This window comes from Oncorhynchus tshawytscha, linkage group LG20, assembly GCF_018296145.1.
Source record: "Oncorhynchus tshawytscha isolate Ot180627B linkage group LG20, Otsh_v2.0, whole genome shotgun sequence".
Lineage (NCBI taxonomy): Eukaryota > Metazoa > Chordata > Actinopteri > Salmoniformes > Salmonidae > Oncorhynchus > Oncorhynchus tshawytscha.
Window position 1 is genome coordinate 22,641,292 of NC_056448.1, and position 52,213 is coordinate 22,693,504.

Sequence of the window (52,213 nt, forward strand, 5' to 3'; positions counted from 1 at the left end):
GACTGATGAACGTTTTATGGATGCTACCATGGTTTCTGAATGAGGTATTCCCACTCAACCTCTCTTTGTCCCCATGGACACAAGGGCACTGCCAGGTGCTCAAATGGAAGAGTCACCCATAGAACAGTGCACATTCAGATTTCAGCAAACCATATTGAGACCATACAGTTCCTCCTCATCGATTCACCCCATGTTCCTGTTGTTCAGGGATTTTATTAGCTCCAAAAACACAACCCAGTTATTGACTGAACCACAAGCTCCATCTTGGGTTGGAGCCCGTTTTGTCATTCCCACTGCCTTCAGGTCCTCCTCAGGGAGTAAACAAAGCCTCGGATGTCTCTGCCATTCCCACTGAGTACCATGACATCCTGGAGGTATTCAGTAAGGCACATGCTACTTCTCTTTCCCCGCAATGTCCGTATGACTGTGCCATTGATCTTCGGCTATATTCTCTATCCGGCCCGGAGACCAAGGCCATGGAGGAGTACATTGAGGATTTTCTGGCAACTTGTAACGGGATTCCTCCTGGGAAGGAGAGGCGGACCAAAATGCAGCCTGGTCATAATTCATGGTTCTTTAATAATGAAACTATACATGAATAAGCTACAAAACAAGAAACGTGAAAACCCGAAACAGTCCCTTGTGGTACAAACACTGACACAGGAGACAACCACCCACAAAACCCAACACAAAACAGGCTACCTAAATATGGTTCCCAATCAGAGACAATGACTAACACCCTCCTAACACCCTGATTGAGAACCATATCAGGCCAAACATAGAAATAGACAAACTAGACACACAACATAGAATGCCCACTCAGATCACACCCTGACCAAACAAAACATAGAAACATACAAAGCAAACTATGGTCAGGGTGTGACACTACTGGAGGCATCCGTCCATCTGCATCTCCTGCCGGCGCAGGGTTTTTCTTTGTGGAGAAGACGGACAAGACCCTGTGTCCGTGCTTTGACTACCGGGGTCTTAATGATACAACGATCAAGAATCGTTACCCCCCCTACCACTCCTCTCCTCAGCTTTCAAACCTCTCCAGGGGGCCACCATTTTTTCCAAGCTGGACCTTCGGAATGCCTACCACCTGGTTCGGATATGCGAAGGAGATGAGTGGAAGACAGCATTTAACACAGCCAGCGGACATTATGAGTACCAGGTCATGCCGTTTGGACTCACTCGCTGTCTTCCAGGCCCTGGTAAACGATGTGCTCCGGGACATGCTAAATTGTTTTGTGTTCGTTTACCTTGACGACATCCTGTTTTTTTTCCCGGTCTGTCCAAGAACATGTTCTCCATGTCAGATAAGTCCTTCAGTGCCACCTGGAGAACCAGTTGGTTGTGAAAGCCGAGATGTGTGAGTTACACCGCTTGACAATCTCCTTTCTGGGATATGTCATCGCTGATGGAAATGTCCAAATGGATTCTGAAAAGGTGAAAGCAGTGGTAGATTGGCCTCAACCTACGTCCAGATTGGCCTCAACCTACGCCCCCCCCTCTCCGCACACTCACCTCTCCCAAAGTACCGTTCACATGGTCTCCAGCTGTTGACAGAGCCTTTGTGGACCTGAAGTATCGGTTCACCACAGCACCCATTCTCATCCATCCGGACCTGTCTCACCAATTTGTGGTAGAGGTTGATGCTTCAGATGTTGGAGTGGGGGCCATCCTGTCCCAGCGATCTGCCCAAAAGCTCCATCCCTGTGCCTTCCTGTCTCATTGTCTCAATCCTGCTGAAAGGAACTACGATGTTGGTAACTGAGAACTTCCGGCTGTCAAGATGGCACTGGAAGAGTGGAAGCACTGGCTGGAAGGAGCAAAACAGCCATTTTTTGTTTGGACCGACCATAAAAATGTGTAATAACTCCGTACAGCCAAGTGCCTTATCTCCAGGCAGGCCCGGTGGGCTTTGTTATTTTACAAGATTCAACTTCACCATTTCCTACCACCCAGGGTCCAAAAACATGAAGCCTAACGCCCTCTCCCATCTATACAGTTGCTCTGCCACCCCCCCAGTCTCTGAAACCATTCTCCCTACCTCCATGCGGCCTCATTGGGTTTGGGTATTGAAACCCTGGTTCGCAAGGCACAACATTCCCAGCCTGAACCTGAAGGGGGCCCAGCTGACTGGTTGTTTGCCCCAAACTCGGCCCGGTCCCGGGTCCTGGAATGGGCTCATTCCTCCATTCCTCCAGGTTCACATAGAACCCTAGCCTTTCTCCGACAACGTTTCTGGTAGCACACAATGGTTCCTGACGTCTCTGCCTTTGTCTCCACATGCACTGTGTGTGCTCAGAACAAGACTCCACGGCAATCTCCTTCTGGCCTCCTTCAGCCACAACCTGTCCCTCATCGTCCCTGGTCCCATATCTGTCTGGACTTTGTCACTGGGCTCCCTCCGTCTGATGGCAACAACATCATTCTGACGGTAGTGGATCGGTTCTCCAAAGGCCACCCATTTCATCCCTGCCCCAAACTACCCTCTGTCAAGGAGATGGCCCAGCACATGGTGCAGCACGTCTTCCGGATCCATGGACTCCCAGTGGACATTGTCTCCAACCGGGGTCCATCCTCAGTTTTCGTCTCAGTTCTGGAAGGCATACTGCACTCTTATTGGGTCGTCGAGCCAGTCTATCCTCCGGATTCCATACCCAATCCAACGGCCAGTCAGAACGAGCTAACCAGGACCTGGAAACCACCCTACGATGCCTGCTCTCAACTAACTCCACTCCCTGGAGCCGGCAACTGGTCTGGGTGGAGTATTTCCGGAACACCCTTCCCTGTTCAGCTATGGGACTCTCCCCCTTTGAGTGCTCCATGGGGTATCAGCCTACACTCTTCCCAGAACAAGAGCAGGAAGTCAACGTACCCACGACCTAGATGTTCATCCGCCGCTGTCGACGTACCTGGAGAAGAACTCGGGCAGCACTTGTCAAGACCAAGTCCAGGTATCGTCCACAAGCGGATCGCCACCGGATTCCAGCTCCCCGCTACCGCATTGGGCAGAGGGTATGGCTTTCCACATGGGACCTGCCCCTTCGGGTGGAGTCCCGCAGACTGTCCCCCCCATTTCATTGGTCCTTTTCCCATCTCTAGAGTCCTTAGTTCTTGGAAGGTTATGGTCCAGAGGAGAGGTGCTGGGTTCCCGCTAGAGACATCCTGAATCCAGCCCTCATCGCCAGGTATGCGCCCAGGTAGGACGACATAGTCTTGTATCGTTTGGACTCTGACCTGGTTTATGAACTCTCGCCTGTATCCAACCTGCCTTTTGCCTACCCCTTTTGTCATAATAAATATCGGAGCTCAACCATCTACCTCCTACGTCTGCATTTGGTCTCGCATTGTGCCCTTATATAAGCTTTAGAATAAGCTGCAATATTTGCAGCCATGTAGGTGATAATAGGTGCTGATCCGTATTCAGTATAATTCTAATGTTAAGGTAAGATTTGACTGGAGAAAGCTGATCTGAATTCAGCACTGCATTTCTTTCGATCCTATCAGTATCGACACATGCTCCAATAACAAAGTTCTCCCTATGTGGTATTTTGGGAAATGCATGTGAGTTCTTCGGCCATTATAGGAACGATGCATCGTTAAAACACTTGTAAGCTTAAGTTCCATCGCTATCAGGAAACCGGGCCCAGGACATTTAAACAGTTAGAGACACTTTCACTCATCTGTTCAAACAGAGACACTCTCACTCATCTGGACACCAGACACCATGACCACACACGGACCAAGACAAACAGCCTTAAAGATTTAATGAAAGACCCATTAGGTAAAACAAACACATTATGCACATTTTACATATTCAATGTGCAATTGATACACTACATGCAGAATATTGGAGGACTATATTGTCCATAAATAGTTTAATGAATGAGTAAGAATATAGAATATATGTAGTAACACATACAGTACACACACAAAGATATAGAACACACACCTCTGAACCTGTTCAGAAAGATATAGAACACACACACCTGTTGGTCTCCATTAAATAATGGAGGGGAGCTCATCTTCCACAGCATAAACTACGGTCATCAGCCCTGTCAAGTAGAAAACACACATGTATAAGACATTGCATCTATCACCAGTATATATATTTTTTGTTAAACTGTGCAATCATGTTATTACAATCACATTATTCCAACCAATAATATTCCTGAAATTATTCCACCTTCAATGATAAAAGTAAACCCCAGATCATGATCAACAGCTTTCATGCAAATATAGTCATCATACAATTCTGAACACATTCCTGTTTAAACATTTCTCAGATGATTGTAAATCTATTTAATGCTTCTTCTCCATGAATTATGCATGTGTAATTAAATGTGAAGTAATACCACTTCATGTACAATCTCGGCAAAAAAAAACACTACAATCATGTAGGCTATAATAACTTAGTCTAACATGTCTTTCAATGTGGGTACAAGTACATTTTGTGCACAAATCCACATTGAACCTTGATCTGATAAGGGGGCGACAAAAACAAAGGATCCAGTCAAAGCAGTCTCCAGCTTGTCACCTACTGGACAATAGGGATATTAGCATTGGTATTGTGAATACGGGTGTTTTGCTTGAGCATAATCCATACAGTAAGGACCAATGAGTGGTGAACATTTAACATCAGATGGTTTCACAATCAAAGAAAATAATGTCCCATAAAATGAAGGTGTGAGGAAATTCAATTGAACGATGTGCCAAAGAAAAGTACCTTGCTGTGTCTCATGCCTCCCTCTATAGCATGTTATTCCTAGCCTTGACATGACTGTCACATAACAAGCCCTAACAGTGTTTCTCACCAATGTTATATTAAGCATATTACTTAGGAACTACGCCTACAAGCCAGTAGACAAATAAACCTGTTATTGGACTAATATAAGTACATGTAGGTATGTGTTGACATCTGTCAGAGAGCTGGCAATAACATGAGGTTCAACTTGTTGCCCAGAGATCTCTTTCTCCCACACGTGGTATTTGGGGGCCTTTTATAGTAATCCACTGGGTGCCAGATGTGACTGTGAACCGTGGGTTGTTCTGTAGCTGAACACGTGCTGCTTGTTTTAGGCTGAGTATGCCTGCCCGACTGACAGTGTGCATCTAAACATAGCATACTGGGCCTGCTTCCCCAATAGTGATGGAATTTAGGCTTACAAGTGTTTTAAAGAAGAATATTTCCTACAGCGGCCTAAGACTTAAAAAGTGTTTCCTGAAAACTCCATGTAGGGAGAACGTCATCGTTAGAGCATGTGTCGACTAATAGGATCGAAAGAAAGGCAGCGCTGATCTTGGATCAGCTTTCTATATTCAAATCCGACCTTAATTATTCCACAACACTGACAACAGATCAGCTTCTAGAAAGATAATAGCCTATCACCTATGGCTGCAAATATTGATGAGGCTTATTCTAATGCTTACCCTACAATAATGCACTAAATCAAAGGTATTCACATTGCGCACAATACATATCATGAAATATATTGAGACAAAATACAGTTGCCTACAATTAAGCAAAATAGGAAATTGATTTCAATATTATTGAATTATATAGACTGATACAATTTTAATTTCAATAATATTTTGTATCATTCCCTTGACTGTAACATTTGCAAAGACATGAAAATGATTTGTAGTCAACTTCGTTGTGAAGTTATCTGTGGTCTGTGACAGATAAACATCTTGATTATGTTCAGCAGAGACCTGTGTAGCCAGTACAGTGAAAGGAAAAAAATAACGGCACACTTCATTGTTATACGAGTGGTCTGAACGAGCGTTTTCAAGTGCAACTTTAGTAACAAAGGTTTTGGGAAATAGCGAAGAGATTTAATGATGCTCCTACCAAGATTCCCACGATGAACTTAGCCTTAAAATGACATTGGGAAACGGGGTCCTGTACTGGTGGAAGTTGGGGTGAGTATTTCACGTGAGAGAAGGCCATGCAGCTGAAGGTTGCCAGTCTCTATATTTACCCATAGGCAGAGACACAGACTATAAAAAAGCAGAACTGCCACAGTTGTCATAGCACTGAGGAAGAACATCACAGTCATTTAGGTTTTGTCCCTCTGGTCATATTAAAATAGCATGGCAGTGTAGCAAGCCACTGCAATTATATAGTGATACTAGCAAATATAAGACATTGAAGTCTGAGACGTAGGGAAATAAATCACCTTCAATTATATTTTCTGCATCCCCAGTAGCCGACGCTAATGGCGAAAGCTAGTGTTACTGGGGTCGGTCCGATACATAACAAAAAAGACATGACAGATAAAAGACTTTACAATTTAAAACATTAACATGTAGTGTCAGCATGTGTGCACGCATCTATCAGTTACACATACATGTCAGTACGTACACACAACAAGCAGGTCACATGGGGCAGAGCCTTTGTGCCTTGCGGTGTTGCTTTAATTGTTTTTTAAAAACCAGGTTTGCTGTTCAGTGGCACTATATGCGATGGGAGTCCCATGCACTCATGGCTCTATATAATACTGTATGTTTCTTTAAATTTGTTCTGGACTTGGGAACTGTGAAAAGACCCCTGGTGGCATGTCTGGTGGGGGGGTGGCATGCATAGTATTAATATTAGCCCTCTGATTACAGTGAAGAGCAAGAACAATTTGGGGCGGCCTAGTGGTTAGAGCGTTGGGCCTGTAACCCGAAAGGTTGCTAGATTGAATCCCTGAGCTGACAAGGTAAAGATCTGTCGTTTTGCCTCTGAACAAGGCAGTTAACCCACTGTTCCTAGGCCGTCATTGTAAATAAGAATTCTTAACTGACTTGCCTAGGTAATTAAAAAATAAATCCTGTTCTGGGCCAGCTGCATTTTAACTAGGTCTTTCTTTGCAGCACTTGACTATATACATATATAGAATAACTAACTATAGAATATATACATATAACTAGAGCCTACAGGACTTGCTTTGTGGAGTGTGGTGTCAGACCTCTCCCCATGTTTACAGCTATTGAATCTATACGTTCTGACCATGACAGTTTACAATCTAAGGTAATACCAATGAATTTTGTCTCGTCAACTTGTTCAACCATTCATTACCAGATTCAGCTGAGGTCGAGAACTGTTTGTACCAAATACAATGCTTTTAATTGTAGATATGTGCACGATGAGTTTATTACTGGCCACCCATTCCAAAACAGAATGTAACTCCTTGTTACGGGTTTCAGTGACTTCGTTAGCTGTGGTTGCTGACGTGTATATGGTTGAATCCTCAGGACACACATGCTTTGTTTAATTCTAGTGGCAGGTCATTGGTAAAAATAGAAAAGAGTAGAGGACCTAGAGCGCTGCTCTTCGGTATACCACACTTTACATGTTTGACATTAGAGAAGCTTCCATTAAAGAAAACCCTCAGTTCTATTAGATAGCTCTGAATCCAGGTTGAAAAGCCATAACACATACATTTTCTCAACAACAGGTTGTGGTCAATAATATCAAAGGCTGCACTGAAATCCTCTCAGCAATTTCTTTCAATCAATCATGTCATGTGTGTCAGTGCAGTACATGTTGAATGCCCTTTTCTATAAGCATGCTGAAAGTCTATTGTTAAGTTGTTTACAGAGAAATAGCATTGTATTTGGTTAAACACCATTTTTCCCCCAACAGTTTGCTAAGAGTTGGCAGCAAGCTGATAGGTCTGCTTTTAGAACCAACAAAGGCAGCTTTACCACTCTTGGGTAGCGGAATGAATTTGACTTCCTTCTCAGATTAAAGAATGACAGATAGGAGTGGCTATAGAGTCAGCTTCCCTCCTCGGTAGCTTTCCACCTATGTTGTCAATGCCAGGAGGTTTGTCATGATTGATCGATAACAATTTTTCCACCTTTACCACACTAACTTAAAAAATTCTAACTTACAGTGGCTTTATTTCATTATTTGTTTATTTATGCACGAGTACGATGGCACACTATTCGTTGGTGGCATTTCCTACCTAAGTTGGCCCACTTTGCCAATTAAGTAATCATTCAAATAATTGGCAACATCAAGTTGGTTTGTGATAAATAAGCCACCTGATTTGATGAAAGTCAGAGCTGAATTTCTCTTTCTGCCCATAATGTAATTTAACATATTCCAAAGTGTTTTTCCATCATTCTTTATATCATATATCTTGGCTTCTTAGTACATTTTCTTATTTTTGTTGACTTTAGTCACATGATTTGTTAATTTGCAGTAAGTCAGCCAGTCAGATGTGCAGCCAGACGTATTAGCCACTCCGTTGGCCACGTCTTTCAGCCTTAACAATTTTAACAGTCAGTTTCTTAACAGGTGCATGTTTATCAATAATTGGAAGAAGTAATTTCATAAATTATTCAAGTGCAGTGTCTGGATGCTCCTTATTAATCACATCAGACCTACAAATATTTTATCATCACATAAGAGTCACAGCAAAATCTTTTGTATGATCTCTTACACACTATTTTATACATGGCTTTTGGAACTTTGGCTTTCCTGGACATAGCCACTATATCGTGATCACTGCATCCAATGGGTACGGATACAGTTTTAGAACAAAGTTCTACAGTATTAGTAAAAATGTGATCAATACATGTGGATGATCTTGTTCCTGTAGTATTTGTAAACACCCTGGTAGGTTGATTAATAACCGGAACCAGATTACAGTCACTGGTTACAGTGAAAAGCTTCCACTTGAGCAGACATCATGATGAAAACCTGTCAATATTCAGCTCCCCAAGAAAGTAGACCTCTCTGTTTACATCACATACACTATCAAGCATTTCACACACATGATTTATATACTGACTTTTAGCACTTTTTGGTCTATAGCAAGACCCCAAAAGAATAGGCTTTAGATGAGGCAAGTGAACCTGCAGCCACAACACTTCAAAAACACTTGACATGAGATATACTGTAAGCATTACAGGGATATGGCTCTGAATATATACACCAATGCCTTCCCCATAAGCATTGCTGTATCTTCTATATATGTTATATCCTTGTATTGATTGCTACAAAGGAATTATCTAAATTAATCTCAGAAATGGCTAATATATGAATGTTATCTGATGTTAGCAAGTTATTGATTTTATGAACCTTGTTTCTAAAGCTACATATATTGTCAATATGGGCTATTTTCAGCCCTTTCCTGGGTAGCTTACCAGTGATAGACATAACATGGAAAAGAGCAAAGCAATGAAACATTCAGCAGTCGATTAATCAGTTGGTGTTGGTAAGTTTGTTCGTGTGCTGCTGGGTTGAAGCTACTAACCCATAGGCTTGGCTCCCTCATCCATTCCAGGCTTTTGGGAGGGAGGACAATGAGCCTGTCATAGCGGATGTAAGCAATGTCACCAAGTGCTCTAGTAGCTTTCATGTCTGGGATAAGTTCTTTCCTCTTCTGGCGCACAGCTGCAGGATAGTCCTCGTTGAGGAAGATATAAGTTCCTCTCAAAGACTGATTTCTCAGTCATTGTAATCATGGATTCACATACAGAAATGATGTCCTCTCTCAATGACTTAAGATTGCTGTCACCTTGCAGTTTTGTTTAAACTCATCGAGCTGACCCTGGGAGAACTGCAAACTGCTCTTCGGGTCCTGTACCCCTCAGGTAGTTCATTATTTTATTAGTTGAATCCACCAGTATTTAGACGACACTTGAAGCCATTTTCTTGTTGTAACAACTGGTTGTAGAAGTATTTTTGTTAGTTTAAAAGATCATTCACCAGTGATAGACATCACGGTCCTCAACTGTACTCCCACTGGCTTTGGTCTTTGTCATAGTAGCAACGTAGGCTACGCTGTTACTCTTCGCAGTTCCAGAAAGGGCAGGTCACAAGGAAGATTGAAACAGCAGGGATCTAGACAGACACAAACCCGGGACAATCCGTTATCCCAGCTACAAAGGATAATCCCGTCGCAGGCGGCATTCAAGTCAAGAAAACCCCTCTAGCTTGATAGGCAGCTAGGCCAGCTGCTATGCCAAGCAGTTCCCCAGATCCTTGGTTGGCAGGATCCATGGACAGTTAGTTGCTGAGACCACTGCTGACACAAACCGCATCGCGGGACCCCAAAAAAGGTAGCTAGCTAGTAACTTTTTCAATAGAACAGTTGAGACTCAAAACAAACCGAGCTTTCCCTCAATTCAACAGGAAGTTAAAAGAACACCCTGCGTTCTGTTAGACAGGTAACGTTCAAGCCACGATGAGTGAAATAAATTGCCAGAGTACATGATTCTATATCTCTGTACATAATTTTATTTACATGGTACAATTTTGCTGTAATGTTGGGTAACAAGATTATATGTGCGGTACATAAATATAAAGATGGTTTGTACAAACTTGCATAACTAAAAAGGGTTAAAAATGAAAAAGGTGAAATCTCACAGCCCTACCGAGAGACTAGAGCTGAGCAGCCAGACACACAAAAAAAAAGTCCACTGGATCAGTTCTGACTACTGAGGAACACAGGTACTTGCACACAATACTCAGCCACCATCCATCCACCCATCAAATGGCATACATTAGACATGTGTTTAATACATAGCATGTGATTCGTACTACACAATATAAATCAGAAATATATCACACATTTTCTGGGAAATATTGATCAAAAGATTAGTGGACCTAACCCTTCCAACCTCAGCAATCTGGTTAATTTAGGCTATTTGTCATTGATACAACAACCCAAGCAAAACATCCCATATCCTCAAAAAAGATCACAGAATGTGCATCAGCACTGTCACATGACAAGAGTTTGGGGTCACATGACCCGATCTCAATTGCAGGAAGTGAACGGTCTGCTGCCAGTCTCCCATCCAGCCAGACAAAGGCAGCGCCAAGTTTCCCCTTCAAATACACATTACATCACAGCATCAGACCTAAATACTTTTTAGAAACCCCATCTTTAACGGATACAAGTAAACCTAAGCAATGGTTTTTAGTGCAGCACACATTGCAGGAAGAATGAACCAGTGGAGCAGGCTTGTATGAGTACACTGATATTCTGTTTGATTCAGATGAATCTGATGAGAACCTATAGGGCTGGAACAGAAAACATCCATCCTCCAAGTGTCAGTGCCACTTTCACCATTCATACTGGATGATCATTTCATAAGCATCTTGAACAGGTTGTTCTTTAGGTGATAAAAAAAATAAAAGACTTCATTTGTTAAAGTCACTTCTTCACATCTCATCTCACAATAGAGAATGTGCTTGGGGGTCTCCCCTGAATTGAGGCCCCATACAGCACAGACACAAACATGTCTGGTAGTACATATAAATGGACTGATCCGGTCGGGGCTGTAACAGTCTCATAGGCTACAACGTCCCCCCTCTCCTCAGAAAAATCTCATAAATACAGAGTCAAAGTAGTAAACTCATGACAACCACAACACATCAGACCGCCTACTTGACAACAATCAGATTCCCAAAAAACACTAAGAATTAAGCCAGGTCCAGGCGTCCCTGGAAAAGAGTGTCCTAGTCTGCTGAATTTTTTTTAGTTCTTCTTTTGTCTTACATTTTTTTGTAAAATCGTAAGCTCAGACAGAAAACAGAAGAAAAATGTGATCGTTCATGCATTGCAGACAACTGGATTCCCCCATACTGTTAAAAAAAAAAAAAAAAAAAAAAAACTAGTCCTTTAGAACGCAGGTCAAGTGCGAGTCCTTTTTTTTGCCAATCACTCCAAGTGTTCAAGGTCAAAGTGAGAGAAGGTTTTATATTCTCTGGATCTTGTCAGCCACCACCACAGGGTTCTCCTTGCGGATCTTGGCGGCGGCGTCGGCTTTGTAGTCATACGGGCAGTTGTGCTTGTCTGAATAACGGTGGAGTCCACAGAACAGGTTCCCACAGCGGCAGTCAAAACCTGACAGAGCAAAAAGGCACAGTGAGTCAGTCACACTAATAGACCCAGCTCATATCACCTCTGCGCAGTGTATCCTATACTCAATCATAGAGAGGCACATAAGCCATAGTCTTGACTGAGGTCTGACTGAATAAGCAACAATGTTAGGCAGTACTGGATTGTTTGTCCTCACCTGTAAGGCCAACCTTCTTGCGGCACATGAAGCACCTGTTCTTTTTCGGTTTGGCGGAGTCGGGTGATTTGGATTCATCACTGCCGGCAGCACTAGGAGGGGAAGCTGAGGCGGTGGGCTGAGTGACCACTGGAAAGACCAGAAAAATAAGACATCAAAACAACAGAGCCCAGAGACTATTCACAACCACCTCCCATCACAGGCCTGTAACCACTCATGTGACCCCCACCCAATGAGGCCCTGAACACCCATATGAATCAGACACGCACCAGGTTCTGCAAGCTCTGCTTTAGGCGACGCTCCTTCCTCTTCACAGGAAATGCTCATCTCGGTCATCTGTTGGGTTACAGGAAGAGCTGCTGCCCCACTACAGTGAGAGAAAGAGAACAGGTGCTATAGGCTTAAAAAATCCTCCACTTCATACTAGCAATCTCATTCAGATGTAACAATATAACAAACGTGGTGCAAGAGAAGTGAGTAATTTGGTGATACTTGGTCTTAAAGAATGGTTTCCATGGTCATTTCAGAGTAGCAACAGACCCTCACCTGGCAGCTTCGGCCTCCGCTTCAGCAGCAGCAGCATTATTCAAAGATGCCTCAATTCTCTGGATGGTCGAGGTCTCCATTGTGGGGCTACTGGACACACTGCCACCTAAATGAAACAATACATGATTAGATTAAGTAAGAGAAAATGCACTGACTGCAAAAACATGGGAGTTGTAAGGCATCTGCTTCTCAAACAGATAAAGATTAACAAAACCAATTGTGGAGGAAAGGTAGATCTTACCCATTGCACTCAGGGGGCTCACTCCATTGTTCTGTCTGGTCAGGTGGTCCTTATAGCAGACAGAGCACATGCCACTGGTCCTGGGGTTTCCAAAGAAACCACAGCCGGTGGCACAAAGCATGGGCGCTTGGCTCTGATTGGTCTCCTGTGCCATCTCTGCAGATTGAAGTGTCCTGGACATAATTAAAATACATTTTTTAATAACCCTTTCAATATAAAACGCTGGTCAAAAGTTTTTTTAAATGGTTTTGAGTTTTGAAAATGCAGATCCTTGAACGCTAATGTGACCTCTGCCAATAGAAGATACTGAACCCACAACCTAAGAAGCAACATGCCTAGCATTCTCAAGGCAGTCCTGTAATCACTGCAGCATTGAGCTGCTTAAACCATTAAAAAAAAATCCCTGCCACTTAATTCAGGTAACCATAGATACCCAACCATTGTCCCATTACAGCGTCAGAGCACAGCATCGCCAGTGAGGCCATCTTCCTTTTGACTTTGAACTAAGACCACTACTAAGACTACGTTGGCAAACAACCTGAAAGGGTGCATACACACTGCCACCTAGAGTTTTGTTTGAACAGATAAAGTAGGGTTGGGCGATGTCTGGAATCCTGCATCACAACTGATAATGGCGCTAACGTTGTTGGAATGGCCATGGCTGAACTGTTTCGGCCACAATCTCAATGTTACAAACAATTCTCTTAAGCAGGAAAAGGCCAACACTAACAGAGCATTTGGTGTCCGTCGAACTATCAATGGTGTGTTCTCCAAAAAGCTAGCCGAGAAGAGAACTGCGTGATGAGCTCAGACTCACTCAACACTCCCCAATCAAACTAATTATTGTTTTAAGATGGTCATATTATGGATAGTTTGGCAATTAGATTTTTAGGACACCTTTGGGTATAAATAAAATATTGAATTTGGCCTACTACTATAGCCCAGAGAAATGCATTGAATGACACATTCATAAATGGCAAAACAGTCAAAAACAAATCATAAGAAACCAGGTTTAAGTGTTTAGCTTACATCTAGGAGATACAAGAAAGTTCTAGACAGAGACACACTGAACAAAAATATAAAATGCAACATGTAAAGTGTTGGTCCCTTGATTCAAGATAATCCATCCACTTGACAGGTGTGGCATATCAAGAAGCTGATTAAACAGCATGCTCATTACACAGGTGCACCTTTTGCTGGGGACAATTAAAGGCCACACTAAAATGTGCAGTTGTGTCACAACACAATGCCACCAATGTCTCAAGTTGAGGGAACGTGCAATTGGGATGCTGACTGCAGGAATGTCAACCAGAGCTGTTGCCAGAGAATTGAATGTCCATTTCTCTACCATAAGCAGCCTCCAATGTAATTTCAGAGAATTTGGTAGTCCGCACCGGTGCGTCAATCGACTCTAGGTGGTTAAAGCCAGAAACCTTTTCGTAAGACATGGCTAAAATAATAGGCAGAAGGGTTTTATTACCACTTATCGAAAGTACTGCTGTAGGAGCTTATGCAATGCCCTTTGCTCAATTAAAGGCTATGAATAAACCCTTCGACAATATTATCAACATTTGTTTATATGTTTAACTTGTACAAGTAACGTGCACTGGAAGTGCTATTGACAGCCTGGTGTAGGCCTATATAATTGACTGTTTGGTTTGCAAGGAGGGATTTTCCAGCAGCACACAATTCGTTTTTCCTAAAGCTTTGGTTAGGTGAAGGCCATAAATGCATATGTTTTCTTAAACTTCTCATTTGATTAATCCATTTTGTAATAGATGGTTCTCGCTGTCAATATTACGGTACCATGTTTTTATTTAGGCTATTCACAAACATAAAACTTTGAGACTCAGTTAATGGCTTCTTACATTCATTTGAAGGTTGATCATGAAAGAGTAGGCTATACGCTTAAGCCAACAAGTCACATTCAAATAGAATGACGATTGGGGGGAAAAGGGGAAAGTAAGCTTTTAAAACAAGCCAGACAATGGAGTGTCCGCTACAAAAGGCCCATGATCATCCGACATTGAAGAGGTGAGAGAAATGTTCAGACATTCTGCACAGCTTTTGGCACCATATACATTCATTAAAATAGACTATGGCAAATAAGAATAGGTAGGTCATTTGGTATGTTTCCTGTTGAGTGCTGCCCAACTCCAGCTGTGCCAGCCAAGTTAAAACAAGCTAAACTAGCGTCTGTTAAAAATTCTACTTACTTGCTGACGACGTCAAACATTGTTGATCTCCAATTACATTGTAGTACCGCCCAACCCTTATTAAGTAAAGGATGGCGATTTACCGCAATCTGTAGTTATGGAAGGTTTCCTCATGAGTATAATTGTGTCATTTCCTTCAGTTAACTACTTAAAATGGTGAAAGTCCTCAATGGCGCTGGTCATGCTAAAGCAGGCTTCTGGGCACTAGGGTCCTCTATCTACGGGTTCAACTCAACTCGCTCACAGTGGGTTTATTTGGAGGCACATTGAATGTTCTCTAAACAGAGATTTGATAATCCCAGGGTTTTAATAGCCTCGCTGTCTGTAGGTAGTTTTTTTAAATGTTGTAAAAAAAATAGTTGGTTTAGACCCAGTTAGAATTTAAACCTTGATAGCACCACCGGTGAGTTCATCACAGTAAATGTGTGGCTGCCTGCCTGGTTATCGTTAACAGACAAGACAGGGGTCTAAACAGATGGCGGGATGTGAAAACAGTGTTCAATCATTGGCAAGAAGCAACCAGTCCTCCTGGTTGCATCACTCACTATCATGTCCAGAGATGAACAGAGTGGCGTTTGAACCTTTCCCCAACCCAGAGCGTTCTGATCAGCTACAAACAACTGGGATAGTGGTACAGTAACAGTCTTAAGGCAGGTTGATAAATACCCAAAATTAAGTAGCCAGTTTCCATTCGCTTAACCGTAGCCAACTAGTCTGTTCATGGAAGAAAACGAAAAGCAAGTTGAGGCACTTGTATCAGTCTTCTAGGAACCGAGGAGTGCCGCGCAGGGGTGGGGAGACTCACAAGCCCATGCCACGCTTTCTAGCGAAATGCCTCAGAGGTTTCCCCCAGAAAGGCACTTAAATCGCCGCATCACGTATGCCTGCTGACTGCAGTGCTCTTTGCTGCCCCAAACTCGCATGGACGGGGTATTAGCTTTCGCCTGTCACAAGGGTGCAATGTGACAGGCTGATCTCAAAAGCGCACCCACACGACCTCGCTACGCTATTTATAGGTAACCCTGGAAGCCCCACTAATGTTTGGTTACGTCACCAAACCATAGCGCCTGCTCACAGTGAGACGGGTCCGTTCGTAATTTGTTTCTACAGAAACGTGTGGAGGGCGCTCACGGTTTGACTGAGATATGGTAAATGTTTACATACAAGCTGCAATGCCACACACACGCCTTGTGTGTGTATTGACAAGAGCGGTGGCTTTGCCTTACACATATATAATAACCCGTGTGTTGCTAGGTAGCTACATTATAAGCCAACACCAACAGTCCCATCTCTTAGCACATATGATTTTGATGTCTGCAATACCGATGAGCCCCCCCATTAATCAACTAACAATGTTATACAAAACTACAATGGATCTATCATTATCCATTTAATAAATCCCCCACACAGACTGGCAAGCTAGTTGGGACAACAGTTCCGGGGAACGAATCAGACTGTACTGCAATACCAGTACAGCTAGAGTAGAGGCCTCGATTGCTCTTTAAATCCACTGAGTCACGCTAGGCTACGTAGCTAGTGAAGACTGTAATTCCGACATCTAACGAAGTTAGCCTACCATCACTGTACTACCAAACAACGTCGTGATAGATGTTCAGCTAACTACAAATGATCATACAGCAGTAATTACTATGATCCAGCAAGATAACTAGTGAAATGTGGTTAATCCATGTCACGACGATTACCGTTAGCTAGCGAAGGTTAGCGCTTTGTCTTTCCCTTTTGTTCCCGTTTTGTCAATTCAACATGAACAAATGTAGTTCTTCCAGTAATTGATGTATACCAAAACATCTGTAGCGACAGTCAAATAAAACGGATGTCAATTTAAACAGACTTTAGGGACGTTAATCATGTAAAATATTCGAAGGTTGAGCAGGTGGCCTCGAGTTGATCCACATCACAGTCAAGCTAGCTTAGCTGCCGACGACGCATTCGGAATCAGATAGTTGCCGTTTTAGGTCGGCGCTGGCTCCTGAGAAGCCTTTGGACGATAAGTCCCACTGCCTAACAATTGTTTTCCACGGCGTAATAAAAAAAAAAGATTCAATTGTTTGACCCCCCCAAATAAACAGCCAGCTAACGTTAGCTAGCGTAACTTAACCCCTCATTTATTGGGGAAAAAGTACATATCTGTATTTAGCTAGCTATTGACCCTCATTGTGTAATCGTAAAGTAATGAAACTAGGTTTAAAATAGCTTTGACGGACCTGTATAGCTAGTTAAACAAATTTAAGTTGTATTAACGGTAAAACTAGCTCGTTAGCTACCGTTATCGATACCCTTTCAAAGACACTCAACAGCCAGTAACGTTCGTTAAATATCAACAATACTTTGCTTTTCATAACGCTCAAGCTAGTTCGCTGGAAAATATTTTGTAAAGGAGTTTAACTTACCCTCAGAACTAGTGTTTTTGCACTGTAACGCTAGTTGGTCGTTCGCTGTACAAAAAGTCCTGGCAGACTCTCCGTTCCCCTTCCTGAGATACTGAGGGCTCCGTCTAAAAGTACGCCCGCTAGAGAAGCTACTGACCGTTTTCCGCTTCTGTTATTTTTTTGTTGTTGCCTTCTTTTAGTACCAGTGGTAACATACGTCATGGAAAATAGCGACCCTCTGATTGGAAGACAGGAGTGTAGGGGGCACCTAGTTTCGGTCGTCGCTGATATGTAACCAGTATGCAACACATACCCGAAGTATTAGCTACAATGTAACCATTTTGAATAATTATTGCGGATGTTTTGGAAAGCTGTGAATTTGAGTAGTAAACACCTCAAACAAACAACTGTCATCATTCGTAGGCTTGGACATGGTGCCCCAACAACACACAACAGGAGTAAATTAAGTCACTTGAGTAATAACTTGTTTACTTTGCACAATAGCTTACTAGTACACCATTAAAGAATAGAAGTAATCTTGGGTAGCATAAAAAAAAGAAGTGTCATCTATGCAGACTGAATATCACTCCTGTCATTGATCATTATTCAGAAATGTAAAAAAGAAAGAAAAAGAAAAGCACAGAAACATTACAATATTAAAGATAAGGGTTAAACAAATCAAATGGTACTCTGTTACACCGTGGCCCATTTGCATAGGAAGTTGTCAACTCCAGTACAATTGTGTGATCACATTTTGAGGTGATGAGCAAAAAAGTATTTTGTGGCCCTCAATGGTCTAAAGGTATCGAATTTGATCAAAGGACCATTGATAGAATGGGAGGGGGAGGGGTGAAACTTGTTGATTTCACACTGATGATATCCTAAGAACTACGCAAAGACCATTAGATTAAAAAAACAAATCTCATGCCCTGCTGACTGCTTCACATTAAGAACATTTAATCCACTGTTCATTTGCTCAACCCAAAATAGAACAGCACTTGCATCTTTACAATTAGCATGTTATCGGAATGACTCCGCGATAAGGAGCCATTCCAATCTCAAAGATAACATTTGAACAATGCATATCGAACAGTATTTACAAAGTATCTATTTAAACAGTGTATATAAAAAACCTCAAACAAAATGATTGTGTCAACAAATCTTTTCTGTCAAACCAAAAATGAGAGCTCAGAAAATCATGAACTGGTCATTTCACTATTTGCCCTTGCGGCGGAGGCAGCGTCTGGTGAAGGCCTTCTCGTCCCACTTGTTGGGGGGCAGCATGTGAGGTCCGTTATGGACACACAGGACAGTCATCTCATCTGCATACTGGAGGTTCTGAAGGAGCTGGAGAAAAACACAAACATTAATCCACAACAATCACTAGTAAGTCACCACCTCTACAGTGACACTTACCTTGGGTGTGATGAAGAAGTACTGGGAGGTTGTCTCCTTGCAGGCTGTCCGTACAACAATGTCAAAGACTCTCCTTTCATTGACTGGGTCCATACCCTGGGTAGAATAGGAATAAACAAAGCCTGTGTGAATACAGTCTGGATGTGCAAGTGATTTTACCACTTAAGCAGGCAGCAGTTGGTGTGTGTTACATACCTGGTTGATCTCATCCACCACTCGGAAGGGACAGCGGTTGAGCTCTTGCAGGGCCATGAGGTAGAGCATTGTGGAGACACTGCGCTCCCCTCCACTCTGGTGGTGTGCTGTGAGCTCGTGGAGCTGCGTGCTGCTACGGAACTTCACCCGGATACGGATCCCGTATTTATCATACTCCTCCTGCAGGGAGCAGACATCAGTAAGACAGACAGACTTACTACTTTTAGGGTTGTCACGATACTGGATTTTCCTTGGCAAAAAGGGAAAGAAAGGAGACGAAACTATTTGGTCCTTAAAAAAAAAAAAAAACTACTGTATGTAAAATATTGTGTGCTATAGCTTGGAAAAGATACGTGATTCTGGGTGACAACATAGGGCTGTTTGTTTCCAACATTAGGACTGTTTTCCTCAGGAAATTCAATCCACTTCATGTTGTTTCTTTGCCACAATACCCCTGAAAATCACGATACTGGTTGTTAAAGTTCATGTTAAGGATCCTTCTATTTCTGTTATTACGGGGCTATCGCTCTGTTAATTAGTGCACCTACGCAGGAGTCTCGTGGTTGATGAACCTGGCCTGAGTGCAATGGCAACCATGTAGTGTGCTAAAACGGTTTAGTAAATGTTGTTAAACTGGAACCTTGTCTTTGTCATTTTGAGTGCCACCCCGGTTCGACAAGAAGAAAAATGAACATGGAATCTAGACACGGGTTACTAATATGGACGGGAAAAGGCAGCACTTGTGGTATTATCACTCGATGGAAGAGCGAGAGACAGAACTGGAAATATCCCTGGAGGATTTGAACAAGGATGACGGTATGCAAACTTTGATTAGAGCACTGGATTAGGTGTTTCTTAAAGAGAAAGACCGTGCCTACGAGGCATATTCAAACTTTAACAGTGTTAAGAGATATTTCGTTTGCAATGACGGACTACCTCATTGATTTTGAACAGAGGTACAATAAGATGCGCAAGTACGACATGGTTCTCCCGGATGCAGTGTTAGCTTTCAAGTTGCTAGATACTGCCTGTCTGGATGGTAGGGAGAAACAGGTGGCTTTGACTGCTTGTACTGTGCTGACTTGAGTCAATGAAGTCGGTACTAAAAATAATTTTTGGTGAAAAGACGTCTGTCACGCCAATAACAGATGAAATGCAAGTGAGTGATGCAGCATATTACACTGAGCAGCAGAGTAAATGCACCAACAAGTCACATACTCAAGACAAACAGAAGAGGGCGCCATTTCCCAGCACAAATCCACTAGACAAATATGGAAAGAGATCAAAATGTGCCATTTGTCAAAGCACTTACCATTGGGTTAAAGACTGTCCTAAAAAATGAACAATTTAAACTAACAGGAAAATGTAAACAGAGAGAGCAGTGTAACATTACACTGTTTTCAAACAAATCTGCTTCTGATACGGAGATCTTTATAGTTGAATCCTTAGGATCTGTTGTGATTGATACTACATGTGCACACACATAGTGTGTGGTGCAAAATGGCTTGATTGCCATGTCAGTGAACTAAACATGAAAGTAGTACAAAACATGATTGGCACACCAAGCAACAGAGCATTCAAATTTGGAGATGGGAGAATCATCCATTCTACCAAGAGAGTCAAATACCAGCAAAATTGGTCAGACTAAGTGTCACATTGAAACAGACGTGGTCACTACAGATATCTCCTTACTATTAAGTAAAGCTTCCCTCAAGAAGGCAGGGAATGTACTAAAAAAATTTTTTTTTTTAAAGACAAGGCAGTGATGTTTAAACAACCAGTGACCCTTGAACTTACTACCTCAGGCAACTATTGTGTAAACATTTTAGACAAAAGACATCAGAGTCCATGTAAAAATGAGATTCTGACAGACACAGAGCACATGGAGTGTACTACAAACGAGTTGACTGTCAAGAGTGGAAAGGACCGGGAGTAGTCATTGGCCAAGATGGTGTGGTGATATTTGTGAGGCACCATTGTCAGGGTACGTCACTCAAGGAAAGTAAACGATCAACAAGATGGAGGGTCTGTTGCTGAGAATCAGCCTGCTAATGAAAAATTACATCACATTACAATCAACATTACACATCACAATCACATTAACTTCTTGGCGCTACCCATCCCGTTAGCGGGATCATTTTAGTCCGCAACCGCTGAATAGCATAGCGCCACAGTCAAATAATATTACTAAAAAATATTCATATTCATGAAATCACAAGTGCAATATTGCAAAACACAGTTTAGCCTTTTGTTAATCTACCTGTCGTCTCAGATTTTGAAATCATGCTTTACAGCGAAAGCAATCCAAGCATTTGTGTAAGTTTATCGATAGCATAACATAACATTATGCACACTTAGCATCAGGAAGCTTGGTCACAAATCAGAAAAGCAATCAAATTAACCGTTTACCTTTGATGATCTTCGGATGTTTTCACTCACGAGACTCCCAGTTTTAAACAACAAATGTTCCTTTTGTTCTAAAAATATTATTTTTATACCCAAAATACCTCAGTTTGTTTGTCGCGTTATGTTCAGAAATCCACAGGAAAAGCGGTCACGACAACGCAGACGAAAATTCCAAATAATATCCATAATGTCCACAGAAACACGTCAAACGTTTTTTATAATCAATCCTCAGGTTGTTTTTAAAATACATATTCGATAATATATCAACCGGGTGTGTAGGTTTTTCAATAACACCGGGAGGAACAATGGACGCTTTACTCTGTAGCGCAAAACTCACTCTGAGAACCCCCACCTATCCACTTACGCAATATGATCTTTCACACTTATTTTTCAAAATAAAAGCCTGAAACTATGTCTAAAGACTGTTGACACCTTAGGGAAGCCATATAAAAAGGAATCTGGTTGATATCCCTTTAAATGGAGGATAGGCATGCATAGGAACAGAGGTTTCAAAATAAGAGGCACTTCCTGATTGGATTTTCCTCAGGTTTTCATCTGCAATATCAGTTCTGTTATACTCACAGACAATATTTTTACAGTTTTGGAAACTTTAGAGTGTTTTCTATCCTAATCTGCCAATTATATGCATATTTTAGTTTCTGGGGTAGAGAAATAGGCAGTTTCAAATGGGTACGTTTTTTAGCCAAAATCGAAAATACTGCCCCCTACACGCAAAAGGTTAACAGACACAAACCTACCAGATGTCACAACCAATGATATGGACACAAACTGACACAGGAAATGGAGAAGACACCTTCAACCATGCCACAGGTAATACTGTTGCGCGTTCAAATGAGGAAAACATTCAACAGCCACATGTGTTAAGACAACATGGTTGTTCCAATCTGAAAACTGGACAAACTTAAATACATGGACAGAGAAAGTGGTACTCCGCATACAGCAACCGTCATTGGACGAGCAGGATAAGCCAAAGGAAAACAGCTGAACTGGTACAACTTGCAGTACTCTGAACCAGCTACACTTTCTGGTACAACAGGGTCAGCTGACCCATCACTTGTAGATCATCTCAGAATTGAACCAATGGGAAAAAAGAAAGAAAAAAGAATGACATTGAAAATAATGTACTTGAAACAAAGGATGTGTCATTTGACTCAGCTAAGCTTGATGAGCTCAGTAATTGGGGAAAAAAAAAAAAAGTGTTTGAGGAAGTCAAAGACATTGGCCAAAAATGTGTCTCATCAAGGTGGGTGTGTACCCTTAAGAGTCAGAGGTTGAGGAGCTGGCTGCTAAACAACTCCCAAAAGACTTAGACATTTGCCTCAGAGTCATGATGACAGTGATCTGCCAGAAAAAAAATGGAACCGTCATTCCATAGATATCAAATCTGCATTTTTGCAGGGAACAGCTGTCAGGGGACATTCACATCCGGCCGCCGTCTGAAGCTAAGAGCAAAGGAACACTGTGGAAATGAGAAGTGTATGCATGGTCTCACAGATGCATCACTCTACCGGTACAACAAAGTCAAGGCAACAATTCTGAGTACAGGTGGAAACATGTCACAAGTGGATCCTGCAGTCTTCTATTGGCTTGATCAAGACCGCAATATGACTGGAGTACTTGCCTGTCATGTTGATGACTTCATCTGGGGTGGCTCAAAGACCTTTGCTACAACTGTGATTCCACACCTCAAAGCTGTTTTCCAGGTCGGCCGTGAGGAGCATGATAATTGTTATGTTGGCATAGAGTTTATTACAGTTGACGGAACAATACTGATGCAACAGGAGAGCTAAATCAAGAACTTTCAACCTAGCCACATGGATTCTTCAAGAACCGTGAAAAGGAATTCCCCTCTCTGTAGAATTGAAGCTGATCAATTGAGGTCAAAGATAGAATTTGACCTATGGGTTACTAGACAGAGTAGACCTGATGTAATGTTTGATGGCTGCAACTTGGCATCCAACAACACGCCACTGTACAAATCATTCATGAAGCAAAAAGTAGTTCATAAACTGTAATCACAACAAGTAACTCAAGTTTCAGAATGTTGGAAAAGATACAGATGAAGACAACTAGTTTCAGCGTTAAGGTGCCCTAGGGAAGCATCACTGAGGCACACAAGGTGGACATCTAATTGTGTTAATGGGTGAAGGAGGAAGATTCTCACCCATCCGTTGGCAGTCAAAAAGAATCAGAAGGGTTGTCCGAAGCACACTGGCTGGAGAAACACTTGCTCTTGCGGATGGAATTGACAATGCGATCTTTCTTGCAACTCTGTTCTCAGAGCTCACCACTGGTGAGACAAAAACGGCACATTCTACCTATAGTTTGTGTCACTGACAACTACTCCTTAGTTGATGCTGTGAAGTCAACCAAGTCTGTCACAGAGAAAAGACTTTGTCTTGAGATTACGTTGTTGATGTTTTGTCTTTAAAGAAAAGTGGAAGATTGTTAAGTTGATGTTAAGTATCCCTATATTTCTGTTATTACGGGGCTATCACTCTGTTATTAGTGCGCCTGCGTAGGGTTCTCGTTGTTGATTAACCTGGCCTGAGTGCAATCACAACCATGTAGTGTGCTAATACGTTTTAGTAAACATTGTTAAACTGGAACCTTGTTGTTGTGTCATTTCGAGTTAACACTGGTATGGTGACAACCCTATGTGACTGCTACTAGAGCTCCCACAAACATCTAAGACGACACTCGGGCACCTCCCCCTTAGTCCAGACAGAGGATACAGCAGGTGTTTGGCGTGCCTTACCTCGTTCTCTGAATGCAGGTCCACCTCCCCGGCACACTGCATGGAGCGGAAGAAATCACTGAACTTGTCATTGATCTGCTCTACCAGTTGCTTCAGAGGATTCAGCCAGCGCTCCTTGGCCTGTCAACACACAGAGAGAAGTCTTCAGGAGGGAAACATCTCTATAGATGACACCAAACCTAGGGTGTAATCATTAGTCCAAACAATTGCAAAACGGAAAGTTTTAAAAACAAGAGTTTCTTTTGGATAAATTCAGATAAGTCCTTCTCCACTTGGTTCCATTGGCATAATGAATTCAAACATGCACTATCCAACACTGATTTGCTAGGCATTTTCAGAAGGACATTTTTTTAAAGCATTGAAATGATAGAATTGGCACAGACTGATTCACTAATCTGTCATTAGAGTACCTCTGATATGTTCTGTCTGTAGGTTTTCAGGGCATTGCTCTTCTCATCCAGTTCTTTCTCCAGGTTCTTGATCTCCTGCTCTCTCCTGTTGTACTCATCCACCACCTGGGGAAGGGGGGGGGGTTGTTACATGGTGAGGCAGAATCAATACGTGCACACGCTTTGAGGAGCCTTCTGACTTACATTCTCACTGAGGCCAGTGAAGCACTCTGCCCTGGACCTCTCCTCATTCAACATGGCGTCAATCTCATCCATAGTGTCGGGCAGCTGGCTGAAGGCCTACAGAAAACAAATGAAGAAATTCACAAATTAATGAATGCATTAAAACTGGTAGAATGAATGGAGGACTCAGTGTGGAGATGTGCAGTACTATACTGACCGTGTGTAGGTCTGGGGGTACAGCACTCTCCCCAGGGTCCATGTTACAGATCTCTCTAGCCCTCCTCATTAGGCCCTTACACATCTCCAACAGACGGGCCTTGCGCTGCTCCAGCATGGCACACGCTTGCTGAGAGGGGAGAAGAGGAAACACACACACAGTGAGTACAGATTACAACTTAATGTGTGAAATTGTATGAGTGCGTGACCTGACCTCTAGGACCCTGAGCTCGGCCGAGCCCTCCCTGCAGTCAGTCTCCAGCTTGGTCTTCTCTGCGGTCATGCCCACGGTCTCAAGAGCCATGTACACCTTCTCCATACTCAACTTAGCCCTCAGCTAGAGACGGAGGGAAAAGAAAGAATGATAGAGAGAGACTTAAGGCAGTCAGTATACACCACCCAGGTTCTGTACATCTGGAGCCTTCAGCATTAACCTGTGACTGTGTACCTTCATGTGGGCCATGAACTCAGCCACAATGGCCACCTTCTGGGAGTTGACTGCTGAGATCTGGGCCTTGGTCTCCTCCTCAGCCTTCTGTAGGTCAATGCCCCCCTGCTCCATCTGCCGAAGACTACACACGCACACAAGAGGAAATGGTGTGTGAGATGAGAAAAAACAACAGCAGACCACATGTAACCACGCCAGCCCAGCCCAGGACTTCCACATCCAGCTTCTTCACCTGCGGGATCGGCTAAGACAAGCCACCCAACAGCTGATGAAACTGGGAGTATCTGTCTAATAAAACATAATTCTGAAACAATCATTCTGATTGGCTGGGCCTGGCTCCCAAGTGGGCATATGCTCCCAGGCCTAGCCATGGCTGTGCACCTGCCAGTCACGTGAAATCCATACATAAAGGCCTCATTTATTTAAATGGACTGATTTCCTTATATGAACTGCAACTCAGTAAAATCATTGAAATTTGGACAGTTTGAATTTATATTTTTGTTCAGTATATTAAAATGTTAGTAGCTTGTATGAATAAGGTGCCCAGAGTAAACTGCCTGCTACTCAGGCCCGGAAGCTAAGATATGCATATTATTAATAGATTTGGATAGAAAACACTCTGAAGTTTATGAAACTGTTTGAATGATGTCTGAGTATAACAGAACTCATATGGCAGGCAAAAACCTGAGAAAAAAATCCAACCAGGAAGTGGGAAATCTGAGGTTTGTAGGTTAGGTCTTTTTCCTATCCAAGATAGTGTACATTTTGTCCGATTGCACTTCCTAAGGCTTCCACTATATGTCAACAGTCTTTAGAAACTTGTTTCAGGCTTCTACTGTGAAGAGGGAGCAAATAAGAGCTGTTTGACTAAGGGGTCTGGCAGAATGCCATGAGCTAAAAAAAAACGAGTTAGCTGCGTTCCTTTTCATTTCTAAAGACAAAGGAATTGTCCGGTTGAAACATTATTGAAGATTCGTTAAAAACATCCTAAAGATTGATTCTATACATGGTTTGACATGTTTCTACGAACTGTAACAACTTTTTAAAACTTTGTCTGGACTAAGCGTTTCTGCGCCTCATGAATTTGTGAACTAAATGCGCAAACAAAAAGGAGGTATTTGGACACAAATGGACTTTATCGAACAAAACAAACATTTCATGTGGAACTGGGATTCCTGGGAGTGCATTCTGATGAAGACCAAAGTGAATATTTATAATGCTATTTCTGACTTCTGTTGACTCCACAACATGGCGGGTATCTGTATGGCTTGTTTTGGTGCCTGAGCGCTGTTCAGGTTATTGCATAGTGTGCTTTTTCCATAAAGCTTTTTTGAAATCTGACACAGCGGTTGCATTAAGGAGAAGTATATCTTTAATTCCATGTATAACACTTGTCTTTTCATCAACATTTATGATGAGTATTTCTTTAAATTGATGTGGCTCTCTGCAAAATCACCAGATGTTTTGGAAGCAAAACATTACTGAACATAACACGCCAATGTAAACAGATTTTTGGATATAAATATGAACTTTATCGAACAAAACATATATTGTGTAACATGAAGTCCTATGAGTGTCATCTGATGAAGATCAAAGGTTAGTGATTCATTTTCTCTATTTCTGCTTTTTGTGACTCCTCTCTTTGGCTGGAAAAATGGCTGTTTTTCCTGTGACGAGCCTCTGACCTAACATAATCGCATGGTATGCTTTCGTCGTAAAGCTTTTTTGAAATTGGACACTGTGGTGGGATTAACAACAAGGCTACCTTTAAAATGGTGTATAACACTTGTATGTTTGAGGAATTTGAATTATGAGATTTTGAATTTGGCACCTTGCACTTTCACTGGCTGTTGTCAAATCGATCCCGTTAATGGGATTTCATCCCATCTTATCCCTAAGAAGTTAATTAAATGTTACACCACCCCCCCAATACCCAAACAACCTACTATTTAGGACACAAGTATGGGTATTCGGACACGGCCTGTGTGTGTGTGCCACCCACCTGTCCTGCTTGGTACTGATCTTCTGTTCCAACTGTCTCTTTTTACCCTTCATCTCCGAGAGCCCCTTTTTCTGGGCCCGTAGCTCATTGTCACAGTGATCCAGCTTGGCAGTACGTTCCTGCATGGTGCTCATCTGGACATCAATGGCCTGCATGCTCTTTTCAGCAGTCTATGCATAGCCAAAAGTTACACTTAATTTCCAAGCTGTAGTGCCATATCAGTGCTTTGCTAAACATCTGGTTATTACTACAACATCACTGCAGGTTATGCATGTCAACTTATATCATTATGCATCTATGAATGTCTGATATCTCTAAGGTGTTAAGTCAAACTCTTGAAAAGTTCCTCTTTGGTGTAAAAGGCCAAGTGTAGTTTATTGCTAGTGTAAAGGAGTCGTTTCAAATTCATCACTTATTGGAATTTTTTTTTATCCAAGTGGGGGAGGTGCTTGACAGGTGTCTCTGCCCTCACCCTGATCTGCTCCTCCAGCTGGCATTTCTCCTCAGCGTCCACGGCCATGGTGAGGTACTGGGAGGGCCGCACGGCAGAGTTACTGGTACTGGTCTTGCCTGAGTAAAAGGACTTCTTCAGGGAGTACTTCTCCTCAGCTGTGTAAAGCACCTTCAGGTAGGGCTCCTCAATCACCTGAGACATATGGTCAAAGGATTAGAGTTTGGATCAGCTTACTTTCGATTCCAATCTGTTCAGAAATTAAATAAGCTATGAAAATGAAGTAATTCATTGACACTTAGGACTCTCAATCCTCTCAGGCACTCTAGGGTATGGAACGTACCGTCTTGATCATGGCTTTGGTTTGGTCCGTTCCCACGGGAACATCGTGCACCTTGTACTGGTTGCAGAGGTAGCTCATAACCTCTTCTGGAGCATCAAAGAGCTCCCGCAGGTACGCAAAGAACCCAAAACGCCTACAGACAAGAAAAGACAAAAAGGGTTAGGTATAGGGTTGATACCTTTACATTCCATCTTGGGACAGTACGAGAAGACTATTCACTTCAAAGACTCGATGGGTCGGGAGGGAGCGCGGGTGGCGCAGGATTCCTCAGGAGCGAAGACTGAATTCACCCTCAGGTTCTGGCTGTCACGCACCTGAGGACAAATCCATCATCAGAACTCTTACTGACGCACTTATTACTTTAATTAGAGCCTATAACTATGGCCGGGTCAGGTGGGTCACATATTAAAAACTGAAGGTCCTATATCATAGCATAGTGCAATGACTGAGTATTACTTTTTCTATTCTTTACCAACAGGTCCGCCTCACCTCCATCATAAACTTCTCCATGTCTTCCCTCTTCTGGAAGACAAAGGCTCGCAGGTCATTGAATGGAATGTGGTTCTCCACGTACTTAGCATGGTTAGGGTTGCGGACACTAATCTGAAAAGAGCAGAACATTTGAAAGAATCAAAGGCTACATATGGGCTTTCAAATTATGTTTACATATCAGCCATACATGCTGTTCTTCAAACCAAGTTGTCTTTTCATTAAAATGAAAAAATAAAAAGAGCAACAGGAATTGAGCCCCAGATTGGAGGTGTCATAATACCCTTAAAACAATGCAGTCAAATGGGGAATGGTTCCAATCATTTTTCACCTAGGGAATTTTAAAAGATTAAAAGAAATGTAGCCAATGTATTAATTACTACATTTAGCCAACAAACACTTCATCGAGATTCTTATAGTTGCCTCGATTCGGCAGGCTTGTCCAGCTCATCATGGCATTTGTAGATCTTTATGATAGACACATTAGCATTTCATTTTCGGGGGGTGTAAATACTGGTGAATATATTGATTAGGACAAGTCCCCTTGTCCTAGAGAGATTTCCAGTTTTCAAAACATCACACCAGGCTAAGCCTGCATGAAACACAGGCCTTATTTGAAGTGTTTCTAAAATACCCTATGGGAAAGATTTTATTGTGGAAAAAACAATTGGAACCATTTCCTTGGACTGCTAGGTTTAATGGGTATTATGACTCATACTGTGGTACTCTACTGTGGCCATTTTAGGATATTGGCGTGTAGAATGAAGCGTTAGTTGATAACATATCAAATAAAACTTCAAAGTTCAGATAGGTCTCCACGAAACAGCAAACAAAGAAAAGTAGGAGGGGCGCTTGACAATGACACTTCAAAGTATATGGAGAGAATTAGGCCCATATAGCCTTAACAATCCCTGTAGCGTGCCCTCACCACTAGCATCATAGGTTCATAGACATTGCCACTGAAGATGTGTTTGTTCTGCCTCAGCCACTGGACGGCAGCGTAGGTATCCTTGGAGCGCCCTCTCAGCTTCTCCTCCTTGATTTTCATCATGTCATCCAGACTCCTCAGCCTGTTCTTCAACACTACAGGAAACAAGAAGAGTTACACCAAGTCAAATGGTAAGTGTAACGCTCCACCATGGTTAAAATGGTGCAGTGAGCCTCTGTGCCAAGACAGTTTGAGACCCAGAACTCCCCAGACCCTGTGTGTGTGTGTGTCTTACGTCTACACTCTCCGTTCAAGTTGTCCTTCTCCCTACGCATGTCGGCCTTTTCTCCCTCCATCTTTGCTTTCTCTTCCTGGATGCGCCTCAGCTCCGCATTCACTGCATTGATCCGCGGCGTCACGTCTGATTGGTCGCCTACGTTAGCCAGCTCCGCCCTCAAGTCATCAATCATGCGCCGGGTGTTGCTGATTCGCTTCTGCCGGTCCGCCGCCTCTGTCTGCTTCAGGCTGAAGGCCTGCTTGATATCCTCAATCTAGAGGGATAGGGAGGATCAAACTTATTTAAAACATCATTCTATTTCCATTGGTATCAATAAGGCAGAAATAGATAAAAATGTGTTTAAGAAAAGAAAAAAGAAGTGCCAGACCTCTCTGTGCTTCCGGTCCAGCTGGTCCTGTTTCTGTTTACACTTCTGAGAGGCCTCCCTGATGCTGACCGTCTGGAACACAACAAGGATGCATCACCAGCACCAGTCTAAATTTAACTAGGCAAGACAGTTAAGAACACATTTTTTCACAATGACAACCCACTGTTCCCTGGTAGGCTAACTGCTTTGTTCAGGGGCAAGACATTTTTACCTTGTCAGCTCAGGGACTCGATCCAGCAACCTTTAGGTTACTGGCCCAACCCTAACCACTAGGCTACCTGCCTCCCCACTGTGTTGTCTATGGGCTAGACAACACAGTGGTTCCCAAATGTATTTGCAGTATCACCCACCAAGTAAATACAACACATGCTTTCCCCAAGGCCCAGTCTCAAAAGGCATAAGCTGCGAGCCTGGAGCTAAATGGACCTCCCTCTCCCTCCATCCAGCCCAGCTACAAAGCCCAGGGAGCCAGTCTCTGACCTTGTCCTTCATCTGGTTCTCGATGGGCCTCAGCTGACTGTCGATGTGCTGGATTTTCTTCAGCATGGGGGCCTGGGACTCCCTCACGGTTTTCAGCTGCTTCTTGGCGTCCTCCCTTGATTTCTTCACCCCCTCCAGCTCCTTACGGGCAGTCTCATACTCCTGGAAAGAACAGAGGGTTGTCAAAGATTGTTAATATGAATGCTGACATAACATACTTACATATTCATTTTGTTTTTAAATGGAGGAGTATCTATCCATGTCCAGGCTCTTTTAACAAGCTATAAATGACTATAGGGTTGTATTCGTAAGTGCACACTGTAGCAAAATGTTTTGCAATAAACCGTTTCCCCCACATTGTAAAGCACAGGCGTTAAACTTATTCCACGGAGGGCCGAGTGTCTGCAGATTTTCGCTCCTCCCTTGTACTTGATCGATGAACTAAGGTCACTAATTAGTAAGGAACTCCCCTAACCTGTTTGTCTAGGGTTTAATTGAAAGCAAAAAACTAAAACTTGCAGACACTAGGCCCTACATGGAATGGGTTTGATACCCCTGTTGTAGAGTGATTAAACTGTTTACGTTGGTGTGAACTAATAAATATGACCCAGGTGTCACATCTCTCTATGACCACTCACCACCCAGGGTTTCTTCTTCTCCAGCATCTTTATGTTGTCAAGGTGTCTCTTCTTCTCGTAGTAGCGCTCCACGTCGTGCTTGTTCCGTTCGTTCCTCTGCTTGAACTTCTCCAGGGCGCTGGCCTTCTCCTTGCACACATTCTACCAAACAAAACAGCTTACCTTAGAACTTACTCTCCCTGAGCCATTAACACTGCAGCAAAAACTTCTTTATAAAAGAAAACAACTAATCTTCATTTATCCAGAGCTAGAACTAAAACTGTTCTCACCTCCAGTTCCCTCTCTTTGGTGCGGAAGGTTTTGAGCTCGCAGTGGAACTCATACATCTCTGGAGGTCCCACTGACTTCTCTGTGGCCTCTAGTAGCTCAATCTTGGTCATCTTGGCAAACTCACCCACCTTCTCCTGCAAAGTCACAGGGCACAAACGGTGGTCAGAGAATTTGAAGTTTGACATGAGTGGATCGAGTAAGAAGAAAAAACAAGTAAATGAGCAAGAAAGACAACCTCCAAGTTTACACTCACCTGTGGCAGAAACTGGCAGAGGTTGCTCACTTGGATCTGTAGAGCCTTCACCTCCTCCTCCACAGTCTTCTGGCTGGAGTGTTTCCCATTAAGCAACCACGTCGACTGGTTATTCTCCACATGGATCTCTCTATTGATCACCAGGTTCCCCTTGGCCTTGTGCCTGAAAACACAGGTAGGGTTCCGTCAATGTTATTATACAAAGACAGAGGGAATCCATGTTGGCATTTCTGAATAATCTAAAACAAACTTACAGTACAATCTCAACCGATCCTTTGTTGCACCCACGCTTCACATACAGCCCAACCTAGTCAGAATATATCCAAGTTCAAATAAAATCTCTCCAATATATATTTTTTTAAATAAATAAAAATACAAGTCAATATAGTGTCATATATGCAATAATGAAAAATCATTCAAAGGAAAGTTTGACAACATGTCCTAAGTGTAGCTAGCTAGGACAGTTAATAATAAATAGCCAACTACCTTGTCCCCTCTGCCCAGGATGGCAGTCTTTCCTGCCAGACCCAGACATATGGCACAGACAATACTGGACTTGCCAGTTCCATTGGCCCCCACAATCATGTTTAGGTTTGGTCCAGGGTGAACTATCGAGTGGTCATAGGTCCTGTGGGGGAAGTAGAGGGGAGCGTGTCAGCTTAACTTAAGTACAGCAACTTTATTAGCCAATGTTAGCACATTCAGTTAGCAGAGTAGGGCCGACTCCATTTAGTTGACTGGTCGATATCGCGGTTGACCAACAGCATTTCTTTAGTCGAGCAGTCGCAATATTTCGCACCCGTCTCAGTGGATTAATCTATTGCGGAGGCCACGGGGATGGCACAGTCCAGCACTAAGACATGTGATACAGAAATTGTATATATAAATTATGTAAAAATAAATGGTACAACACTAATCAATCAGATATTATTTTATAGCAAATAAGCTCTCACATTGGATATGGTCACTGTAGAATTGGCGCCTTTCCCTATGTTGCCATGTGCATAATAGCAAAGTTAACCAGCATATTGGGATTGAGAACAATGGGGTAGTGCAACAGCAGCAGAGACAAGGAAACCAACTTAATTAGGTCTATAATCAATAGCAAAACTCTTATTAATGTGCCTGGCTTTATAAAATCATCCATATACAGTACCAGTCAAAAGTAGACACCTACTGATTCAAGGGTATTTATTTATTTTTACTATGTTCTACATTGTAGAATATTGAAGACATCAAAACAATGAAATAACACATATGGAATCATGTCGTAACTAAAAAAGTATTAAACAAATCAAAATATTTGATAGATTCTTCAAAGCAGCCACTCTGCCTTGATGACAGCTTTGCACACTCTTCGCGTTCCCTCAACCAGCTTCACCTGGAATGCTTTTCCAACAGTCTTGAAGGAGTTCCCAAATATGCTGAGCACTTGTTGGCTGCTTTTCCTTCACTCTGTGGTCCAACTCATCCCAAACCATCTCAATTGGGTTGTAGTCAGGTGATTGTGGAGGCCAGGTCATCTGATGCAGCACTACATCACTCTCCTTCTTGGTCAAATAACCCTTACACAGCCTGGAGGTGTGTCTTGGGTTATTGTCCTGTTGAAAAACAAATGATAGTGGGAATAAAGCGCAAACCAGATGGGATGGCGTATCGCTGCAGAATGCCGTGGTAGCCATGCTGGTTAAGTGTGCCGTGAATTCTAAATAAAATCACGGACAGTGTAACCAGCAAAGCACCCCCATACCTCCATGCTTCACAGTGGGAACCACACATGCAGAGATCATCCGTTCACCTAACCTGCATCTCACAAAGACATGGCGGTTAGAACCCAAAATCTCAAATTTGGACTTGGACCAAAAGGACAGATTTCCACCAGTGTAATACCCATTGCTCGTGTTTCTTGGCCCAAGCAAGTCTCTTCTTATTGGTGTCCTTTAGTAGTGATTTTTTTGCAGCAATTCAACCATGATGGCCTGATTCACGCAGTCTACTGTGAACAGTTGATGTTGAGATGTGTGCTACTTGAACTCTGAAGCACTTATTTGGGCTGCAATTTCTGAGGCTGGTAACTCTAAATGAACTTATCCTCTGCAGCAGAGGTAACTCTGGGTCTTCCTTTCCTGTGGCAGTCCTCATGACAGCCAGTTTCATCATAGCTTTTGATGGTTTTTGCGACTGCACTTGAAGAAACGTTCCAAGTTCTTGACATTTTCCGGATTGACTAACCTTCAAGTAATGATGGACTGTCATTTCTCTTTGCTTATTTGAGCTGCTCTTGACATAACATGGACTTGGTATTTTACCAAATGGGGCTTTCTTCTGTATACCAACCCTACCTTGTCACAACACTATTGATTGGCTCAAACACATTAAGGAAAGAAATTCCACAAATTAACAAGGCACACCTGTTAATTGAAATGGATTCCAAGTGACTACCTCATGAAGCTGGTTGATAGAATGCCAAGAGTGTGCAAAGCTGTCATCAAGACAAAGGGTGAAGAATCTCAAATATAACATATTTTATTTGTTTAGCAATTTTTTGGTTACTACCTGATTCCATGTGTGTTATTTCATAGTTTTGATGTCTTCACTATTATTCTACAATGTTGATAGTAAAAATGAAAACCACGAATGAGTAGGTGTCCAAACTTTTGACTGATACTGTATCTACAGAAATAAGACAGATCTTGCTTTGGGTGCCTGTTGAATAACCTACTGATTCCACGTGCGCCGAGCCTCATGCAACGGCAAAATGTTGGATAAAGCCATTTTAGTCTGTTTTTAATCTTTGCTATGCTGTGATAAAGGCTTCACAATTTCTCATTCGAACAGACTGGTATTACTTAGTGTTGTTTACACTGATCCAAACAGGCAGAAAATAATATTGTAATCTAACAGCACCTGTTTGTCACATGTGAACCAGAGAAAAAGTAGCTGCTGCTTTTGCAACAGCGATTCTAATAAAATAACAAAAACATGTACCACAGCTCTCGCTCCTATACCCTCCATTTTCTTGAGCTCATTATTACAATTATGATCGTGATTATAATAAGTAATATCATCAGTAGGCTTTGTATTGTAGCCTTGTATAACCACTAAGAGCGCAACCGGTTTAGTCTTAAGCCTATATTTCAATATATATAGGCTACTAAATCAATAAATCATTTGTTCATGCCATCACACAGCACACGACACATTCACGCTTTGAAATGCAATCAAGTGTTTTATTTTTTTAAACTAAAAGGTAACTTTGAATAATTAGCCTAAACAAATAAACTGCAATTCACAAATGCATGAAACCGTTTTTAGTCTGCTGTAATAAAGGATTTTTTATATATTTCCCCCCCGTTAGAACAGACTCACTGGTACACTTATTTGGTGTTGTTTACTGTTCCAAATGGTCCCCCCCAAAATTATACTTTAATCTAACGTCAACTGTTTGGCACACAATACTCACGCATATACCCTCCTTTTTCTTGGTTTCCAGTTGTTTCTGCAACTAAGGCAAATGTCTTCTACAGATCTGACTTGTCCTTTTCCTCTTGAGCAACCAGTAAACATTTGCCAGTTTCAAGTTTCCACGGCCATTTTGCTGTCACGTGTTACGGTCTTCGGATTTTGTTATAACCAATTTATTGATGTGATTATGATAGGGCCTGACCTATTGCCCATTGGTCACATGCATGCGATGCTCACATGTTTCACGTAAAGAGAGCAAGGGCTAGGAAGGTTTTTCTAAACAAAATAGGGATTTCGGTATGAGAACTTTAGTCAGAAATAAGAAAGAAACTAAATGGCTGAAATGATGTTACTTCAGCACGGGCAATAAACACTTGCTGTGGTGCCTTTTCATTGCAGTAGGGAGGAGAGAACTTGCACCAGTCACACAGGCACGCGCTGTCATTTATTTTAAACACAGTGTAACCAGCGGGTTCTTTAGTCATTTTTGTGTCGTAATTACTTAATCAAACAGCGTGCTTAAAGCATCAGACAAGCTCAGTACATCTGTAGCTGATTTTATTCAAACTATATATGGAGAATAAGGTTAAACATTTTGACCAATCGATTGGTCGAAAGAACAGGACACCTCACAACCAAGATTTTTAACAAGCCTTGGCTACAATAAAACAACCTCTGTTGGACACATGCAAATTCAGCAACATTTAGCTACCTAGCTAGATGGTTACAAGACTCGGTCACAGATGATTTATTATAATCTTTGACTCGGTTGTCCATGTCCAAGCAGGCGTCTCTGCAAAACAGCAACATCTCACAGCTAGCTAGTCTGATTAATCAGGCTGCAATATATAATGAATTGGTTTATACAGCCTGAAACGAATGTCTGCAAAATCGTGCACATGTTCCTTACAAGTCCGAACGTTGAATAAGCTGCTCGAAATGAGACAAAACATCAACAGGAAACTATTGTTTACCCGACTTTAGAGAGCCAGTAGTTCTGCACAAAGGTAAAGTTATATTGGATATACGTCAAGGGTTTCCAGATAGCACAGACCGATTTTGTAGTGACAACAGGTTTGTGGTGTCAGTCTTCCGTTTACACAGTCACAGGCAGATAGCTAAAGTGAGAATAGGAATTGGTCTGAAGCCAAGAAAAGGAAATTCACGATGTCATGACTGTCCAGTGAGGATCCAAATATATCAGATCAGCTTTACAATAAGTAACTTCAACCAGACCCCCTCACCCACGGGGACCATTCTACTACTCTTTTCAAACCACCCACGGGGACCATTCTACTACTCTTTTCAAACCATCGTATTTCCGCTACTCTCATCAGCCCACTGGGAACCGTTGGCACGGTTGGCTTGCCTACCTTCAAAAGAAGCTTCAGGAGCGAATGGAAATAGAATAAACTAGTTCTGTTCAGGACTACGCGACAAATCACCGGTACCGGACGACTGCAGAGGAAAACAGTAGAAGACGGGTGGGGACCCCTTTTGGACAATCAAGAGCCTTACAAGCATGAAGCATGCTGTGAAAAGGCATGGTCCAGAGATACACAGCGAACCAAGGCATTTTCACGTAAATACATTCATGATTTCTTACTCCAAGCGGGTGTCGGTTTGTGTGTAAAGTAAAGGAGTGCTGTAAGTAAGAGTAGTTTCTAAAATGTACCAACGTTAAGTGTCTCGCCCTCTGTCTTTTGTAACAAGCAGCCATATTGTTATCAGTCCGCTAGGGACCTGTTAACGTATTAAGTGTGTAGGTTAATCTGGTGTTTCCATTTAGTTAGCTAATAAATAAATAATTAAACCAATGTGTAGTACTGAATCGTAAGGCTACGTTTTTTACAGATGCAAGGAGGTTACGACTGTTCAGAATGATATGATACAAGGTTATGATTAATAAGTTGACTGTTTATAGAGGTGATAGGTAAAATACCTTTTAGAGTTTAATAATTCGGGAGATGGTAACTAAAGATCCGCTCTCGTGTTGCCCCAGATTCTAATGAGGTAATTTTTTACCTGATTAATTAAAAAATAAAGGGTAACAATTAAACCTAGTTGATTAGATAAGTCTTCAGATTAATGTTAAGTAACAACGAGCACCACCATGCCAATTCCACCCATACTCTACCAAGACTTTCCAGCACACAGCTTTGACCTACTACAGTAGCTATGTTGGTATTGGACTTCTAACTATGTGTAGTTGCTTAGGATTCAAACCCTTCTCAAAACAGCCTAATTCATACTCTTCAGAGGGATAATTAAGCAATAAGGCCCGAGGAGGTGTGGTACATGGCCAGTATACCAAGCCTGATTTGATTGTTTTTAAAAAGCAGTTGTGTACTGTTCACGTGAACGGGGCATGTTGAATCCCACCGAATCAATCCTGGACGCTCGCGTTTCAAAGAGCAAAGGAAAAAAGGAGGAGCTGAAGAACTGGAAAAGCCTCCTGCTTGATTTAAGTCTCATGTATGGGAGCATTTTGGCTTCTCTGTCAAACATGACAGAAGGGTGGTAGACAACACCATTAAGGTGTGTAGGCATTGCGCCACAAGAAAGCCGTATAAAATCATGGAAATACATCGAGCATGGACACCCATTTAAAGCATCATCACCCCGTTGTGTCAGTGACGGGAGGCAACTCCGCCAAGAGACAACTTCTCACCGCGGAATTTAAGAAGCAATTTGCTGCAGAATCAGACCGGACTAAAGCCATCTCCAAATCTATTGGGATGTTTATCGCTGCAGACATGAGGTAATACTCTGTTGTGGAAAACAATGCGTTTAAAAATATGGTGAAAGTGCTGAGCCACGCTAGGAAATCCCATCGCACACCCACTTCAGTATGAAGATCATGCCAGATCTTTATGAACAGGAAAACATCCAAATTGAGCACTGAAACTGCACCACCGTCTGTGTCCATGATCCTAACCTCTGAAAACAAGGATTCTACAATCCATGGGCCCAAGTGAGGAAGACAGCACCAACACTAGAGATGTCAAGGCTGCCATTAGAGAGGACCTGAACCCCAGATAACCCCCTAACGTACAGGACTACCTTCATAGATCACCTGCACTGGATCCAAGGTTCAAGTCCCTGTCTCACCTAGACCCTGCCCTACACCGGAGGACATACAGTGATCGCACCACTGAGATTGTGGCCACTGAGGAGGTAAAACAATAAAAGTGAATTACTTAATAAATATACTGCAGTCTAATCTTAGTCTATGCTATTAGAATCACCCATTTTTGATTTGGAATAAGAATGGGTTTTTATTAAAATGTTATTTCCACAATTATAGTTCTATGAAATACGACAAATAAATAATATCCACAAAATAATTTGACCATGAAGGAGCTTTTCGGGGAGACCTCTGCGAACAAGGACACAGGCAAGACGTTTGCCAACACCAAAGATGCAGAGGCATCCTACAAGGCAGCAAGCGGCATTCCAGTGGATGGTGATCCACTGGCATGGTGGAAAGCAATGAGTGTAAATACCCTCACATTGCCATGATGGCAAGACACTACCTGGCTGAGCCTGGCACTTCAGGTACTTGCGAGAGGGCAGGGGACATAGTGACTGCAAAGGGGCTCTACACTCTCCCCAGACAATGTAGACATCCTCATCTTTTTGAAAAAGAATTTGAAGTTATAAGCTCAGGTCTGCTTTGCTTAAATTTACATTTTTTTAAATAAATGATGTTGACAGGCAATTTTTTAATTCATTATTGTTCGGAAGAAGGTATCGTGCCTCATATTGCACTTTCATTTAACAATTGAGTATTGAATATTTAACTTTAAGATTTTACTTAAACACTTAAGTTCCTTGCGTTAAGTGTTCTTTAGGTAATAATTGTCTCCCCCAGTTTTTTGCTGATCCGAAAAATGATCCGATCCTTGACTCAAAACCGGGATCCGATCCTTAACGAGTTCTGTGATCCGTTGCACCACTAGTTACCACCCATACTACAGAGTTCCAACCTTTCTCTGGAAGCAACGACAGCACAAGAACTGTTCGTTGGGAGCTTCATGAAATGGGTTTCCATTGCCGAGCAGCCGCACACAAGCCTAAGACCAATATGCGGAATGCTAAGCGTCAGCTGGAGTGGTGTAAAGCTCACCGCCATTGGACTCTGGAGCAGTGGAAACACGTTCTTTAGCATGATGAATCACGCTTAACCATCTGGCAGTCCAACGGACTAATCTGGGTTTGGTGGATGTCAGGAGAACGCTACCTTCCCCAATGCATAGTGCCAACTGTAAAGTTTGGTGGAGGAGAAATAATGATCGAAGACTGCTTTTCATGGTTCGGCATAGGCCCCTCAGTTCCAGTGAAGTGAAATCTTAACGCTACAGCATACAATGACATTATAGACAATTCTGTGCTTCCAACTGTGGCAACAGTTTGGGGAAGGCCCTTTCCTGTTTCAACATGACAATGCCCCTAATCACCCAACCTCACTAATGCTTGTGGCTGAATGGAAGCAAGTCCAAGCAGCAATGTTCCAACATCCAGTGGAAAGAAAGCCTCCACTCTTCTTGGAAGACTTATAGCAGGGGGAATGAGAATGAGATGTCCGATGAGCAGGTGTCCACATACACTACGTGACCAAAAGTAAACACACACAGCGCATTCAGAAAGTATTCACACATTTTGTTGTGTTCAACCAATTTCAAATGTAGATTTAGTGTCATTGGCCTACACACAAAACCCCATAATGTCAAAGTGGAATTGTTTTTAATGAATTAAAAACAAAATGTTGAGTCAATAAGTATTCAACCCTTTTATGGCAAGCCTAAATAAGTTCAGGAATGAAAATGTGCTTAACAAGTCACATAAGTGTGTGAAATAATAGTGCTTGACATGAATGACTACCTCATCTCTGTACCACAAAGACAAATATCTGTAAGGTCCCTCCGCCGAGCAGTGAATTACAAACACAGATTAAACCAAAGACCAGGAAGGTTTTCCAAAGCATCGTAAGGAAGGGCACCGATTGGTAGATGGGTAAAATAAATATAAAAGCAGACATTGAATAACCCTTTGAGCATGGTAAAGTTATTAATTACACTTTGGATGGTGTATCAATACACCCAGTCACTACAAAGATACAGGCATCGTTCCTAACTCAGTTGCCAGAGAGGAAGGAAACTGTTCAGGGATTTCACTGCGAGATCAATGGTGGCTTTAAAACAGTTACAGAGTTCAATGGATGTGATAGAAGAACACTGAGGATGGCTCAACATTATAGCTACTCCACAATACTAACCTAAATGGCAGAGTGAAAAGAGAAGCCGGTACAATATTTAAAAAAAAATCCAAAACATGCATCCAGTTTGCAACGTAGTTTAACTCAAATACATTTGTTGGTAGTCAAAGAAAATATTACTAACAGGTTGTATAGCACAGCTGGCCTGGTACATTGTTTACTGCCTCCATTCGGGATGCACCATTTCAGTGTCAATGACTCGACATTTTGGACAACAACTGATAAATATAACTAAGGCTGGGAATGTCAAAACAATCAAACTAGCAAGGGTAATGATCACAAGTCAGTCATAACGTTGCTAATAGGCTAGCGTATCCATTTATGTAGCAAGCTAAAAACACAGAGCCTAACGTTAGCTAGATAGCTAGCTGCTACGAGGATGTCATGTAATTGGAGGAGTGGAGTGAGTGACAGAATTCCCCCCCCCCCATTTTTTGGTGGCTAAACACAGCTAGATGCAGGTGTCATTTGGTTAGCAAGCAAGAACTTGAACAATATCCAGTTAGCATATCTCTTGCCTTCACAAATTCACTCTGGCCATCTACTCCGATTTCAGAGCTATCGTCATTGTGCCAGAGAGCAGAATAACTGATGAATTTACAAACGTGCAACACCCGCTGAATATTACTGGTGTTAGTAAACGTAGGCACAAAAAAAGTTAGTCATGACGCCCTAGATAAGTTGTAAACAGCCTAGCTAACAAGCTCTCCTAGGGAATGTAAAATGGTCAGAGTGAGGGGTTTGCTCATTTATGTTTGGAAGTGGCTAGCTTGAACTTTAACCAGGTTGGTTGGGACAAGGATGCATTGGCAGGCAAGCTGCAGGACGAGTAGGCTAGAATTCCCCATCATTTATCAGTGAAATTTTGGATGGCCAACTAGCTGCAAAAGATTTAGACGTTTCTCTAATGTTCCATCATGAGATTTAATCATCACATCTTGCTCTTGCTAGCATTAGTTGCTTATCTTGTTGATGTGCATAAATAAAGGGAGAGAGCCTACCCTTTTGATGGTTGTTTGATCAATATGACTAAAGTTCAAATGTAAGATGACTCCCGTGGTATTGACAGAAATCCATTGAGGTGTAGTTTGGCGAATGCTTTCTAATGATCTAAAGTCACAACTGCCTGTAAAACACACAGTCCACTTGAAAGTGAATGATGGCAGGCCTGTGTGGCAAATAGCTTGTTTGCATAAAGGCCTACTGCAGCTCTGATCTGACTGGTCCTGGTCAAGACAGACGTTTGTATTTATGGCAGTGTCTATTAATTGGCCAAAACTCAAGGTCACTTTCCCACTCTATATTGCTATAGAATTTTCACAAATGCCTTAGTATACATAATTACCAAAAATTCCAAAAATGTATGAAAATGACTGTCGCTTTTTAAAAGTGTAATATTCTTCCTGGGGGAGTATGAAGAGATTTTAAGATTAAGAACTGCAAAATGCTGTCAGTTTACCTGAGGTAAACATTCAAGGTTTATGTGGGTAAATCTAATTGCTAACAATAGCGAAACCGGCATTAGCGAAACAGAACTATTTGCTCGGAATATAATTTTCGGTGCCACCGTGCTCAATATAACTAAGTAGTTGTTGACAGGATGAAAAATATCATAAAATAAGGCCTGCTTTTTCGCGATTACTTCGAAACTACGGCAAGCAGTTGGAACATACGGCAATATTATGAAACTGGGCTCCATGGCAGATGCAATTAACTAGTATAAAAAAAAGCTTAAAAATGTCATGTGGCCAGCCTACTCTAGTCTCCTTTTAATCGGACGTCTAGAATTTGAGCTAGGAAGGCGCAACAAATACCCGATTAAAATTTAATTGTTAACGACCCTGTTAAAATCCGGTATGATGTTCTAGGTAATGGACGGCTCATGGCGAAAAAGTGTGTTGTGTCACTACAAGTTGATTTACGAATGTATCGATATTGGTGTCATATCGGTTTAGATAGGATATTAACGTTAGAGATGTGAATTCGACAACACCATCGCGTCAAACAGGTTGGCAAATATCTTCCGACCTATTTTCCATAAACAGGAGCTTTAACATGGAAATATGGCCGTGTCGGAACCCTAACCCTGTAATGTTAAAAGGTGTGTAGTAACTTTTTGGGGGGGAAATGATTTCTCGACGATATGAAACATACGTCCCCGATGTTTACAAAACCACACCGCAAGCAATGCACGTCAACGCGTTTAATTAGCTCAGGCGTCGGGGCTGTACGACTCTCACCGCCAGAAGATACGAGTCAATTGGTGCTAAAGGTAACGTTAGTTAGTACCCCCATTCATAGACGCTGCTATATGCTATCTAACGTTAGGTAAATTGCTATCACGCCGTAACAGCTAGCTAGCTTTTTTCTAGCTAGCGTGTTTGGAAACATGTTACAGTTGAGTTGACTTACAGGAAGTTTTGCATTGTGATGCGAATTATGGATCCTTCGACAAATCCAGACACCTGACCATCTCCAACGGTACCAGAGGACGAACCTGCTCCATTATTTGAAGGTTGTGTGTTCGTTACGTTACTTATTCGTTTTTTCTTGCCCGCAGAAGCCATGACGCTGACTTACAACTTCGAAGATTTGCTAGCAGTCTTTCAGTGGAATTCGCGCGCCCAGTATGGACGGTTGTCGATTGATGATTGGAGAAGGTGGGTCACGTGTAGCGTAGTTCACCAACAACACAACATGCAGCTCATGTCCACTAGGTGTCAGTAACGCCCTATGTTTCATGCCTACAGCAGAGAGTTTATTACAGTAATGAAGTATCTGCCAGGTAGTGTCAGTCAGAATACAGTAAGAGGTGCACCAATACCAAATATTCTTAAAATATTAGCTATAGTTCCAGAAAATATGTGACAATACTCTTGTAGACCTTTAAAAATGAAGACAGTCATAAGACAAAGGCATGCTTTGTTATTGCTGCTCATGTTGTGTTGCTACCATGCTGTGTTGTCATGTGTTGCTGCCTTGCTATGTTGTTTTTTTAGGTCTCTCTTTATGTAGTGTTGTCTCTTTTGTCATGATGTGTGTTTTGTTCTATATTTATATTTGATTTAAAAAAATGTTTATCCTAGCCCCTGTCCTTTTGCCTTTTGGTAGGCCATCATTGTAATACCGAATTTGTTCTTAACTGACTTGCCTAGTTAAATAAAACATTTAATTAGTAAGATCAAGACAAGGACACATGTTGAATAAGCATCCCTCTTTATTTCAGCATTAATCTAATGCATATTATTTTGAATACAACACAGCCTCTATTACTGGGAAAATGTTGACTGACTACTACCAATTTCTCTACAAAGAGCAAGTAGGGTCAGGTGTGACTGATAATTAAAAACGTGTACAGTGATATAATTTGATTGGTTGTAAATGCAGAATCTCTTTTACTCAATTCGAGGCATTTTTTTGTTTGACCTCTATGTGCAAAACGATTCAGTGCTATTAGTACAGTTGCTAAAATAAAATGTTTGTGTACATTTTTGTCTGTATGTGCAACATAGTATTGATGCATGCATCTTATTCAGCACTCTTCCTGTCCTCTGCTCCTTCACTCAATGTCATTTGAGTTTCCTGGGGAATGGGTCATTTTGACTTCAATATCTGTGGACGAAAAATAAAATGAGCCATGAGTTAAAAGATTGCACAAAGCAAAACAATTCAACACAATCCTTGTTTGTAGAGGTTGTATAACATTAATCGGGCAACAGATACCTGGGCATGGTCCACTTTCAAACACAATGTCATCGATGGCTATGTCACTCCTTATTGAGGAACCCCTGATGGCCTCAAAAACAACCTAGAACAATAGGAGAAAAAGGACAACAAATGATGCTCAGTAAAACAAGTATTTAACCTGAGCACATGTGAATAAGACTGGGTGCTTTAATTCTTCAAATCGTTGCCTGAATATATTGTTGTAATTTGGGGGTGGTGTGTAGAGGAGAAGTGACATTTTTCACCACTTGCCTGATGCTGTTGGTCACTCTGGTATTCCACAGTTGCTTTCAGCCAGGTGATGCTCTGCTCTCCAGTGTGTTTCCATAGCAACACATCCTTTCCATCCTGTCTCAGATGGATGCTAAGCTCACCTGTGCCTGAGCCGTACATCTGGTAGAAGAAACGTAGGCACTGAGGACCACTGGACCCCCTCAGAGGACTGGAGAGTAACCGGGCATTCTGACCAGGCAGCATGTTAGATGCCTCAATGTGCATGTAGTACCCTAACAGAGTTTCACAGGGTCAAATTCCAACTATCACAGTATACCATGGAAACAGACTACAATGATGTCACAATTACTCTTTTTAAGGAATGTTATAGGGCATTGGATACTCACCGACTCCTGTGGTGTGATCCCCCTTTGGCCCGGTGTAGGAGGTAGGGGTAGGCCCTCTCACCCGTACCCAGTCACCCTTATCATCCTCCTTGTCTTGAATATACCCACAGTGACCCATCTCAAAGTTACAATGCCCAGGGACAGACAGGAGTAAACCTGCAGATGGACACCCACAATGACAATGTGTTTATCATAGAGACACTATAACTCCCAGAGATCCTGTGGGCATCAGTGAGGGTGAAGTTACCTGCTGTAAGATCACAGTCCCCGAGGCTCACACTGATGTCATCCAGAGCAACTGAACCACAGTCCCAGAAGTTTGTACATGTGCTGACAAACACCACCTGGACAGCAGGAGCAATTAGCATTTTTTTTGCAGGAGCAAAGCCTTCAACAACATACGTTCTCAGAGGATATAGCTTCTGAAAAAATGTAACTGCATAATGCATTTGCAGACAGAGTTACACCTATTTACAGAAATGAACTGTGATAGGGTAATGTTTAGATTTTGAACAAATAAGGCATGTTTTATCAGGGCGAAAGAGTTTACAAAGAAAACCCAGTGAGGAGAATCTCTGACTACTGACTTAGGCATCCTGTTTCATTTTATGTCAAACGTATTAAACCTGGTCGTCTAACTGCTGCTGCTAACAAAGCTGGAGCCAAACCAAAGGACTGAGAATTAAAACAATATGTCAAAGATATGAGCTATGTAAGGCTGAACAAACTTCAAAGCCCCCAACGCAACAGTTTCAGTTACATATAAAACATTATAGGCAGGGCATACACAGGATATCAATTGTGACGAGGAAGGAAAACAACTGACGAACTAAAGAGGGGATTAACCCTCTACTGGGGTTACTTAACCCTCTATGGCACATCATTGTCCTCAGGCATTATTTTGAAATTCATGACAATATGTGATATCATGTCTGCAAAAGTTCCAATGAGATGCAGAAGTTGGTATGATGTATGAATTGGGGCAGGGGCCTTCTTTCAGGAAGCAGAGCGATGTGAGTGCATGGTGTGAGCAATACATTTATTTCATTATTTTGCATGTTTAAATAGAGAGAACTTGACAATAAAAAAATATGTCCTTGTTTAGGGACCTCTAAATTAGCATATTTGATAGTTTTTGAACATATTTTGTTTTTATATATATTCAAAACATTTGCAACGTTGTGCAGTTAGGCTAATTTTCAGGGCAATATCATGCTCAATAAAATAATGTAAAATGATGGCCTTGGTCAATGTTTTTGCCAACATATCTACTGATATTCACAGGCAATGGACACATGGAATCAGTGAAAGTAGCCTAATCGAAGAGTTAGAATCGTACCATCTGATAGTGGTGGTGGGGGGTATATATTTTTTAAACCAAAATGTGTGCATTAGAGGGTTAATATATTTTAATACATTTTACCTTTGCAGCCTGTGGACTCTGGAAGGTGATGTCCGTTGCTATCCAGACACCTCTGGACTTGTCGTTCTGGGTCCATATCCTGTCCTGTATGATTCCACTCTGACCCTGAAGGTAAACGGTGAGCGCCTGGTCTGTCTGTAGGAATCCACGGAGAGAGTAGTGGAACCTCAGACAGTACTTCATGTTGCCGGGCAGAGGAGGCCCGAGCAGGCGGCTAATATAGCCAGCACGTGGACTCAGCCGAGAGTGAGCTAGAAGAAAGGACCCTGTGGGGAGAGAAAGAACTCTTAATATTGTCTTTGGCAGCTCTGTTTCCTGTCTATCGTTTTGCCATGGAACATTTTCACTTTGCACCAGGCACTGGTCTTTCTGACACTTGAAACGCTTCAGGTTTTTACCAAAGTCAAATTGAATGCATTGCAAATGGTCAGCAGGAGCAGCTAGAGAAACAATCTGTTGTTTACTCATTGCGCTTCTTGTATCTTTGCGTGATCAACATTGTATAATTTCTGACCTGCCCCTGTTGTGTGGTCCCCAGTCCTGTAGATGTTGGGCTTGACTGACACTCTCTTCCATGGGGATCCTTCCATCTGATCCTGGGTGTAGTGGCAGAAACCCATCTCAAAGTCACAGTTGGCGATGGAGGGATCAAATGTTGGCTCTGTAGCACAGATGGGACACATTAGGACGCTGCAGCCCAATACTCTTTAACATAATGCTTTTCTCCTCTTTTACCTTTCAACTCCATCCATATCAGTCATGAGAGTTAATGTATAGTCAAATGTAAATCTACTGTGTGATGGAAACAGGAGGAGAGAGACCAAACAGACCCACCTGTCTCTGCACTACAGAACTCAGGAGAGAAGGCGATATCATCGAGTGCCACGTGACCCCCTCTGGGGCTGTTGAAGGTGACTTCAAACACCACCTGTAGAGAGCCGGTATACACATACAATCACACTCATCGAACATCCTCCGGTCAGGCAAACACATGAAGAAGTGAACATGCTGCTCACTGTACTCAGTATTCAATCAGAATGTAAATCCAATGTGCACTCCTTGTGAAAACATCTGCACCCCACTGACCTGCAGAGGGAAAGGGGCCTTGATGTCCACCTGCACAGGTATCCACTCCAAGGTGGTAGCAGTCCAGTCATTAAGGCTCTGGTCCTCTGGGTCTGCTCTCCACAGCTCCTGGTACTGGCCTGCCTGGTCCCTGGTGTAGACAGAGAACAGGTTCCCTCGCTCCTCACCCCGCTGGTACTGGAAGCTTAGGCAGCCCGATATGGGCACCGTTGTCATAGCGGACACCAGTTTGGCTACCTCCTGGAATGTCTTGGCGTGCACAGAATCCACATACATGTAGTGACCTGGGAGGGCAATGGCAGCTTTGATTTTCAACTTGAAGCCATTTTGGATGATACCAACCAAACTCCCTAGATTCTATTGTCCATTGTACTACCTCAAGCTACAATATTTTGGCATTCTGCTGCCATATGAAAAAAAAAAAAAAAAATTTGTGAACTTAGCAGGAGGCCAGTTGCCCTGCTGAACGTACGAAATGCCCTTGTTCTGTTGAGTGTTAATACTTTATTGAGTTATTTGTTTTGGTTCTTGTTCATTTTGACTGTGTCATTTGCTTGTGGCCTGTGTTGAGCAGTGGTATATTCTTTTTGAGTGTTGAGCTGCGATATCTGCTATACATCTACTAGCATTTAAATGTGTGAGTTGCTAAGGCTTCACCTGCTCCGTTGTGCGTGTGGACGTAAGGTATGTTGCTCTGAGTGTCCCGGGCAGCTCCTCCTCCCCTGTACCAGTTGACATTGGTGTTCCACTGGTTTCTGTAGCCACAAAGGTGGGACTCCTCGTAGTCACACTCTTGAGACAACAGGACAGTAAACCATTAGTACAACGCTTCCCTGTGAGGAAGCGGACCGAGGGGCCTCTCTCATTAAAACCTTCTTGTTATATTTTATTATAGTAAATAGAGCAAGTTAAACAGGCAGATGATAAAAGGAGTAAAAGAGGAAAGCACATACATTATATATCATTAACATTTCATATACACTAGATAAAATATAAATGTGACTATTGTAATGTTATTGTCACATAATGAACATGTTTTGTTGGATGAAAAGGGATACGGAATCAGTCATTGTGTTGTCATCGCGCACGCGCGTGTGTGTGCATTGATGCATACCTGTGTGTTTGTGAATGATATCAGTCACTTTCAAAGTCATACAAAGAGGGTATATGGGTATATGATATGGGTGTGACTCACTGACCTAAGCAGTATCCAGGGTTGATGCGTATCTCAAAGATGGCCACACTACTACCTTTGCTCTCACCAGGTCTCCCGTCAATGGCAATCTGATGGGAAACAGATGTTCAGTAATAGCCCTCAATAGGTAATGAATGAGGAGGGGATATGGAGGTATTGAACAGTATGTCTGTGCCCCATTATGTTGGGTGGGAATGTACGACATATAGACTATACCACCATAGGCTAATGGTACAGTTCCCAGCTCCCAGGTGAGTGTAGCTAAGGCAGGTCCCCCCCAGGCAGGTTCAAGGTCAAGTGCATGGTTAGTTACTGTAATGCTCGTGCCTGACTGCCTGTGTGCAGTGCATGTTTCTATCATGCTCCCTTATTTCTATCAAACCAGTCAGGTTGAGTGCAGCAAGAAGCACCATTAAGATGTCACATGCAATACATAGCAGCAGTTATCAGCCCAGACCTGAGATTGAACAGCAGATACAGTACATGCATGTCATTTCATGTTAGGAATTATCAATGTTTATCTTTTGGGGGGGTCTTTAGAATATTTTCCAGGCCCCATTCCTCCACCTAAGTATGGCAGTGTTTATATTAGCCCATACATTTTAACAGTGTGTATGTGCCTCCCATGTTCCTGAGGGTGTGTTGTTTACCCTGTACGGCTCGGTGCTGTTCTGGAGGTCAATGCTGGAGATGAGCCAGCTGTCGGAGGCAGTCTGGGTGCTCCACAGGGCCCGGTCGAAGCTCTCGCCCTCTCTGCGCTGTTGGACCTGTAGAAAGCCCGACCCGGAAAGTTGGTACACCAGCCTCAGACAGCTCCAGTCCTCCTGCTCCATGGATGGGCCCAGCAGAACTGCCCTGCCCTCCCCCTCTGACCTCTCCTCTCCCTCCGACCTCTCTTCCTGCCCATCCTGGTCCTCTAGGCCTGGGTCCACTGAGATGAAAGACCCTGAGAACAGAGAAACAGTTTGAATAGAGGTTCTATGAAAAGAGCAAGAGAAGAAGAGAGTATAACAGGACCTACTTAATCCATTGTCATTAGGCTTTTTTTCTAAGAATACCTAGGGTGACAGTGTAAGGGAAGGATGGATGAAAAAAGGAAGAGAGGAAACAGATGATGAAGAGGAAGGAGGGTGGACGGTCTGCCACAACAGGACACAAGTAATAGACAAAAACAGGAAGAGACACATTCTTCTTACAGTTTACATATAGTAGTCCCCGTCTTAAGGCAAACATAATGATTAAATATAGTAGTTGTCATAAAAAATCAAATCTGCATTCTTATGTGTCCTTTGATCATTCTGGGATATAATAGTACTACTAAGTACCAAATCTGAGAGCTTTGAATGCCTAAATCTGTTATTTCACTGTTTCCAGATGTGTGCTGGAAACGCAGTCCAGATGGCTCTCTCTCTCCCCACTTTCTCTCCATCAGAGCAACAACTGCATGAACCACATCAACAAGTACAACAACTAGTACAGCTAGGCCTACCACTACTACAGACACCACTACAGACACCACTACAGACACTACTACAGACACTACTACAGACACTACTACAGACACTACCACAGACACTACCACATATACTACTGCAAACACTACTACAGACACCACTACAGACACAACTACAGACACTACCACAGACACCACTACAGACACCACCACAGACACTACTACAGACACCACTACAGACACTACTACAGACACCACCACAGACACTACTACAGACACTACCACAGACACTACCACATATACTACTGCAGACACCACTACAGACACTACTACAGACACTACTACAGACACTACCACAGACACTACCACAGACACTACTACAGACACTACTACAGACACTACTAGAAACTTAAAATCCTTGTAATAAGCCCCTATCATCTCTGCTGTATAGAAGAGAGGACAGTCTTCTCATGTTTTCAATAAGCAACAAGTTGCCATGTATTTCAAGCACTTTAAGGGGGATAACCCACAGGGCACATGCTGGTTGAATCAATGTAGTTTCCATGTAATTTCAATCAAATTTAGTTGAACCAATGTAGAATAGACGTTGAATTGATGTCTGTGTGCAGTGGGAAGCTACTGTATTATAGGCACTTGTCAGTGTTATTAAAGGGGATAGTCTTCAACCTTTTTCAAAGTCTCCTACCATCTTTGTTGAGCGTCCAGCTTAAAAAGTTTGGGTCTGACGTGTATCCACAGGTGCTGGACTCAAAGCTACAGGAGCCTGGCAAGTGCTGGATCTGGGCTTGGACTGTGGCTGGGAGAAGAGAGAAAATGGATGAATCATACAGACACTAAAACAAGCACCACTGCATGTATAAAAACAGGCACATATTCACTGTAGATTTGTTTTCTATACTCACCAAACAGGGTGAAGAGGTAGAATGGAAGCATTGCAGTCTTAAATTTTAAAAAAAATCCAAAAACAGGAGACAAGCAGAAGTACCTTCAAACTAATGCACGAGCGATTGTGTGTCCCAACCAAAATCAAAGCCAGCTCGAGGTCCACACTGTCAGTATTTCTCTGTCTGGTCCTGTGTGTCTGTCAATCAATATCAATCTCTCAAGCTCACAAACTGCCAGCACACTGTACAGTCTCAGATAAGAAGACTCTGTCCAGACAGCAGTGCTGTGAGGAGGAGAGAGAGAGGGAGGGAAGGAAGGAGGGAGACTCTGGTAATAATCTGAACCAGACTCTTACAGAGCTCCAGAACTCTCTCTCACTTCCCTCACCTCAGATTCCCCAAGATTTTGTCTTAATTTACATTGTGGGAAGTAGCCTTTGAGGTATACTGCTTTTGTATTTATACTGAACAAAAACATAAATGCAACACTTTCAAAGATTTTACTTTTACAATTCATAGAAGCAAATCCATCAATTTAAATAAATTCATTAGGCCCTAATCTATTGATTTCAAATGAATGGGCAGGAGCGCAGAAATGGGTGGGCCTGGGAGGTCATAGGCCCACCCACTTGGAAGGCAGGCCCAGCCAATACAAATGTGTTTTTCCCCACAAAAGCGCTTTATTACAGACAGAAATACTCCTCAGCACCACCCCTCCTCAGATGATCCCGCAGGCGAAGAAGCCGGATATGGAGATCCTGAGCTGGCATGGTTACACGTGGTCTGTGGTTGTGAGGCCGGGTGGATGTTCTGGCAAATTCTCTAAAACGATGTTGGAGGCGGCTTATTGTAGAGAAATTAACATTTAATTCTCTGGCAACAGCTCTGTTGGACATTCCTGCAGTCAGCATGCCAGTTGCATGTTCCCTCAAGATTTGAGACATCTGTGGCATTGTGTTGTGTCAAAAATGCACATTTTAGTGTGGCCTTTTATTGTCCCAAGCACAAGGTGCACCTGTGCAATGATCATGCTGTTTAATCAGCTTCTTGATATGCCACACCTGTCAGGTGGCTGGATTATCTTGGCA

The 52,213-nt window shown here is 42.4% G+C and overlaps 3 protein-coding genes across 3 annotated transcripts; all 3 read right to left on the minus strand.

Moving 5' to 3' along the window:
- Positions 1-10,223: 10,223 nt before the first annotated feature.
- Positions 10,224-17,604, minus strand: zfand5b (zinc finger, AN1-type domain 5b). The gene is made up of 6 exons (XM_024382297.2): positions 17,445-17,604; positions 12,818-12,990; positions 12,577-12,682; positions 12,300-12,397; positions 12,031-12,159; positions 10,224-11,858 (listed from the first exon to the last, which is right to left on the minus strand). The coding sequence occupies exons 2-6, from the start codon at positions 12,969-12,971 to the stop codon at positions 11,710-11,712; spliced, it is 636 nt and encodes a 211-aa protein (XP_024238065.1). The 5' UTR covers positions 12,972-12,990; positions 17,445-17,604; the 3' UTR covers positions 10,224-11,709.
- Positions 17,605-17,891: 287 nt separating this feature from the next.
- Positions 17,892-43,359, minus strand: smc5 (structural maintenance of chromosomes 5). Its single transcript, XM_024382296.2, has 24 exons — positions 43,130-43,359; positions 32,461-32,602; positions 32,229-32,281; positions 31,975-32,137; positions 31,721-31,855; positions 31,452-31,592; positions 30,814-30,975; positions 30,334-30,405; positions 29,964-30,219; positions 29,669-29,823; positions 28,741-28,854; positions 28,471-28,565; positions 28,252-28,384; positions 27,930-28,103; positions 27,458-27,627; positions 25,456-25,579; positions 25,222-25,344; positions 25,009-25,137; positions 24,813-24,908; positions 24,630-24,734; positions 24,220-24,339; positions 19,035-19,214; positions 18,840-18,935; positions 17,892-18,770 (listed from the first exon to the last, which is right to left on the minus strand). The coding sequence occupies exons 1-24, from the start codon at positions 43,282-43,284 to the stop codon at positions 18,639-18,641; spliced, it is 3,225 nt and encodes a 1,074-aa protein (XP_024238064.1). The 5' UTR covers positions 43,285-43,359; the 3' UTR covers positions 17,892-18,638.
- A 557-nt stretch (positions 43,360-43,916) lies between these two features.
- LOC112220402 (MAM domain-containing protein 2) lies at positions 43,917-51,421 on the minus strand. Its single transcript, XM_024382294.2, has 14 exons — positions 51,144-51,421; positions 50,927-51,037; positions 49,418-49,713; positions 48,772-48,856; positions 48,230-48,364; positions 47,573-47,856; positions 47,321-47,414; positions 47,001-47,147; positions 46,487-46,752; positions 45,311-45,407; positions 45,064-45,219; positions 44,696-44,949; positions 44,441-44,525; positions 43,917-44,329 (listed from the first exon to the last, which is right to left on the minus strand). Exons 1-14 carry the CDS (start codon positions 51,172-51,174, stop codon positions 44,277-44,279), a joined length of 2,094 nt encoding a protein of 697 aa, XP_024238062.1. The 5' UTR covers positions 51,175-51,421; the 3' UTR covers positions 43,917-44,276.
- Between the last annotated feature and the right edge of the window lie 792 nt (positions 51,422-52,213).

Excerpts from the sequence above, each read along its gene's own strand:
- smc5 (XM_024382296.2), bottom strand. The coding sequence starts at position 43,284 with ATGGCTTCTGCGGGCAAGAAAAAACGAATAAGTAACGTAACGAACACA. Across the intron at positions 25,345-25,455 it reads AGTTCATGGCCCACATGAAG|CTGAGGGCTAAGTTGAGTAT; the intron begins GTACACAGTCAC and ends CTCCGTCTCTAG. Across the intron at positions 25,138-25,221 it reads CCGAGCTCAGGGTCCTAGAG|CAAGCGTGTGCCATGCTGGA; the intron begins GTCAGGTCACGC and ends CTCCCCTCTCAG.
- zfand5b (XM_024382297.2), bottom strand. The coding sequence starts at position 12,971 with ATGGCACAGGAGACCAATCAGAGCCAAGCGCCCATGCTTTGTGCCACC. Across the intron at positions 12,683-12,817 it reads GAGCCCCCTGAGTGCAATGG|GTGGCAGTGTGTCCAGTAGC; the intron begins GTAAGATCTACC and ends TGTTTCATTTAG. Across the intron at positions 12,160-12,299 it reads AGCAGAGCTTGCAGAACCTG|TGGTCACTCAGCCCACCGCC; the intron begins GTGCGTGTCTGA and ends TGGTCTTTCCAG.
- LOC112220402 (XM_024382294.2), bottom strand. The coding sequence starts at position 51,174 with ATGCTTCCATTCTACCTCTTCACCCTGTTTG. Across the intron at positions 44,950-45,063 it reads GGATCACACCACAGGAGTCG|GGTACTACATGCACATTGAG; the intron begins GTGAGTATCCAA and ends AAACTCTGTTAG. Across the intron at positions 44,330-44,440 it reads TGAAAGTGGACCATGCCCAG|ATATTGAAGTCAAAATGACC; the intron begins GTATCTGTTGCC and ends TTTCGTCCACAG.